Raw genomic sequence first — 62399 nt, 5'->3', positions numbered from 1 at the left:
CCCGGAGCAGCAGGCAACCCCGCACCGTTTCGAGGGTGCGGCGCTCACGGCTCCCGAAAGACGAAATTCCCCAGATCGCCACCGGAATGCGGTCGGATGCCTACCTGGTGCGGCAAAACTTCAGTGGACGTTGCAGGGGTACAGCGGTCTCCTGTGTGGCTGCTGCCCATGAAGACGTCCGGGACGGCGTGGCGTATGTGAAGTCCATGCCGGGGCGGGTGCCTCGGTCAGAAGGAATCCGGGACGTAAGGTCCCTGCTTGCCGACGGTTGGCCCGGGAGGGCACATCAGAACTCGCGTTTAGCAGGCAGGAGCTTCCCGGGTCCAAACGTAGGGCAATCGCACGCCGATCCGCGGCGCTTTGTGGTCACCACGACGGGCGAAAAGAATCTGCCATGGAGAAGGCACTGCAACCCGAAGAGCCGGAATGGCGTCGCACCAGGAGGAGAGGAGCCAAGATGGCCGCGGACCGGAAATTCTTCCCTGAGACGGGCACGGGATTGGACGGGGTGTCTTGTGTGCCCGCCAATGATTGTATAGAGGCGGACCAGGGAACGTCCATCTCGTGCCAAGGAGAGACCCGATTGGGCTGGAGAAGCCTCACAGGAAGCAGGCGGCGAAGACTGACAAGCAGGTAGGTCAATCGTCAACTGACTTTCTGTGCTTGTCAATGTTGCAGGTGCTAGGTGCCATCCAGGCTGAACTGCTAAGTCTGAAGGAGACGGGCGGGCCAGTGACGCCAGAAAGGCGCGACGCTGAAATCTTTGGACGGACTGGTACCGCTGGAGACGGTAAGTGGAATCGACTCCGTACAGCATAAAGGAAAGCCCACCAACTCGGCCGTGATCCAATGAACGGTATCAAGTAGGTGGCTGTCCTACACTGCAGGCGTCGGTGAATTCTGTATGCAAGGGGAGGGGAGTGAAAGCGAAAGGGTTAGCAGGACACGGGCTGATGAGTGCCCTGGGTCCTAGCGCCCGATACCCCAACCCTGCAACAGTCTCCCGTCGCTCTATAGGGACGCAAACCGGACAGGGTCTGTACCTTTCCCATAGGCAGACTCAAGCGTTATAGCGCCCCAAAATAAAAGGGGAATCGAGGGGTGAGTGCCGATTTCCCGATAGGCAAGGTCGCCTCTGTGCGGGCAGAGGAGATCCCTGGGCGGCTGGGCGGGCTGCCTGCGAGCGTGCCGCGCGCAAGCGGACGGGCATGGAACCTGCGACGGAGGACTTCAGCAGGCAAGTCAGGGGCTGTCGGAAGGGGGCGGGAGCACTGCCGGTACGGAGACCGGCAGGGCACTCGGGTGAGTGTCCTGGCAGTGCTTCTGGCCCTCTTTTTCCTTTTTCCACAGGCACGAAGCCCCGACGAGCGCTGGGGACGACGTCGTCAGGGACCTGCCCTCCTGAAACGGGCCGCTCCGCGGGAGAGCTCCACGCCGGGAGGCCAATAGTGTCCCGGCTGCGGGGAACAGCGGGGCGGCGGCGCAGACCATGGGGGCACGCTTTGCGCGGAGGGGTGCGACGGATGTCCCAGGGTGCCGTGTTGGGCCCTGGGGACATAGTAGGACCCTCACCGGGACGTGCTGCCCTTTCGGTTGTGCCGCTCGACCCACGTGTCCTCGCTAGCGGTGGGGCACTGTGGTCCCCGGCCGGGCTGGAGCCCGTCCGGGACGCCAGGAGGATGTGAGGAGGGCTTGTGCCTCCTCCAGACCGTGAGGGGGCGTCCGTCCTGGTTCTGTTGGGGGCCACGGGTCGAGGGCATGGAAGCCCTACCCTGTAGGGGCCCGTGGTCACCGCCAGGCGGAGCCCCAATGCCGGTTTATCCCGTACGGTCCTCGGCTGGGGCTGGAGCCTGGCCGGGCGCTTTGGAGGACCGGAGGAGGGCGAGTGCCTCCTCCAGACCGAGTGGGGGCGGCCGTCCTGGTTATGCAGGGGGCCTCGGGTACAGGGCTTGGAAGCCCAGCCCTGTAGGGACCCGTGGCCACCGCCAGGCGGCGCCCAGTGCCTGTTTATTCCGGGAAGACGACAGGGGACGCCCGGACGGCTTCCGGGTGCGCAGCCGGCATTTCCGCCACACGGGGGTGTGTCCGCGGGAGATTGCCGGGGAGCAGCTGGAGCCCATCCGGGTTCCTATAAAAGGGGCCGCCTCCCTCCAGTCGTTGACAAGAGTCGGGTGGAAGAGTGGCAACGTCTGGAGGAGGAAGGAGGCGGTGGGAAGAAAAAAAGAAAAGAAAAGAAAGAGAGAGAGAGAAAAGGAAAAGAAGAAAAGAGAAGGCATTGGAGTGGCCTGGACTAAGGAGTATTGGGGTTGGTGAGCAGAGTTATATAAAAGAATAATGAAAAATAAACCAGTGTTTGTGGGTGACATTGACGTGTCTGCCTGTCTGTGTCCGGGGCGAGGTTCACAATAGATATGACAACAATACTCATATCAATGAAAAAACAATTACATTAACGATCATGTTACGTTATTTTTAAAAATTTTTCCTTTTCTTTTTCATAACTTCTTTAACACACTACTTCTCCACTGCGAAGCGCGGGTATTCTGCTAGTTGCACATAAATGATAGCACTGATGTGCACAAAACTGAGTCCAATACAGAAAAGGGGGAATAGGGAAAAAGGTGCAGGCTTTTAAAGGGGAAGACATAAAGTGAGGTCAAAGGGGTTGGGCTCATAAGGGTCTTCAGCCATAGGCTTCAGCCCGGATGTGACATCACAGGAGCCGGAGCCAGCAGGGTCTTCTTCCATAGGCTTGGACCCGAGAGTGACGTCAAGAGGGTCAGGTGGAATCTCCCATGAATGGTCTGCAGGAAAGGGAGAAAAAGAGTCAGTGCACTTTGCCACATCCCGGTTTGATTCAGAATTGCCCTTACTCAAGCCCTTTAGCTGCCTCCCATGCACATGTGTGTGACAATATATACTTTGCAATAAACCAAAAAGAGAATTTCCACAATGACAAAGAGTTGGGGACCTTCTCTGTATAATGTTCAATGTTCAAAATGAAAAAAGTCAAAATGGTGATCAAAATATGTTTACAGTACATGATATCAAGTTTTACAAATGGTGGCTTTTTATATGCAATAAAAATGATGGACAGAAATAAGATGGATGAAATTGAGCAGGATGGAATTGAGCTGACAGGAAATGACGTTGAAACAGGCAGACGGATACATCAAAAGGGACCGGAAGTGATGTAGTGGGGAAGTGACATTATCTTCAGGAGACCATAAGTGTTGTCATGGGTCAGAGCCGGAAATTACATCATCAGATGTTGCCAGTGTTGACTTTTGGTGGCCATCTTGGAACTCGGAATTAAGGTATGTGTTTAAATTTTCTTCTTTTTGTCTGAAGAAAGAGAGAGAGAGAGAGAAAGGCGTTAGTACCACAGATTAACCCTTTGTTTCACAATATTTCACTCACCTCCGGATTTGATGACTGCTTCCTAATCCCATATTATGGGGTGCCAAACAGGCAAGTACAATGATTTTCGGAATATATAAAGTCAGCGTCAGAATATATAAAGTCATTCCCAAATATATGAAGTCAAAGCCTGATTATATAAAGTCAGCATCAGAATATATAAAGTAATTCCTGAATATATAAAGTAATTCCTGAATGTATAAAGTCAGCACTGGATTATATAAAGTCAGCGTCAGAATATATAAAGTCATTCCTGAATATATAAAGTCAGCATCGGAATATATAAAGTGATTCCTGAATACATAAAGTCATTGTCGGAATATATAAAGTCATTCCTGAATACAGTGATCCCTCGCTATATCGCGCTTCGACTTTCGCGGCTTTACTCCACCGCGGATTTTAAATGTAAGCATATCTAAATATATATCACAGATTTTTTGCTGGTTCGCGGATTTCTGCGGACAATGGGTCTTTTAATTTAAAGTACAAGCTTCCTCAGTTTGTTTGCCCAGTTGATTTCATATAAGGGACGCTATTGGCAGATGACTTAGAAGCTACCCAATCAGAGCATGTATTACATATTAACTAAAACTCCTCAATGATATACGATGTGCTTCCCCAAGCGGATTGTTTGCTTTTCTCGGTCTTTCTCTGACTTTCTCTGTGCCTGACGGAGGGGGTGTGAGAAGAGGGGCTGTTTGCCTAGAAGATATGGACGCTCCTCTAAGAAATGCTGCTTTATCGCGGTGGCCCAAAAAGCACGTATTGATTTTTTGATTGTTTGCTTTAATCTCGTGCGCTCTCTCTCTGACGTTCTCTGCTCCTGACGGAGGGGGTGTGAGCAGAGGGGCTGTTTGCACAGAGGCTGTTTGTTTAGAAGATACGGAGGCTATTCTAAAAAATGCTGAAAGACTACCTTCACATTGCTCCCTTCTTTGCGGCTGCTTTATCGCGGTGCTCATACTTAAAAGCCCAACAGCACGTATTGATTTTTTGATTGTTTGTTTTTCTGTCACGGTCTCTCTATCTCTCTGACATTCTCTGCTCCTGATGGCGCTCGTTTGAAGAGAAGATACGTTTGCATTCTTTTAATTGTGAGAAAGAACTGTCATCTCTGTCTTGTCATGGAACACAGTTTAAACTTTTGACTAAAGGGTGTTATTTCATGTCTAGAGGGCTCTAATAATGTTAACAGTGTGGGAGAGTTTATAAGGGCTTAAAATATATAAAAATAACCATACAAACATATGGTTTCTACTTTGTCACAATTGATTGAAACGACTTTTTTTAGTAAACTCAATGAGTTCCTACTACAACGTAATGAAATAAGTTAACAAAAACATCTTCAGAAAAATATTTAAAAAAAAAAACACCGTTCAGTTAAATCATTCAAAATGATGTATGTGTCTGGCATTTTGAACACTATAGTTATTTATTCTTTTTGTATGGGTGCATTTTTGGACGAACCTCACAAGCCCGATCGACTCTGAGTGGCTTCTGTTGAAGTTTACCTTTCACTAGTATGAAAGGTACTAGTGAAAAGCACAGAAATTTTAGATATTCGGGAATGATTTTATATATTCCAATGCTGACTTTATATAATCAAGCTTTGACTTTATATATTCGGGAGTGACTTTATATATTCCGACGCTGACTTTATATATTCAAGAATGACTTTACTTATTCAGGAATGACTTTATATATTCTGCTGCTGACTTTATATAATCAGGTTTTGGTGTTGTATATTCAGTGACTTTATATATTCCGAAAATCATTATATTTACCTGTTTGGCACCCAATAATATGAAATATTTGTATATACAGTATTTCTGCTGCTGTCTCCATTTAAATTTCCCTTTGGGACTAATAAAGTTTATTTTATCTAATCTAATCTAACGAGAAGTGAGGACATGTGCATGTAAACTAAAAACTAACGTAATCTGATTGTGTAAATAGGTCTTCTCTGATTTAATAAAGTTCAATGCAGACCACCATTCAAATTGCTTTTTACAAGCTGCAATAAACCCTAATGAAATAAATAAACCCGCAAAAGCTGCTCACTGTACAAGCCATAATGGAAGCTGGAAACATACAACCTGATGAGTTGATTGCTTAACCATATTATACAACTCCATGACCTTTGACAATCCTTCAACATTTGCCAATAAGGTGTTCTTGAATCTTTCAGCAGTCTCAGTAGTAGCATTATTAGCCGTTGCTGTTTTCACTTGCCGTTGGGGCAAAATGTGACCAAAATGTTCAATGCAGACATCAGACTCAGGAAAGTTTTGAAATACAACATTTTACATTTAGGGTGTTCTGACGTGGCCACATTTCTGTCTGGGGAACAGCCTGTGTGACGAGAATCCCTGGGTAGATGACATGAGGTAGTCACAGGTCAGTAGGTGTATGACAGAGTACACCCTGTCATCAACACAAGTATGGGTGGAGACAGAACAAGGGGAGGTGAGACACAACATACCTGTAACAGTAGGGGCGTTTGCTTACACATGGTCCTTTTCTGTGAAACAAAATACCAAATAGTCGGTGTTGTCTAAGGCCGGTTATACTTCATGCGACGCGACGCATGCTGCAGCGGACGCTCCTGCTACGCAAGCATTGTAGTGTTCATACTTGCACTTGTACTTTACGTAAATCTGGAGGAATCCACCAGGTGGCACTGCAAGATATTATCACGGTTAGAACATATTCGGCTTCTCTGTGTTGTGAATTGCCTAGAACGCCTATTAAATTCTGATAACACCATACCGCAATATCTCTGAAAAGGATATTTATTGATTAAATCCATCAATCCAGGGATGTGCCCATTCCAGCAAGCATTGAGCACGAGTGAGAAACAGTCCCTAGACGAGGCCTCAGCTCATCGCAAGGTGAATACAAGCACAAACATACACTAGCGTCATTTTAGCGGCACCAAATTCCCAAATCTGCATATCTTTGAAAGGAAACCGGAGCACAGTGTGGAATACAAGCAGGAAATACCAGCAACATAACTCCCTGCGAGACAGCAGTGCTATCGCTCCGCCACCGTGTCACCCCCCATGTGTGTAATTATTCACAGTATTCACTATTTAAACAAAATTATATGTAAAATGTAACATACACACTTTAATGCATTTCATCATGAAAGTGATATCAAGTATAAATCTAAAGATTCTAAATGTGCAGAGAGTTGGAATATCATACATTTAATTTGTTCTGTGGGGCGATCTATTGCTGCTTTCCGCTGCTGTCAGGTCCAAGAAGCTCGTAGCGATTAAAAACTGGGATGACGTTCACGATGGTCTGCTTTAATGATAAAGTAAACTACGAGGTTAAAGTGGACATTTCAAGATTAAAGCCGAAATTTCCACTTTAATCACAAAATACACGTTTTCACCGTGTCAAATATAATGCTATACATTATGTTGCTGTTGTTAAGTTGCAAAAATAAAAAAAAATAAAAAAGACGGCACAAAAGATTGTATGTGAGACTTTTAAAATGTATTGTGTCATTACGTTCGGGAACTATCTACATGTGACAGAAAGCCTCTATGCAAATCCTATGGGATAAATGCTTTGATGTGGTGAAGCAAAATGCCGACATACAGATGCATTCGTGGTGCTTTTATATTCAAGTGTCGCATATCCCCAATCGTAATGACACGATACATTTTAAAAGTCTCACATACTATCTTTTATGCCGTCTGTTTTTTTTTTTTTTGCAACTTCACATCGGCAACATAATGTTTAGCGCTGTATTTGAGCCACTGAGAAAAAAATAAAAGACACGGTGAAAACGTGTATTTTATGATTAAAGTGGAAATTTCGGCTTTAATGTCGAAATGTCCACTTTAACCTTGTAGTTTACTTTATCATTAATGCAGACCATCGCAAACGTCATCCCAGTTTTTAATCGCTACAAGCTTCTTGGACCTGACAGCAGGTAAAGTAAAAAAAAAAAAAAATAGACAACACAAAAGATGGTATGTGAGACTTTTAAAATTTATCGTGTCATTACGATCGGGAATATGCAACGCTTGAATATAAAAGAACCACGAATGCATCTGTATCTCGGCATTTTGCTTCACCACTTTGAACCATTCATCAAACAGCAAAGCGTGCACATCGACCCCCGAAGGATTTCCATAGAGGCTTGCTGTCACATGTAGATAGTAAACAGAGACTCTGACGCCACGTTCCGACTTTTAGCACACTGCACCCCCGACTTTTTGCTGGTACTGCAACTCGTGCACACGTCGCGTTAATTTCTGAAGACCTGCTCATAGGACGTGTGAAATGAACGCTGGGAACGCGTGGCAGCCATGATGCAGGTGCATACGCGTTCTGAGCGTAAAGTATAAATCGGCCTTAAGGGCTTGAATCTACATGGTACACCTCTGTCTGTGTCTCATCATGTTCTCTAACTGAACTTTAAATATAAATATTCTCATGTGCAAAAGTTGCATAAAAGTAGTCTGGGCTAAAAAAAAGACATAGCAGTGCTACAAAGTATCAGACTAGGAGATGAGTTATGAGGAACAGGTAAAAGAGCCCAACTTTTACAGTTTAAGGAAAAGAAGACCAAGAGGTGACATGATTGAATTGTTTTATGACAGGAATTAGTACAGTAGATCAAGACTGGTAGGTTAACAATAAGACCGGGGCACAACTAGAAACTTGTTAAGGGTAAATTTTGCACTAAAATTAGAACATTTTTCTTCACAGAGAGAACTATAGACAGTGGAATAAGTTACTAAACATTGTGGTAGACAGTGGGACTTTAGGAATCTTCAGGACTTGAATTAAGTGGATAGGATTGGCCAACTTTGTTGGACTGAATGGCCTGCTCTAATCAAACTTTTTCTAATGTTCTGATGAATTCAAGGTTTTCTCGTAGGGATAATGTCTTTGAGTTCTAATTATATTTACTTTCTTACACAAGAATGGCAGGCAGCCCTGTATTGACGGATTCCTGCCTAGGTCAAAAAACTGACGCCACATTTCCTAGAGATTAACATCTTCTACTTTTAAACTGTTGTTCTTCAAACAATAGGGTCCCATTCTCTGAAAAAAAGAATGATGCTAATAAAGGAGCCCACCATCTAAATTAAAAGATCAGACATCATGAAACAAACATAGAAAACAAATTACCAAATATAAAAATAAAGTGAGCTAGTGTTTGTTGTGAATAAAAAAATTAAGTCTGTTTTTTTTTTGTTTGTTTGTTTTTTTTTAGAATGCATTTGCTCATTTAAAACTAATTGTGATGTCATCACTGCAACGTTCCCTGAAGAAAACAAGGGATATTATGAGTGAAGTGTCCATACCTCAGGAAAGTCTGGACTCAGTATGTTAGAAAACATTAATATCTTGTGGATATCAAGCATCCCTCACATTATTGTGTTCATCTCCAATAAATACCTTAAGCTCCAGGATAAGATAACTTTGTATGGCCACTGCTTACAGATAGCACTTTATTTCATAAAATCACTTGTGTAATGTAATTGTGGTGGTCTAGGCAAGAAGCTTTCAGGTAGCTCATGGAAGGACGCCTTTAAATGATTCTGACTGGTCCCACAAGAATGGCTGGAATTTGCAGCTGCATGTTAGTGAGGACCGTCTGATAAAGAATCCTGTCTAAGCCTTTAATGTGAAGTTAATCCACAGTAAATAAAAATGAGTACCTTTGGTTTGTGGTATTTATATGCTGCATATAGATGTGTGTGGTGAACTAATAAAGAGATACAGTTTTATCAATACTCATCAAAAACAGTACAAATCAAATTGATTAATGGCATTTACAAAATCAATTATAAGTAAGTCAGTTGTAATACTTTAAATATTCACCAGATGACACCATTATTACAAAACTACATTATTTTCAAGCCCATTAGGAATTTGTATGTGAACAGAAGAATTTTGAAAGATATATGATATTTGAGATCTCTTTCAGGGCAGGCCAACAGTCTTCTACCCAATATTGTCAACATGTTCCCTTAAATCAGCCACTCTGGCCTAAATAATGGAGGGATGGGTACATTATTTCACAGGTAGACAATGAAAATAAGGTTGCAATGTTCAATCTTGTAGTGAAAGTCATGACACTGTATGTCAAGTTCTGAAAATAATGTATTTGGCTTACTACTTTGATGAATGCGTGGTAATGCACAACAAAAGTCAAAGCAAAAAGTGAGAAAAAACATCTTCCAATTGTGTTGACAGTGAGAAGTCAAGCAAAATGACACCTTTAATTGGCTAACTAAAAAGATTACAATATGCAAGCTTTCGAGGCAACTGAGGCCCCTTCTTCAGGCAAGATGTAATTAATGATTACTCAACTTCTCACTACATTCATAATGGCTAACATGTTACAACACCCTAGTGCTACAATTGTAGAAAAGAAAGAATTGATTACAGAAAAAATATCTAAATTTAAATTATATTTTTAAGTATAGAATTTATATAATACCAAATAGTCGGTGTTGTCTAAGGCCGGTTATACTTCATGCGACGCGACGCATGCTGCAGTGGACGCTCCTGCTACGCAAGCATTGTAGTGTTCAAATTACTAACATGAGAATAGGGATAACAATTTAGTAATTAATGCCCATGCTCAACCACCTCACTATTGTAGTTCCTATAGTACGGGCAGAACTCCAGTCTTTTCATTATTAATTTCAGATGGTTAATGCTCACCTACTTATTAATATCAAGGAGACAATCAGCTAATCATGCAGAATGATAGTCAGAAGTGGATTTTGTTTGGATAAAAATATGTCTTTTAATTAGTATAGAAATGGAATCTCAGGCCATGCAAGTGGATAAACTCATCTGGCATGAGAAAGCTGAATAAAATAGCTAAGTCTATGTCCTGAGAAACAACTAAGGTTATGGGGGCTGCCATGAATTTATGATTTATTGAAATCAGCAATTGATTCCAAATCACTCCTGCACACTAGCTTGAACACATTGGCTTCAAAATGTATTTTCAGACTGTAATCAATGTACTGAGGTGAATTTACTCAAGATGTGCTCATGCATAAGCTCATCATTATAAAATAACTTGAGTATTAAGTAGAAACGTTTGTATTACTGAAGAGCATTCAGTTTAGTTTGCTTACAGACATTTTGAAAGTTTTCAAAGGTTAATTACAAATCGGAGATAACAAATAATCTTGCTCTTTTTTTACTGAAAACACACATGCTTGGTGTAAGGACACTGTTATGACTGACAGTCACTAGTCTGCTAATCTGGATTAGCTAATTTATCTCTCAGGAGAGTTTATTTCTATTGTTGTAACTAATGAATGATCTGTATGCTAATATTAGTAAGCAACAGACTTCTCCTCCAGACAGAGCTTTTATGGTTTCAGATTGAAGTTTTTAAAATACCCTGCAAACTGTATTGCTCAAATTCCACCCAAATGTTTCCTGCCCCAATAGAGTAGTCAGAATCCTGGAGAACCTCTAAAGAAACACTGTTAAGCCTTACATAACCAAAATTTCATCAATTCACTGCCACGGCACTAGAAGGGATCTCTCTTAGTTCCCATGAGCAGGCTAAGTATGTTAGAAGAACATCCATTAGGTACTTGAAAGCTTAAAGGCAACACAGCTTCTTCCAACATTGGAATTTGGGCCCAAGTCAACAGGTTATAAGTGCAAGTCCTAACTGCCACACCATTGTTACCAATATTTTACAGACCAAAATAAATGTGGCCTAAGACACACCAGTCTGGCTTATATACCAACCATGTGATACCAGCAACAATGACTGAAGGAATAAGCAGTGTAAATCAGTCACATACAATGCAGTATGAGCAACAAGATCACTTCTATACTGCACCACCATTTTCAACACACATACTGGAGCACATTTTCTGATCAGGATACCTTGGATGCCTACACATACCTTGATGCGTACTGTATGTCTGCTCAGTGCTGGATTGTAGCATTAATAATAGTGTTGATATTGTTAGGGTACTCAACCATATAAAGAACTTTTTCTAGTCAAAAACGGTTGATGAACATGGAGGTCTGCCTGCTCCTAAAGCATTGTGATACTGCTTTTAGATCTGAGATATACTATAAGGCCTACAGTGCATCCAGAGCTAACTTGAACAGGGCACCATCAAGGTCAAATATGACTAAAAATTGTGACTCAAGGAACACTTTTAAAATAATTTTGATCCCTGACATGTGTAACCAGGTATTCAGGCTCTTACAGATGATAATTTGTGAATTTAATAAAATGTGAATTTCCCCTTGGGGAATTAATAAAGTATCTATCTATCTATCTATCTATCTATCTATCTATCTATCTATCTATCTATCTATCTATCTATCTATCTATCTATCTATCTATCTATCTATGCGGCTGCAAGAATCATTACAAGAACAAGAAAATACGAACACATAACTCCAGTTCTTAAATCTTTACACTGGCTCCCGGTTAAGTTTAGGGCAAATTTACAAATCCTCCTTTTAACATATAAAGCATTAAATGGTCAATGTCCGACTTACTTGAACTTATTATGACTTACAATCCAGAGCGCACATTAAGATCTTAAGATGTTGGTCTGCTTATGATTCCAAGAATTTATAAAATAACAGTGGGAGGTCGAGCTTTTAGTTACAGGGCTCCTAAACTAGAGGAATGGTCTGCCTGCTTCTATAAGAGATGGCCCTTCAGTCTCAGCCTTTAAATCCCAGCTGAAGACTCACTACTTCAGTTTAGCATATCCTGACTAGAGCTGCTGATTAACTGTACAGACTGCATCTCTGTTGTTAGTCATTAGCACTAAAACATAAGTAACATGACAGTTATAATTGAATACTAACCCTCACCTATTCTGTTTCTGTTCTCGGTACTCAAATGAGGCACTTGGTGCCACGGTCCACCTGCCAAGTTGTTTTGCCTGCCTATGGTAAAGTCATCTCTGATGGAGGATTGCAGGAATAATGGGAAAGAGGGGTCCTTTCATCGGATTGGCTGGCCCAGCACTGTTTTTAGCCGTGGAATGGCCAAATGGGGGAGGCAGCTTGATGGATGAGGTCTCCAGGACTCTAAAAATATCCAAATCTTATTATATGATATCATCTACTGTTAAATTCTGCTCTGTACTTCTAAAATTTTTATTTTTATACTGTATTGAGGATTTGTTCTGTTCTGTGTATTGTATTGTATTGTATTGACCCCTTTCTTTTGACACCCACTGCATGCTCAACCTACCTGGAAAGGGGTCTCTCTTTGAACTGCCTTTCCCAAGGTTTCTTCCATTTTCCCTGCAAAGTTTTTTTTTGGGAGTTTTTCCTTGTCTTCTTAGAGAGTCAAGGCTGGGGGGCTGTCAAGAGGTAGGGCCTGTTAAAGCCCATTGTGGCACTTCCTGTGTGATTTTGGGCTATACAAAAATAAACTGTATTGTATTGTATTGTATTGTATCTATCTATCTATCTAAAGCTAATAGTGCACTTTCTCTACTAGCCCACATATTTATTCTATGCTCTCATTGATAAGCATAAGAATGTGATACTAATGAAAGTCGAGCCACCCCTTGATGACCTGTTTCTTATGCTCCCTATCAGTGGTGTTTATTCTGCCTAGGGTGAACACTTACAAGGCTGCTGGCCCTGATGTCATCCTAGGGTATGTTCTCAGAACTTGCACTGGGCAGCTGGCTGAGGTTTTCACTAACATTTTCAATTTATCTTTAGCCCAGACATTAGTTCCCACATACTTCAAAGCAGCAGTCATCATGCCTTTGCCAAAATAATCTGTTGCAATTATTTTTCATACCGTTGCACTCGCCCCCAATATTTTGAAGCACTTTGAGAAGCTGTTTCTGGCGCACCTCAAAGCATATCTGTATCCTACATTGGATCCCTATCAGTTTGCACATCATTCAAACAGGTCAACTGATGATGCTGTCTTAAGAGCATTTCACTCAGGCCTGACTCTGGATAACAGCAATAGTTAGTTGAGGATCCTGTTTATTGACCTTAGTTTGATGTCAGTTTGCTGTGCAATACAATTATCACGTCAAGTTGGTCACTAAGTTCAGTGATCTCTCATGTCCCTTTGTAAATAAATTATATTCCCCATCAACTTTGCCTATCCGGTCAGACTTTGTTGTTGCATCCTATTTTGCTAGCCATCATATTTTTCTGCCATCCATGTTAAAGTCAACAGAGGAAAAAAATGTGATAGAATGTGATGATTGATAGATCATACTTTGCATCGTATTTTGCTACACTTTATTAAAAACACCATCATAGATACGTCGATTAGATGAACTTGTGGTCTGTATTATACACTCATCCACTAGCTACAAGAATATCAACTGTGGGTGTCTCTGCCTGTTCAAGTCACTCTCGAGAAGTGAAAAACTGACATAATGCTACCTATATTTGTATGTTTTACTCTTCACCAAGTAACGTGGGCTCTATGTGTACTGTAATAGTGTATCCCAGTCCATTGTGAAAATCTAGTACTCCTGTGCTTAACTTCTTCTCACTCTGAACATGTGGGAAAGCCCAATAAAACACCATCTGGTGGGTGCAGCTGCACTGACTGGTGGCTTGTCTGATTGTTGCTGCAGTTTCCTTCTGCTGATTTGGGTTCAGTCCTTGGTGTCGGCACATAGCGCCTTTTTTTTAAACTGCTTGGCTTCCTAATCAATGCGTTTCTGGCAAGTTGAACCCAAAGTCCTAACATAAGGCAGTGTTCTTCTTCAATAACCTGGTAGCTCGTCAAATCCTTCTCAAAGGGCAATTTCACAAGGACAAAGGTGGCAGACGGGGATGTCCTCTGTGTATGTATACTGAGATGACACAGAAACCAATTCAAACAATAGCAGTGCATCAATAAAAGAGTCGCAAAACTAAATATCCTCAATACAAAAGAACAAGACGCGTCACATGACAAAAATAAACCCTTCAATCGATACCACAGCCATGTCAACTTCAAAATTTTACGTACCACCAAATCAGAGGCCCTGTGAGTGATCTTCCATTGCACCAATAGGAATGCATAGACCAGGCCTATTCCAGTATAAATTTAGTTGGACCAGATTATTGAATAAAGAAAGTTAGCTGAGCCAGACATTTGCAGCTGCTGGTAAGCAGCAGGTAATAATTTTTAAACCAATGCAAATAAATGTATTGAAAAACAAGTAGTATTTTTAATTGCGTCCCTTTAAAATTTGGTCACATCAAAAAGTGCATAAAAATAAAAAAGCTATAATTGAACAGAATCTGAGGTACGTAGTCGCAATACTTGTTTTCAACTTTTGAAATAAAAAAATAAACATTTTGGTCATATCTGACCTAAGCACATTTCAAAGTGCATAAAAAATAGTGCACAGTATTAGCAGTAACATTTATTTCCTTTTTTGAAATAAAAAAAAATGTTCACATCTGACCCAGGCACATCACAAAGTGTGTTTAACAGAATTAAAAAGAACTATTAATGCTATCAAAGCTAACAGTGCACAAACCTGCAACAAGTGAAAACAGTAACTAACACACATGAATACAATGTCTACTGCACACTGAGGGAACAGAGGCTTGTCTTAACTCACCACATGTGTGAATAGTGTGTGAATAGGTATGGCTTTGTTACACATCCCACATTATGTTGATATTGTGACGAGTCTCGCTATTGCATGGGCTGTAGAGGTTGGAGTCTTGGGGGGGAAAGCACTTTGTGAAGGCTCAGGCCACCTCCTTAGAGATAGCTGAGTGACAGGGGCAGGGTGACAGGGATGTGAATGGTAAATGAGCAGGAAGGGGCAGAAAAGCGGGAGGCTATTTTTTTTATTTTAGAGGTGTCCCCAGAACCCAAACCAGGTGTGGTAGGGCACCATTTATAGCATGGCACAAAAAATAAAAAGCCAGTCGACATTTTGAATTCCCCTGGAGAAACAGCTCCTGGGTGTCTTACTCGACAAGTCATCACAATATAATCGACTACTCCCACCACTTCTAGACACACAACAACATACTGCATTGTGGGTTTAATGTTGCTCAGCTATGTGGAGTGCTGCGTTCCTGGCCTGTACTACTGTAGGAATTTCTGAACGCTCACAAAATGTGTTTTTCTAAGTTTTTCTCTGCATTTCTGCCAGGACCAAGGCTGTCATTTAGATGGAGGATGACTTAGGCAGGGCCGGCCCATATGTGTACAGGGTCCAAGGAGATGACTAAGGATTTAACTCAGCTATTCCTCTCATGCTCTCCCAGTTAGTGCTGCTCTTTTATGTCTTCGGTGCCTGAGCTGCTAGTAAATGATCCTGCATGGGCAAAAACATTGAGGTGTTAATTCAAGGGAGTGACGGATGAAGACCCAGTTGTAACTGTTTCATGGAATATGTGACAATGAGTGTTCTGTAAGCAGATTCAAAACAAATGAAGAAAAGGAAGAGAAGTAATTAAAGCATGTTGTTGAATGGTAACACAGCAAAACAAGTTGAAACCTCAAGTGTCAGGGGTTGTGGTGGTGGGGAGGCATGTGGAGTTATGAAGGGTGTTAGGTTATATATATATGGGATCTGGTCATCCTGGTGGAAAGGGGACAAAGAAAAAGTGGGCCAGGTCATTGGCCGAATTAAATTAATCCCCTGTTGTCTAGTGGGTGTGCCACCCGTATATTGGAAATGGTGTTTCTTTGGTTTGGTCTTAACAGGCCACTGGGTCTCACAATATTTATATTTATAAATATTATATACAGTATATATATTTGTATACTTGTATATATATATATATATATATATATATATATATATATATATATATATATATATATATATATATATATAGTATATAACACTGTTTTAACAGTCTAGTTATTAAATATCAATACTTTCATAATTTACTTCAGTTTAATATTTTGTAACCAAGTTTTTGATCTAAGTACTTTTCAATTTAGTACTTAAAAGTGACTTGACGGAAACATTCCAATTATATATTTTTTGCTGTGTTTTTGAACACAACTAACTACAGGTGCTGGTCATAAAATTAGAATATCATGACAAAGTTGATTTATTTCAGTAATTCCATTCAAAAAGTGAAACTTGTATATTAGATTCATTCATTACACACATACTGATGTATTTCAAATGTTTATTTCTTTAAATTTTGAAGATTAAAACTGACAACTAATGAAAGTCCCAAATTAAGTATCTCGGAAAATTAGAATATCAATTAAGACCAATGCAAAAAAAGGATTTTTAGAAATGTTGGCCAACTGAAAGGTATGAACATGAAAAGTATGAGCATGTACAGCACTCAATATTTAGTTGGGGCTCCTTTGGCCTGGATTACTACAGCAATGCGGTGTGGCATGGAGTCGATCAGTCTATGGCACTGCTCAGGTGTTATGAAAGCCCATGTTGCTCCAATAGTGGCCTTCAGCTCTTCTGAATTGTTGGGTCTGGCATATTGCATCTTCCTCTTCACAATGCAATAAAAGGTCAGGCGAGTTTGCTGGCCAATCAAGTACAGGGATACCATGGTCCTTAAACGAGGTACTGGTAGCTTTGGCACTGTGTGCAGGTGCCAGGTCCTGTTGGAAAATGAAATCTGCATCTTAATAAAGTTCGTCAGCAGCAGGAAGCATGAAGTGCTCTAAAACTTCCTGGTAGATGGCTGCGTTGACCTTGGACCTCAGAAAACACAATGGACCAACACCAGCAGATGACATGGCACCCCAAACCATTACTGACTGTGGAAACTTTGCACTTCACCTCAAGCAACATGAATTCTGTGCCTCTCCTCTCTTCCTCCAGACTCTAGGACCTTGATTTCCAAAGGAAATGCAAAATTTACTTTCATCAGAGAACATAACTCAGCAGTAGTCCAGTCCTTTTTGTCTTTAGCCCAGGTGAGACGCTTCTGACGCTGTCTCTTGTTCAAGAATGGATTGACACAAGGAATGCGACAGCTGAAACCCATGTCTTGCATACGTCTGTGCGTGGTGGTTCTTGAAGCACTGACTCCAGCTGCAGTCCACTCTTTGTGAATCTGCCCCACAGTTTTGAATGGGTTTTGTTTCACAATCCTCTCCAGGGTGCGGTTATCCCTATTGTTTGTACACTTTTTTCTACCACATCTTGTCCTTCCCTTCACCTCTCTATTAATGTGCTTGGACACAGAGCTGTCTGTAAACAGTTAGCCTCTTTAGCAATGACCTTTTGTGTCTTGCCTTCCTTGTGCAAGGTGTCAATGGTCGTCTTTTGGACAACTGTCAAGTCAGCAGTCTTCCCCATGATAGTGTAGCCTACAGAACAAGACTGAGAGACCATTTAAAGGCTTTTGCAGGTGTTTTGAGTTAATTAGTTGATTAGAGTGTGGCACCAGGTGTGTTCAATATTGAACCTTTTCACAATATTCTTAATTTTCCGAGATACTGAATTTGAGACTTTCATTAGTTGTCAGTTATAATCATCAAAATTAAAAGAAATAAACATTTGAAATACATCAGTCTGTGTGTAATGAATGAATCTAATATACAAGTTTCACTTTTTGAATGGAATTACTGAAATAAATATTATGACCAGCACCTGTATAACTATTTACAATTAAAACAGTTTTTATTAGCTTGATTTTGCAGAACTCTGCTTTCTGTTCGATGTTAAAAATTCATGTTTGCCTGAATGCCTACAAAAGCTTTTTCCAAGTGGTGCACTTTGAGGTTTGTTTTTTTCACCCAGGACAACAGCTGTGTGGAATAGTACTGTACATGTAATGTGCACTCATACTAACACAATCAGGTTCATTTGCACATCAACACATTATTAACTTTAAGCTGTATGCATTGTGATGATGTACCCACTGCATCTAAACCAGGAAATGTTTGCATTCATCACTGCCTGCCACAGTAAATATTGATTTGTGTGTTCTGCTTAAAACTTTTTGCTAGGCTTTGATGTTAATACAACATTACACATTTGCACACAGGGGTATGCAGAGAATGTTTTGTGTAGGGATTTAAGGATGTCTGTACGCAGAGGCACCATCCTTCTATGGCAAATCGAAGTGGCATCTACACCCTCTAACACCCCAACAAACCCCATCCTGGATCTATGAGTAATGCAATAGAAAAGCTGCAACGATAAAAATGGGATGAAAGGTCCACACCTGCTGCCCTGGAGTCTACGTGTTACTACAGCCGACTAAGGCTACCATAAGACTGCAGAGAAAGGTGACCATATCTAATGTTTGTTTGTTTTTTTTTGTGTTTGTTTCAATGTTCAAGTTAATGTTACAAGCAATTTCAATCTGACATTCATTTCTTTTGATATCTCTCTTGAATCTGCAAAATTATTTAAAAATGAATGCAGACTGTTTATATTAGCAAATGTGTGTGAATACGTTAGCTCACAAGTGTTTAAAGATGCTTTGAGCGGGATCTGTAGATAGAAACCCGATGACACAATAATTGTATCAGGAGAGGTGGGAACAGGATGTGGAGTGGTTTAGGACAAAGTAGCGATTTGACAATTTCAGAATGTGGAGCGAGACATTTGATTACATTAGCATCTGTCTGCAGGACTCGTCATAATAATACATGCTTGAGTTGTGATGTCACAGAAACACATATCAATTGGGCTATATTGGCAGGCTTCCTCTTTTTACATCTTTTTCACACTTCTCTGAAAACATTAAATTTGTGTCACTTTTTTCTGTTTGTTCTAACTATATTTTATTTCACATTTAATTTAAAATATACAAATCTAAAATCCATTCTGAATTGTTCTTTCTTTTTTTTTCATTTGTATATATTAACACAAGGGAGATTGGGACTAACAAAATTTAGTTGAGTTACAAAATCCCATAAAACCATTTTCTAAAAATGGACATGTTAATACATATCTGTCCGTTGTCCCTGCATGTCATACTTGTGTTCTTTAATGTATTTCTCTGCAATCTGTAAAACACTTAGAAGTGGTAACTTTTCATGACTTGTTCACTGTCTCTTCGACTCCCATATTACACTTTTAATTCTGTTTACTCCTACCCAGTACTGTTTTCTTTCCTGTTTCATTAGTATGGTTTGAAACTTTCCTTTCAGAACTTTTTGTTTGATGATCTGTGTCCTACTTAACCAGGTTTCTGCGGCCTAAATCCATACCTTCTGGTCGTAGTTAAATCCTCACATCACATGCTTGGCATCTTCCATGCCTCTGTAGGTGGATGTTGAGTATTTTTCAGTATAATTGACTTTCTTTTTTACTCAGTGTTTCTATAAGTTAAGTGTTGTTTCCCATGCCAAGTCAATAAATCTGTTGAGTAGTGTTTGACTGTTAGTCATTGCCCAAAGGTTTTTGGCTTGGCTTTTGAATATTTCTTGAATCTGTCTTACTTGTTGTTTGACTTCTAGGATTTTCCTTGGGAGTTTCCAGTTCTTCCAGGACTTTTTCTTTTGTTCTAAAATTGCATAATTTTATCCATCTTTCCTTACTCTTTTGGTGTTTTGGTGCTTGGAAAGAGGTTGGATTATTATGGGGAACATTTAGAAGACTGTGTTTCCTCAGAAAGCTCCAGTTTAAGTGTGTTATTGTGTCTGCTATTTATCATGGTTGCTGTATAGTTGTGTCATATTAAAACAAGGAAAAAGCAAAACAAAAGTTTCACAAATATATCCAAATGAATGTCAGGGTACATTGTAGTGTAATATTTATACCACCAGCTACAATGGCATTTTCAAATTACAGTGACCACAATTTTGTTTAATCAAGTAACTCCATGAGACATACATTTTAAAACCCATTAATGCCTATGTGAAAAAGTGACAATCTGAGCAATGTCACAAAATTCAATCCAACACTCATATTCTTAATAACTTAGGAGTCCTGTTAAATGACTTTGCTCGAAGCATGCAAATTATGAAAATTCGCCATCTAATGCGCAGCATCAGGGAGGTTCTTCTTCTTTTTTTGCCCCCCATCATGGACTGGCTAAGGGGAACTTTTTTAAGTGTGCCAGGAGTGAGGTGTGCATCACTCAAGTCATATATAGTGATGAACATCTGAGGACAATTTTTTGTACAGTATATATGCTAGTATCTTTGTAAGATGTTTCAATTCCGCCAGCATTAGGGAATGGTGTCAGGGAGCTGCAGTCCTGAACTTTCATTTGCTGCATTTGTGACTCTTTTGCTAAGACACTTTTACCGTTATTGCTGTTGTTTCTTTCTTGCTGTTTTTGAATCATTGTCTATGATGTAGCCTTAATTGTTTTTGCCCAAACCCCCATGCTGATGACAAGCTGTTCAGGTTTTGACTGCTACAAATATCCATCCATCCATCCATTATCCAACCCGCTATATCCCAACTACAGGGTCATGGGGGTCTGCTGGAGCCAATCCCAGCCAACACAGGGCGCAAGGCAGGAACAAATCCCGAGCAGGGCGCCAGCCCACCGCAGTGCTACAAATATTTTGTTATAAAGTGCATGCAGAAAAAGCGCCTCAAGAACACATGTGGCATTGCCCTTTCAAAACAGCTAGTATTGCCACTGATTGCATGGACAGTGTAACATTTCATTGACCAGTTGGAATAATTCTTAAGCTATTAATATATTTTAAACTTTATTGAAACAACAGGCGCTACATTCCTTGAATCCTGAATTGACTGGATTTCTTTTTGTACATCTCACCACTAGGACCCCTGCTGCCTAGTTTGTCTCCATAGCTGCCTGATTAATAATCCAACACCTCCCCCGTTTAACTGACTTTACCCTCCCAGTAATACAGTAATGCTGAATAGTAGAAAAAAAAACTTCCAAGACAACCAAAAATGTAAAAAATAATAACATTTTGTAACGGCCACCCCTTACCCGGCCGACAGCTACACCTCCAAGACCTGTGGCCTGGATTAATTGCTGAGGTTAAATCTTAATCAAGCCGTACCTTTAACAAATTAAACCTTTCCCCACAATCGACGGTGGAAATAAGCACAAAAGCAAAACAGATATGTAAACTTAAACTGATAAAATGTATTAAATGAAACAGAAAAGCTAAATAAATTATAAATATCCCTCCACCAAAGCAACACCATGACAAATCCCTAGATGAATATAACTACCCCTCCCTTGCCCTTGTAACATATAACAAACAATACAAATACCAAAAAAGAATGAATGAAATACGGTAATGAGCGGTCGTGAACTTGAGTCCGAGTAACAATTGTCCTGAATGCAGATGACTGGTTAACCAATATATGAAGTGTTTGTAATTCCCAGAAAAAATGGAATAGCCTCACCAGGTATCCTCGGCGGTGGTGGAAAATGATCCGACCCCGGGGTCTCTCGATGATGAGGGTGTTGGAGTGAGTCCGGCGGAATGAAAAACAAACTGGATGGAAATGCGCGATGTGAAATACAGCAGGTACAGGTACGGGTGGTTCGTGGTCATATATCTTAAATCTCCTTCTCTCCTTTTCCTCTTCCTCTTCTCTTGATTGTTTTTATAGTCCTGTGACGAATGTAATTGATTAATTGAAAACCAGTGTTTTCCAGGTTTGGGGCTGCGATCTCCTTCCATCGGCATTCACTGACATACACAAACAGTAAACGGGACGATGGAAACAAAACGCACGTGGTACGAACACAAACACTATTACTACTATGTAGCCCCGCTACAATTTTATTAACTTCCTGTGCTCTAATGAGTGCACTGACTTTGCTAACCTCCTATAAAAATAAAACAATCCTATCCATAATCAGAAGTAGTCTTTTAAATAACCTGGTGTTTTCCTCTGTCAAATGGAATGTCTTTGTCTTTTGTAAACAGTGTAAATTCCTTTTCATCCTGACTTTCATTATTTTCATCTTCCATAAAATTGCTGTTTTTCTTTTCTGCCATCCTGTTTGCCTGTGTGTAGTTCTCTGGTTAAACATTTTCTTGATAAGGTCTCCCTCTTGTGACACAAATGACATACTGCAGTTATGAAAAGGCAGGAAACACTGTTGTGCTTACCCCCACAATGAAATCAGGAAACTGTATCCTTTTCCTTGGCCTGGGATGCATGAAGTTTATGGATATTAAAGTCTCCAGCACTTACAAGCTGCTGTTGCTGTTGTAACTTTCCTACATTTCTGTCTGTTGTATCTATAGCCAGTGCAATCTCCACTGTCTTTTAATAGAAGTTCCACTTCTGCAAGCAACCAACATTGCATGCTGCATATAAATCTGTCTCTTACCATGTCCTCTAGGCTTCCACCAAAATTCCAAAACTCAGACGTCCATCGCAGAAATCTGACAAAGATTGGCCTGATTTCCTCTTTTTAGAGTGAATTTTGTATCAAATCAATATAACAATCATTCTGCATTTGGAGGCAAAATGATCTGTACGTAACTTGATGATTTGAGAAAAAGTGAGCTGAGATGGCTTGGAGGGCTGAGATAAGTCTCTTAAATGTGCATACGCTTTACTCACAAACGTACTTAGGAATATTGTTCTTTTTTCTGCTATCGGAATTTCATCAACCTCAAAGTAAAATTTCACTGTAAATGGTTAAAAGCCATTAGGCCATCTGAATTTTCAGTTTTGACAAAACACATATGCCTTTGTTAAATTGCAGTTGGAGTTTTCCCAGTCCAAGGCAGTATATTAGTCAAATGGACTGGCGAAGTTGCTATACTTTCAACTCTAATGAATAATATTTAGTATAAAGTTTAATGGACACTGTAAAGGGTTAAATGTTTGTAGGCCAACTTAATTTTCACAGTTTTGACAAAACACGGATATCTTTATTTAATTGTAGTTTTACACAATCCAATGTGGGTCCATCCATCCATCCATTATCCAACCCGCTATATCCTAACTACAGGGTCACGGGGGTCTGCTGGAGCCAATCCCAGCCAACACAGGGCTCAAGGCAGGAAACAAACCCTGGGCAGGGTGCCAGCCCTCCAATGTGGGTGTAAGGGTTAAATGGACTGGCAAAGTTGTTATACTATCTGATCTAATGAATGGGATTATCTCTGGAATTTGATGAGCACTGTAAAGGTTTAAAGCCATTGGGACACTCTAATGTTCACAGTTTTGACAAAAGATGGATTCCTTTGTTAAATTCCACTTGAATTTTGCCCAGCTTATTGCAAGGTAAATTATTCAATTGGTTTTGAAACTTTGTCAAAAAAATGCATTGATGTAAGTCACAATATAATCTATGCTTCATTTTCCATAAACATTTATTTGTAAACTACATTTTTAAAGATTCATAAATCAATTATATACTCAAATGTAGTATATACAATTCTGGAAATAACACATTATTTTGTTTCATGTGATTAATAATGTAAAAACACAAAATCTAAGTATTATATTTGCTAGAAATCTCTTCAAATCTATAGAATTATGGAAAGTAAATATAAAAGGCCTCTGAACTCTCTTCCCTTTGTTCCTCAGCCCCACAGTTTTTGGAATTGTCTAACTTAAAGGCTCACACATTATTCCAGTAAAAAGTCTTTATTTTAGTTGACCCTCTGACTTGCACTTGTCATGTCCTTTAGCATTGATGATTCCTGTCAAAGTAATATAAGAAATAGTTATTCAAAAATGGAAGAGTGCAGAATATCATAAAATGTAAAGCATACAAGAATTATTAATGTTTTAAACAATAATGAAAATGCATGAAGGTTTCAAAATGTAAAAGGTGTGAAACATTTATGATGTCGACTGAAATTTCATTTTTAAGTATCCAAAGTTTGTTCCCCATTCTGACTCTTTATTTAGCTCCATCCTTCAGTAGTTAATGTGCAGCCGTCACATATCTGCTACCAGGGTTGTTTACTCCTTTTTTCTTTTCAGGACTTCTTGGATATGTGGTGAGAACACACAAAATTGATTCCAGTGTTATATGTTATGGCTACTTGTTTATACCTTTAAGCAAAACATAGCACAAAAAATCATACAATTAACAATTATCCAATTTAACATTGCAACAGAAAAATTGCACACTGTAAATCTAAGAAAAGGGATTTTAATTTGTCCTTGCCAATACAAGTTTACAGTCAATTTACAAAACTCTTTAAACATACTAACCAATAAATAAAGGAACTTAATTTCATTGTACTTCCATTAGAAAAGATAACTCAGACCTCAAAGTTTCAAATTATTTACCAGCATATGAACAAGAGAAGACTGCCCAGGCAATGTAAAATCCTAATGAGTATGCTGAAATAAATAAACACTTTGATCATGTTTTTACTGTTGTTATTCTTTGATAATCTTTTCATTCATATATAAAAAGTACACCTGGGGCCTCATGCATAATGCTGTGTGTAGAATTCACACTCTAACATGGTGTACAGACTAAAGAGGAAATGTGCGTATGCTCAAAAAAATCCAGATCCATAAATCTGTGTGTTCGCCATCTTCCATGTTCTTCCACTCCATAAATCCCAGACAGCATGAAAAGTAACGCATGTGCACGTGCCTGCTGCCCCACCCCAACTCCTCCCAGAATTACGCCTCTTTGAATATGCAAATCAATATAAATAGCCCTTAAGCTCAGCGTTCTGTGAAAAGGCAATGGCATGGGAGGAAACAGAAGAAATTCAGCGAATACCAAGTGGAGGCAAGGAAAAACGTGCTATTTGTTGGTTAAAACAGTGATATAAACAACAAAATGAAATTGATCGAGTGACATAAAGTGTCGGAGAAACTCAAAAACTCAAGTTCACAAAGTCACACAGTGCTCGAAATAAAAAGAATTTGTCAGATATCAAAGTCGCTGTGAAAAGGCGAGTCATAGCCTAGAGTCTGAGTGTCATATGAAAGCTTATTAGGGTACAAAGAAAATAAAAAAAAATAGGGACACAGTGAGAAAAAAGCTTGAAATGTCAACTTTAAACTTGAAATTTCCACTTTAATCATGTAGTTTATTTTGCCATTAAAGTAGAACATCATAAACTTCATCTTTAAATCATTTAATTTACTAGTTTCTCAAATACCATCGTAATTAAAGTAGCGCATTAAATGCTTTGTTTTGTATGTGTTCTTCAATGTGCTCTGTGTGTGAATCACTACATGCTTCTTAAACGGGCTTTCTCTTCCTCCGACAGGACACAGAATCCATTCCATTCGTAATATTACAGCTCTCTGAATAATTAAAATACTGAGATGTATACTTTATATCATTTTCAAGATGATAAGAGTTATGTTATTAAACATGGGAACACGGTGGCACAGTGATAGTGACGAGCTAGCTCCATGTCTAGAGATTGTTCTTGCCTCCCAGCAGATGCTTGCTGTGCCGTGCGCAACCTTCGATGAAATAATTTATTGCAGTAGTACTGTCTCTTTCAAACGTACTAACTTCCAATTCCTGTCCTTCCTTTTCTTTCTCCAAGTAACCAATCGCCACACAATCAGCTCTGTAATAGATGTTAAGCCATCTGAAAGCTTAGAATGCCGATTCTTCAGAACTTTTAAGGAATATTGAAATATCTTCGTAGTACATGTTTAATTATTCTGTCCATCTATCCATCCAGTGTCGCGCCAGCCCCAGCAAGAATGCAGCACGAGGCAGGAACAATCCATGAGCTAGCTAGCACTGCGACACCATGTCCTCACATGTTTAATTATTAACAATATACAGTACATTACTTAAATGATGTTAACATTTTATCTGTATAATGTAATAAACATATTTTGCTGCATTTCATCTAAAAATGATATTGTCATCATATGTAAATACGCACTTTATAAAGTGGCTCAGGTTGTGCAATATTATAACTGTATCACAAGTTTACAGTGAGGTAATTGTAATAATAAGTACAAACAGTTCTACAAGGAGTACTTGATGGACTGATTGAGTGCGTTTATAGTTCTTGGGATGAAGTTGTTTCTGAACTTCAATGTCCCTACAGGAAAGGCTTTGAAGCATTTGCTGTATGAGAGCAGTTCAATAGGCAGCATGGCTGAGGCAGCGTGTGCTTGATGCTGTATCCTGATAATTCTCTTTCCAATCAGTTGCTGAACAGCTGTGATTCCACACTCAAATACATTGAGATAAACATTTGAGAGTAACAATGCTAAAGCAACTATGATATTTGGAATAGTTTGGCCATTCGGTGGATCATTATATTGTTACTGGTTAATTACAATCAGATGGCTTAAACTAATAAACAATATGTGGTTAATTTCAGTTAATTTATAAAGCCACGTAAGGGATGTGTATGTAAAAAAGAAAGGGAAACCACACTTGAACAAAAGCACTGCTTTGATGCTGGGTGCCACCAGTTTGTAAAACCAAGCGGAGAACTTGGGTACGCCAAGCATTTAACTGCCGTGAAAATGTACGTGGCTTTACGGCAAGGTTTAGGTTTTAAACATCGCATGTGAGTGTGGAAACAGGAGCACGCAACATTTTTGTGCTTACGCACCGGCAGCTCAGGCTGACGTGGTATCCGATCAATGTCTGTGTGGATTTTATACGTTCTCCTGATATCAGCAAAACTTGCCTATGGGCATGGGCACCACCCACTCACCCTCCTCGACTTGGGTCAAGTAATGCAAACAGTTTTACCATTTAATAGGAAGGATGGTCTACATTTCAACTGTAAGCTTATTCATCTGAAGAAGTATCAGCTAAGTGTATTGGATCATTAAGCTGAAAACTAAAGCAGTAGTTTAAAGTGAGTCTGCTCACATATAAGAACCACTCGGTGTTCCAAATAAACAATGCTGTTAATAGGACTAATGGGTTGGTGAAATGAGCCAAACAGCAAGCAGTAAGAACTGAAAGGTGAATTTCAAAGAAAAAAGCAGTCTTATACATCTTGAGGATATGCAAGCGAATAAAACCAAAAAAACCACAAAAGTAGTGACCTGTGGGAAGGCTCACAGACATGAAAAGAACGTGAAAAGTCCATCAAAACAATATGAAAGGTTGAGGAGACACGCAGGAAATAGTGTAGATTGTATCCTAAGGTGGTCTCAGAATAAAAAGAATATAGTAAAATGAACATTAAAAATTGAAGAATAAAAACTAAGTACAGGAAAACAACAAAAAAGTGATCTCCTTAAAAGATAGCTACAGCATGAAACCAAAATCAAAACAATATCAGCTTCTAATTAACAGACCTATTACAAAAGCCTTCTACAAAAAAATGCATACTTCATATTGCATACTTCACATTGAACATTGGTACAAGAATGGCTCAGATACTAAACTGGCTAAAAAATACCCCAAAACACATTTATTTACAAAATAATTGCCACTATGCAACACTGCATAACAGGGACCAGCCTGGGGTTTCACTCACACGCATGGGTCCTTGCCAGGTTGGAGGAACCCTTAGGAAGAAAGCAGCTAGCAGGCTAGAAAGATGGCAGAGGTGCTTGAAATTAGGAAAAATAACATCAAAAATGAGAGACACGAGAAAGAAATGGGTAATAAGCATTCACTAAAACCAACACATGATTTGCATATATCAACGAAGGTGATCAATGACTGGCCAGTGCCAACAGCTAGCAACCCAGCCCCACCTGCTTTTGCAGGATGCACTGCAGCCAAAGCAGTAAAGACACATGGATAGCCAGGAAGGCTTGTATGGAGTAAGATCACTGTCAAAAATAAAAAATAATTTAAGACAAATTTACATTTCACATGTGTCAATTATGCTTGTGCTCCTGAAACTTACACTTGCTTCTAAAAAATATGTTTGCACTTCTGAAAGTTACACTTGCTTCTAAAAATTACAAGTGCACTTCTCAAGCGTGAACAAACTGTCACAAATACGTCACTGGATGTATGAGGCATTCTCTGATTTAACAATCAATTTTTGTTACTACGCATGTGCCTCAAAGGTGGAAAGATAGTGTCAATACCCAATCTGTGCAAGCATGAGCACAAAGACAACCGAGGAGCGCGCAATATGCAGACCTTTAATATTATGACCATGTCTGATACTCATTTTTTTATTTTGTGACGAGTCCCATTCTGATTTGTCTCGTGCACATGCTCTCTGCTTAATAAAAATTGATTTCTCAACGCTGCCTAGTTTGTACTGTGCATGTCTAATGTTTTACGACACATGTTACTTCAGGTTTGAATTTATCTCCATTTTTAAGTGGACTTTTTACTGGAAAAGAGGGCAAATTTTGAATTTTATAACGTCTTGAAAGAATATTTGTCACCTGAAAAATGTAACTCCAGTCGAATAAAGAGGGAGTGAAATGAAATGTGACATGTGTCTGTGAACTTTAAAATGGATACGTACAGCTTTTTGTAAGTACATCATATTGATGAAAAAGGCAACAAAGAGTGAACGACATGCTACTAATTAAGCAAAACATTGTAATCTAGGTTTCGAATTAGGAATAGAATTAGGAGTGCACATCTGACACTCTATGCGTGTTTTTTATTATGTTGATATCAGATTACATCAATACAAGAGTATATCCATAATAAAGTTAACAAATAAAAAACGATAATGAAAGCTAAATTACATACAAAAGTAGCAACAGATATTTTACAAGAAAGTGGGATGCAGATAATAGCATTACAAATTGTTAATGAAGCATCTCAGAATCTTACATGTTTTAATTACTTCAGCGTTTTTCTATTTTTTAAAGCTAGTTCTAGCATATTAATGTCTATACACAAAGATGTAATATAAGGTCTAACATTCTGAACTTTACACTTATGTATTGTGATGGACGGCCGGCGTTTCAGTCTGGCCGGGACGTCCCTCAACAGAAGAAACCCACCTTTTCAGGGCACTACATCCCCGGGACGCTAGATGGCAGCTCCCCTGGATGGAAATGGTTCCTCAGATACCTGCAGGGCAGTATGGGACATGGAGTCCATCTCTTCAGCCCTGTTGGGTGCCGTGAGTGCCGCCAGGGAGAGCTCACCAAGAACCCGGGGAATATTACTGTGACTCTAACCCGGAAATACTTCGAAGTCACGAGAACAGAAACACGCAGTACTTCCGGGACACCTGAAGAAGGAGTTTGACCCGGAGAAGGAATACTTCCGGGTCATGGACTTTAAAAGGACTGTGGGAAACCCCAGCAGGGGGAGCCAGAGTTGGGTGGTAGTGTGACGGAGCTGCTGGGAGTTGGAGGATTGTTTATTGTATTAATTATTGAAGAACTGTGGAGGTATGGTGCTTTGGGCAATATAATTGAAGAAATTATTAATAAATCTTCATTGTGCTTTTATAAGTGTGTCTGAGACGTCTGGCTGAAGGGTTCAACATGGCAACAGCGCCTCTAACGTCCACAGTATATGAAATTTACCAAGTAAGGAAACCACAGTTTTCTATCATTTAGTCTTTAAAATTTAATCTTAGTCTTTAGTCTTCAAAAAGAACAATAATTAAACAGTGAGATATTGTTTTGTCATTCAAGACAGTAACAGAAATTAATCTTTCTAAAACATTTTAAAATAGGTGCAGAAGTAAAAGAAATGTGAGAGGGGATTGGTCTTCATTTGTACAAAAACTACATTTTGGGAATATATTAATGTCATACTTATTAGTTAATTTGTTAATTGGCAACTATTTATTCATAATTTTGAAACTGATTTCTTTAACCTTGCTTCGTAGAAAAAACTTCTATGGCACAGAGCAGGCAATTTAAAAATTTATATCCAAAGCCATCACAAAAGTATGGTGTGCGTTTGATATGGCACAGTGAAAGGCTGGGCACCTGCTGCTGTCACATGTCATTAGCTTATCGTTTAAGCTGTTGGTTTAGGAGATGTACACACACATACATTTAACTGAATATAATGGAGAAGGCTTGCTCCTTAGATATAACTTATTTTTTATTGCTGCAGTTAGAAAAACAATGCCCCTTTGTTGTGCTTTTTTTTTCTTGACCCTACAGGATACTCGGTGGTATTCTTTCATGTTGCTGAAAAGATGCCAGTGTACCCGAATTCTGAGACACAACATGGATGTCCTTTTCTTCTGCTTTTAAGATTCCCTGTACGATATGATGTGCAATTCCTGCAAAGACTCTTCATATTTATTTCTTAAATACAGTTATCTATGTTTGCTCACTCTGTCCAGTAACTAACACAAGCTTTTTAGTTTTAGACAGGAAAGCCTCAGAGTGTGAATCCTCACAAACACAGAGACTGAGGCACATCAGTGTCAAATCACTAAACAGGGATGTTATTCCATGTTGCAAAATAATTAATTTTCTTATGTTACTGTGCTTTGTTGTTGGATTTTGAAAGAACCAAGACTTAATTTTAACCTAAAACAAAACTAAGGCAGGAGAGAAAAATGAAGATGTTTTCATGTAAGTAATGACATCTGAACACTTCAAAATAGAAATTCAGATATACAGAGATTGTAACACAATATCTATTGTATGTGTAAAGGAAAAAAAATGATGCTACATATAATGACAATTAAGTTGGGGTTCTTTCAAAATCCAACAAAAAACAAATAACAAAAAAGAACCAGAAATTAAAAAAAAATAATATTATTAGTCAGACTTTACTCTAAGCAGACTTTTATCAATTGTGATGGCTTACTTTGGTAATGATTGTTGTACAGCTGTACTAAGAAAGGAGGCAGAACAAGAAGTAAGGGTTCAATTTATTAATGTGTGAACTCAGTGAATGAACATCATTTATGTTTTTAACAGTTATAGTGAGGTGGAAGAGTCAACTTGTGTTATGTAGCAGCAATTGAAGAAGAAGGAAGCAGTGTGTGCCATGTTGAAGTAGTGGGTGGCCATCCTACCCGGCACTTCTAGAATCCTTCACCTAAATCTCTGGTCTGATCTGCTATCTCTTTGCGAAGTGATCAGGGGGTATTGGCCTGTTTTGATTTGTTTTTCCAACTTCAGAAAACTGTATCAGTCTCATTACAGTGGCTTCCTGTCTCACGTAGGATTGATTTCAAGGTTCTATTAAATATATAGAAGACTTTGAGTATTTTAGACCTTGCCTATAGTTTAGAGTGTCTGCTCCCAATGTTTCTTTTCATTCTCAAACATTGCTTTTCTTTTTATTCCAAGATCAACCATAAAAACTGGCAGCTTTCTGTACTCATGCAAAAAATCTGGAATATTTTGCCAATAAAGAAGTGAAAGGCTACAAATGTCAAGCATTTCAAAAAGCTTTCAACAAGCCCACTTTTCTAATTTTGCTTTTTTTTAATTGCTTGCATTGGATTGGTTGTAATCGATTAGAAATGGTACTGTATACATTTTATAAGATCTACACTGGGAAGTAACTTCTGCTGTTTTTGTCTGTTTTCTTTTTCCAGTTTATTGCAGTGGTGTCCCCCTGCAACTTAGCTGTCTGTTACAGCAACTCCAATTGCCTGTGATGCCAGAAAGAAACAAAGTTCACAAGATGTCCTGAAATGGAACTGTGATTTGACTGAGTTGGCCACAACTATGTCTATGCTGGGATGTGCAGAGTGGACTGTGCAGGCCTTACCTTGGGACCCCTACAGGTTTATTATCTCCAGCATCCTTGAAGGCTCCAAGTTTGTCTTTGTCCCTGGCCATTTGACCATGCAGTGTATTTATTTCAAAGGATAAGGACCCATTCATTTACTTTTATACCTTCAGTTTTCTTTGGAAATGTATATTTTTGTAGATCAATTTGAGCTACACTTCTAAGCAAAGGTAATATAGAAATATTTTTTCTGAATGACTTTTAAGGGACAGATCAGGAAAGATGTCAGTTTAAATAGAACAAATTCTTTATGGAATATTGCTGGATAATAACTATTTGACTCTAGTATTTTGTTCACTAAAGAATATTTTATTTTACAGCTGTTAAATTCAGTTCAGTTTTATTGTCTTAATAGGTAAGTTTGGTTTCTCAGGGGGTTTTACAGAGACATCTTGAAACAACATTAAAAACACATCACTAAGAACAAACTATTACAAATATGAACTATAGCAGCGAGCACTTACTGTAAAAATAGGATCAAACATATCATACATAAAAATTTAATTAGCATTTACATTTGACTAACAGCTCACACACTTAATTTAAGTCTGTGGATGTAAAGTTGAACTTCTTTGTAAGATTAATGGCCGGAGGCTTTATACTCCTGATTCCTTCAGCATCTAACCTGATTTCAACAACTGAAAACGGATTAAAGAATCTAAACAAGTGGAGAGTCACAGTTAACACTAATGGAGAAAGTCAGCACAATGCCATGCAACGCACATTGTTAACATTCTTTTCTTTTGTTGAAAAATGACCATTTACTTGTATAAAATTGGTTGGCTACATTAGGTTTTGTAAACCTGATGCCTTAAGACAAATGGCAATTTTATTAATAATAATTGATATTATAAGATAATTTTAAACAAACACAATTTGTCCATAGAGGGAAATTGCAACAATAGATCAAAATGGAAAGTGGACTTTATATAATTCATTACGTGACTGGAAAAATAAAAACGCTATATATATATATATAGCAATATACCCGCGCTTCGCAGGGGAGAAGTCGTGTGTTAAAGAAGTTAAGAAAAAGAAAAGGAAACATTTTAAAAATAAAGTAGCATGATTGTCAAAGTTGTTTTTGTCAAGCTGCATCAGAAAATGTACTACGACGTCTGACACACCTCCTTTTTACTGTTTTCTCACAGCTTGGATTGCTGCTGTCATAATCGATTTGAGTCTACATATATATATATATATTGTGAACTCAAGCGGCCCGGACACAGACAGACGGACATCTTTACTTCACCCAACACACTTTTATTTTCCACAACTATGTACAATGTTCTACGTGCACTCCCCAGTGCCTCTTGCACCGTTCCCCCAATGTCCAGGGCACACAGTCCAACTGCCTTTCTCCTGGCCGCCTCCAGTCCTCTCTCCAGCGCCATCTCTGTTCCACCCGACTTCCGCTTTCGACTGAAGGGGGGCGGCCCCTTAAATAGGAACCCGGATGGGCTCCAGCTGCTCCCCGGCACTCCTCCGCAGACACGCCCCAGTGTGGCGGAAGTGCCGGCTGCACACCTGGAAGCCTTCCGAGTGTCCCCTGTCGTCTTCCCCGCAGCACTTCCTGGTGTGGCGGAAGTGCTGGGCTCCAGGGTTGTTCAGGCACCGGGGCGCACATATACACACATATATAAATATACACATATACACACATATATATACGCATATATATACTCAGCAAAAAATTTTTCAGGACTGTGTATTTCAACAATAATGTTTTAAAAATCCAAATAACTTTACAGATCTTCATTGTAAAGGGTTTAAATAATGTTTTCCATGCATGTTCAATTAACCATAATCAATTAATTAACATGCACCTGTGGAATGGTCGTTAAGACCTTAACAGCTTACAGAAAGTAGGCATTTAAGGTCACAGTTCTAAAAACGCAGGACACTAAAGAGACTTGTCTACCGACTGTGAAAAACACCCAAAGAAAGATGCCCAGGGTCCCTGCTCATCTGCGTGAACGTGCATTAGGCATGCTGCAGGGAGGCATGAGGACTGCTGATGTGGCTAGGGCAATAAATTGCCATGTCCGCACTGTGAGACGCCTAAGACAGCGCTACAGGGAGACAGGAAGGACAGCTGATCATCCTCGCAGTGGAAGACCACGTGTAACAACACCTGCACAGGATCGGTACATCCGAATATCACACCTGCGTGACAGGTCCAGGATGGCCACAACAACTGCCCGAGTCACACCAGGAACACACAATCCCTCCATCAGTGCTCAGACTGTCCGCAATAGGCTGAGAGGCTGGACTGAGGGCTCGTAGGCCTGTTGTAAGGCAGGTCCTTACCAGACATCACCAGCAACAATGCCGCCTATGGGCACAAACCCAACTTCGTTGGACCAGACAGGAGTGGCAAAAAGTGCTCTTCACTGATGAGTCACGGTTTTGTCTCACCAGGGGTGATGGACGAATTCGTGTTTATCGTCGAAGGAATGAGTGTTACACCGAGGCCTGTACCCTGGAGCGGGATCGATTTGGATCGATGGCTAGGGCCATTCCCCCCAGAAATGTCCAGAAACTTGCAGGTGCCTTGGTGGAAGAGTGGGGTAACATCTCACAGCAAGAACTGACAAATCTGGTCCAGTCCATGAGGAGGAGATGCACTGCAGTACTTCAAGCAGCTGGTGGCCACACCAGATACTGACTGGTACTTTTGATTTTGAGCCTCCCTTCATTCAGGGACACATTGTGAAACATTTTTAGTTTATGTCTTATGGTGTTGACTCTTTTAGTGTTCATACAAATATTTACACATTAAGTTTACTGAAAGTAAAAACAGTTGAAAGTCAGAGGATGTTTCTTTTTTTGCTGAATATATATATACATATATACATATACATATATATATACATATATATATATACATACATACTGTGATGGATGGCTGGCTTCATATTCCGGCCCTCACCCCCAGGCTGCCAGGAGGAGCTCTCCCGACAGCGTGGACGGGCCCCGAATTCCAGCAGGGCCTCATGGACTATGTAGTTTTTATGCACAGCCCTGCTGGATAACTTGGAGACCACTGGGAGTTGCTGTCGGGAGGCCAGTGGACTCATTTATGCCCTATGTCCCGGAAGTTCATCACAGGAGGAGCGACGGGCTTCCGGGGTGAAGTAAAATACTATTTACCCTGACCCGGAAGGAATAAGGACTTGTGGACTGTTGGGCAGGAACACTTCCGGGTCAGGGAGTATAAAAGGACTGTGGAAGCTCCCAGAAGACGAGCTGAGCTGGGTGGTAGGAGGGCAACACGTCTGGGAGTGGAGCATTGTTGATTTATTATTGTGTGTAATTGGTTTATGAGTAGTGTGGAGTGGAGGGTGCTTGGTGCACATTATTATAATAAGAGAAAGAATTATTTTACTTTTACCTGGTGTCTGGCGTGGTACCTGAGGGTTCAAGGGAGCGATAGCGCCCCCTACTGTCACAATACATATATATGCATACATACATATATATACATACATATCTTCATATATATACATATATACATATATACACATATAAATACATATACACATATACATATATATATATATACACACACCTATCTACATTATATATACACATACATACATACATACATACACACACACACACACACACACACAAATTATATATATGTGTGTGTGTGTGTATATATATATATATACAGTACATATATACTGTATATATACTGTATACACACACAGGTATATATATGTGTATACATATGTATGTGTCTATATGTGTGTGTATAGCTTTGTTCACTGAGTGCAAGGGAAAAAAAATAAAATGTAGTCTATAAGTTATTAAACAGTAAAACATTAACGTTTACGTAATGTTACGATACATTGAGCACTACTGGAGTGGTTTCGGGTAAACTACATTTTAAAGACGGTATAACACAACAGGTAAGTAGTACTAACAGCAGCTAAAATGTATATGGATATTCTCTTGGTAGTAGATCCCTTTTGAAAGGCGCAACACGACGGCTGTGGTATAGAAATTACATTTTCTTTGTGAACATCCAAATTTCTGCCTGTGGTAATGTGCCTTACCGGCATTACCAGCAATTAAAGAAAATTAGTTTTGTGTCCTCTGCAGTGTTAAGAGAGAAAGGCTTTGATTTGGGATAAAAGGAAAAAAGGTGTAAAGAAAGGAAACTTGCCTTTTTCTTTTATATAGTGTAGAGAGACATCTTCGCTGACGATATGAGCGTTGCGGTGGGTTTTGTGTAGACTGGAGAGACGGCCCTGCCATTAACTGGCCGGGATGGCACTGTTGGTCCTCCACTCCTGTGCGTGTCTTCATAATCCGACCTGACGACCTCATAATCGATATGTGCAAAAGAAAGTGCGAAGCGCCTTAATATTAGTTTTCCGCGGTCTAGAAATGGGATCCCGTGTTTGCAGTTGTCTGGGCTATAGCTGATGGGAAGGAGGAAAAAAATTAAAAGTGTTTACTTTCACTTAAGGTAGAAGTCCAGTCAGCGTCTCAAAGGCCAGCCCAGCTACGCACACGCGCACGTGCCGGCTGCCCGACTTTTATAGTATTTTTGCAGTGCAGGAAACGCCACTTTTTGCAGACACGTTCACGTGATCAAAATGTCTCCGTGCTCTTTAGAGGTCTTGCTTGTTCTCTGCTTACTGCGTTCATAGTCAGTTCACGTGAGCAGCTCGGAGTACATGCATCGAAGCTTCTGAGCTGTGCCTGTGCTATCTCGTGTGATCTTGCGATGTCCACAGCTTTATTTAATGTTAGCTAAGACCCGGCACTTTCTCTCGCAGTTTCACTGAGTTTGTGTCAAACACCACCCTGACCATCTCATCTTCGTCTGAATATTTAGTGGCAGAGTGTTTCTATTGGATTGCCGCTGAGGAACAGCCTTACATGGGCAGGCACTCAATTACGTGGGAGGCGTGATGATGCGAGACGCAAGAAGGCCATTGAGTTGCAGTTTATTACAGTATATGGACAGAAAAATAGGTTCCAGTTATGAACCTACGTACCAACTAGGCACTGCTTCATTTATTATTGGACTAATAAGAGATTTTTTTAAACTTGTCATTGTGTAGGCCGCTGCAGGTGCAGTACCGAAGTGCTGGCTTTCAATCCCAGCCCATGAATCGCCTGTTTACAGTGGGTGCTGAAATAAAGAGACACATTTACCAAAAGTTGTTGTTGTTTTCTGTCTTTTCGTCTTTATTCCTTTATGAGCCATCAATTCATGTATATTAAGCACAATGACACATCATATGTTTTGGACACCTGAGAGCTGATGCTGGTGGTGCGAACCGTTCAATTAATTCAATGGGTGTCACTCTCTTGTGGTAAGAATGGCCTTCATTGCACCTTTAAAGGTATTGATTTAATGAACTGTCTTCTAAGTGCATTGCACTGGATCTTCCTGCTGAATAGCAAAGCAGTAGTTGACTGGAAGGCTGCATGCTCCCATGTGTCAGGACTACTCAGTTTTCTAATAACATGATACTTTGGGGACATAAAAGATACGATGAAGAGGAAGGTGAATGGCACTGCGTTCATGTGAGATCGATGATAAGGTAGATGGAAGATATACACGTTTCCCACTGTGGTCTCGGAATGAAGTAAAGAGTAGGAAAGGAAGAGAACAAATCGAATGGGCGAACTGAACAATGAAAAATATACAGTAAGTGCTGGGAAAGAGAAAGAAACTGAAAAGCTGAAATAAAACTTTGTATGTATAATGATTCATTGACTTATTTTTTAACTTATTAGTTGGTCTTTGTTGTATGCCTTGAAATGTTGAAACCTTAAGCTATTAAAATGTGCACGTTAATAAATAGTGCAATGATCTAAAACTTTTAATAAGTACATTTTCAACGTGAGAGAGGAACTTGGCTGAAAACACTGAATTGTGTGTTTTACCAATGTAACCAACCAGGCAATGCTGTCTCGCCTTGTGGCTCAGCTCTCTCTTCACCACGATGGAGCATTGCAGAGCCCGCATTACTGCGGATGCCGCACTGATCTGTCTGTCAACCTCCCGCTCCATTCTTCCCTCACTCATGAACAATACCCATAGATACTTGAACTCCTCCACTCGAGGCAGTAATGTGTTCCCAACCTGGAGAGATCATTCCACCCTTTTCCGGCAGAAAACCATGGCCTCGGAGGTGCTGACTCTCATCCGCTTCACACTCGGCTGTGAACTGCTCCAGTGAGAGCTGGAGGTCACTGTCTGATGAAGCCAACAGAACCACGTCATCTGCAAAAAGCAGAGACGAGATTCTGAGGTCACTGAACCAGACCCCCTTCCGTTCCTTGACTGTGTCTAGGAATTCTGTCCATTAAACGTATGAACAGAATCAGTGACAAAGGGCAGCCCTGGTGGAATCCAGCCTCAACAAGAAACGAGTTTGACTTATTACTGGCAATGCGGATCAAGCTCCTCCTCCTCCTGTACAGGGACTGAATGGCTCGTAACAACGAGCCTTGTAACCCATACTCTTGGAGCACACCCCACAGGATGCTTTGAGGGACGTAGTCGAATGCCTTCTCCAAATCCACAAAACACATGTGGACTGGTTGGGCAAACTCCCAAGCCCCCTCCAGGATCCTGACCAGGTTGTAGAGCTGGTCCAGTGTTCCACAGCCAGGACAGAATCCGCAATGTTCCTCTTGAATCCGAGATTCGACCATCGACCGAACTCTCTTCTCCAGCACCCCTGAATAGACCTTACCGGGGAGGATAACGAGTGTGATCACCCTATAGTTGGAGTACATCCTCTGGTCACCCTTCTTAAAAAACGGGACCACCACCCTGGTTTGCCAATCCAAAGGCACTACCCTCGATGTCCATGCAATGTTGCAGAGATGTGGCAACCAGGACAGCCCCACAACATCCAGAGCCTTGAGGAACCCAGGGTGAACCTTGTCCACCCCAGGGGCCCCGCCACCTCGGAGCTTTTTAACTACCTTCTGTGTCCTCAGCCCTGATATGGACGTGCCCCCCCTGGATTCCTCCAGCTCTGCTTCCTCTAAGGAAGACATGCTGTAAGAACTGAGAAGATCCTCAAAGTATTCCTTCCATCGGTCAATAACGTCTGCAGTTGAAGTCAGCAGGGCCCCATTTCCACTGTACACAGTGTTGGTGGAGCACAACTTTCCCCTCCTGAGGCGCTTGGCGGTTTGCCAGAACCTTCTTGGTGCCGACCGAAAGTCGTTTTCCATGGCTTCCCAAAACTCCTCCCATGCCCAAGTTTTTGCTTCTGCAACAGCCAATGCCACCACACGCTTGGCCTGCCGGTACCCCTCAGCTGCCTCTGGAGTCCCACTGGTCAACCAGACTCGATAGGACTCTTTCTTCAACTTGACGGCCTCTCAAACCTTAGGTGTCCACCACCAGGTTTGTGGATTGCTGCCACGAGAGACAGCAACAACCTTGCGGCCACAGCTCCGTTCTGCTACTTCGACAATGGAGGCTCAGAACATGGCCCGTGTCCTTTGCCTCCCTCGGAATGAGGTTGAAGTTCTGCCGGAGGTGGCAGTTAAATATATTTTTGAATGGTTTCTCTGCCAGACATTCCCAGCAGACACTCATTATACGTTTGGGTCTGCCTGATCAGTCCGGCAGCCTCTCCCGCCATCTGATCCAACTTACCACCAGGTGGTGATCAGTTGACAGCTTAGACCCTCTCTTCACCCGAGTGTCCAAGACATAAGGTCACAGATCCAATGACACGATTACAAAGTCGATCATTGAGCTGCGACCTCGAGCATCCTGGCGCCATGTGCACTTATGGACACCCTTATGCTCGAACAGGGTGTTTGTTATGGACAATCCATGGCCAGCACAGAAGTCCAACAACTGAACACCACTCGAGTTTACATCGGGGAGGCCGTTCCTCCCAATCACACCTCTCCAGGTTTCACTGTCGTTGCCGACATGAGCGTTTCAGTCTCCCAGCAGGACGATTGAGTCCCCAGGAACTGCGCCTCACAACGCTTCTTCCAGGGACTCCAAGAAGGCTGAATACTCTGAACTGCCGTTCGGCGCATAAGCGCAAACAACAGTCAGAGTCCTTCCCCCAACTCGAAGGCACAGGGAAGCAACCCTCTTATCCAACTGGGATAACACCAACGTGCAGGCCTCAAGCCATGGGGCCATAAGCAAGCCCACCTCTCCCTGACGACTTTCACCCAAAGCAACTCCAGAGTGGATATAAGTCCAGTCTCTCTCAAGAGGAATGGTTCCAGAGCCCAGACCGTGTGTACAAGTGAGTCCGATTATATCTAGCCGTTACCTCTTGCACCAGTTCAGCCTCCTTCCCCGCCAGAGAGGTAACATTCCATGTCCTAAGAGCCAGTTTCGGAAATCGAGGGTCAGAACGCCAGAGTTCCCACCTTTGGCTACCAGCCATATCACATTACACCCAACCCCTATGGCCTCTCTTGCAGGTGGTGGGCACACAAGAGAGCGGAACCACATTGCTCCTACGGGCTGAGCCTGGCTGGGCCCCGTGGTCAAAGATCCAGCCACCAGGCGTTTGCCAGCGAGCCCCTTCCACGGACCTGGCTCCAGGGTGGTGCCCTGGGTACCCTTTCCCGGGCAAGGGAAACGGCGATCCTTGATTTAAATTCATGTGGGGTCTCAGGATTGAGTTAGTCTGGATCTTCACTTCAGACCTGTTTGCCTTGGGAAGCTCTGCCAGGAGCATGTAGCTCCCGACAACATAGCTCAGAGGATCACTAGACTGCGCAAGCACTTCTGCCATGGCAAGGCCTAGATCCAAGAAGGGCCATTCCCAAACATTTGTATAATATTCAGCAGACAACCCAACCCAGGAAAACCTATTACATATTAAACTAACAAGAAAATGATCATATGCATGATTATGACCAAAAAAATTTAAAAAGCAATGCTGCATAGCTGTGGCCTGCCTGGGGTGTAGTTAGTAAAAACTCGCTTCTTGCTCTGCAAAAAGTTGGTTACTTTGATTAGTGAAAAGCTCAAATAAAATTTTGTACATATAATGATTCGTTGACTTATTTTTTCACTTACCAGTTGGACTTTGTTGTATACCTTGAAATGATGAAACCTTAAGATATTCAAATGCATGCATGTTAATAGATAGTGCAGTGATTTGAAACTTTTGATTAGTACATTTTCGACATGACAGAGGCACTGAAAACACTGAATTGTGTGTTTTACTAATGTAACCAACCAGGCAATCCTGTCTTAATTATGGGATTATTACAGCAAACCAGGATTATGTTTCTGGGAAAAGGAAAACTAAAGTGAACCACACCTCTCTCAGCCTCCATTCTCAAACATCTGTCTAATATTCAGCAGAAAACCCAACACAGGGAAGTTTATCAGATATTAAACTGACAGGAACACAACCATAGATGGAGGAAAGTAGCAAGCAGGGTAGACAGCTATCAGAGATGCTTGAAATGAGAAAAAAAAATGATCAAAATTAAAAAACAAGTGAGAGAAATGGGTGTTAAGAATTCACTGAAAGCAACACCTCTTTTGCATCGGTCAATGAGAGTGATCTGTTATTCTTCAGCTCCTTTTCATTTGAGACCGTTGAATCCTTCTGTTGTCTCTGCATTGCGTGTCAGGCGCACTTGAGGGACAGCATTGGACCTCTACAGGGTTACAGTCCCATACTCCAATTCCCATGCAGTCCTGTGGGTGTCCTAATTTCCCTGTATGCAGTATGCAGTTCATTCATTGTACCATGATCCTAGCTGGGACAAAGTGTAAGGGGCTTTCTGGCTGGGTTGTGTCTCCATTCCTGCAGTCCATACCAGTTGGGCAAGAGGTCAGTCTTCTTCACAGCCTGGATGCCCGTCCATCTTCCATGGCACTATCTATATATTTTTTGGAAGTATACATGGTGTGGTGGGCGACTGGGTCCCCTTCTACTTATGGCACTCGACGAATAGATTCAGAAACTCCTGTCCCGACGGAGATACCTTAGAGATCTGAAGGCCCGGCTGCTGGATAAACCATCCTCGTTGTGCCGACCTCACCCCCGCATCTCGTAGGAGCGATGCCGCTGATGACCTCGGTGGATTTCACCTATGCAGGCAGGGGTTCAAGGCCAGAGCACCTCTATCGGCACAGGCGAGCATCCTATCTCAGAACTGGTTTGACCCTCTCTGCGTCCCCAGTTCGCCTTCAGCCCCTGGTGATGTAATAGTGGTAAGTGATTCTATCATTAGAAACCTTAATGTCACATGCCCTAATGCAAAATCGTTTGTTTCTTGTTTTCCCGGTGCTCGTGTCCGAGATGAGATGAGACGTGCGCCAGCAGTCTACGAGAAACACAAGGAAAGGGCAGTTGGAGCAATCATTTTGCATGCCGGCGTAAACGATATAAGGCACCGACAATCAGAAATCCTGAAGGCTGACTTTGCAGCTTTGACTAAAGACACGGAGAGGACCCCATCGGCAAAGATCTTCATTTCGGGTCCACTACCTCTCATCAGACAATCCAACGAGTACTACAGTCGTCTGCTAGGATTGAACAACTGGCTACAGGGTTTCTGCAAGAAGAAGGATGTTGGTTTCATCAACAATTGGAATCTATTTTTGGAAAGGCCGCGTTTCTTCAAGCATGATGGCCTGCATCCGAACAGTTTCGGCGCCCGGGTCCTCTCCGAAAACATATCGAAGGCAATTTGTTTATCTTGACTATCTATCTCTGCTCTTAACCCCTTCTGAAATGATACTGTTGTGCTAGGACATGATAAGTGTTTAATACATAGGTGTCAAACCCCAGGCCTGGAGGGCCACAGTGGGTGCAGGTTTTCTTTCTAACCCTTTTCCTAATCAGTGCCCAGTTTTCACTGCTAATTAACTCCTTTCCCCTGTATTTTAATAGTCCTGTTTTTAAGGATTAAGTCTTCTGAGTTGATTCTTTTCTTCATTAAAAAACAGCCAAACAGAAATGAGACATGAAACGAGCCAAAAGTTGAGCAGCTAAATTGGGGCTTCAAACCAACTAGTTCCTTAATGAGAAGCTGATTCTTGCTGTTAATTAAACCCGTTATTCAATTCCATGGCTTGTTGCTGCTCTCTTTTTGCTACAGCAGACATTTCCAAAACTGTTGATATTCTGTTTTTTTCTAAGAACTCCTAAAATGTTTTGGTAACCTGAGGGATCAACCTTACTGAGAGCTTCATCTTTATTTTCAGATTTTTGTTTGATGGGTACAGGTTAGCTGGTCATGTCCTGCTTGTTTTATGTCTCATTACTGTCCGGCTGCTAATTAAGGAAAAAACAACTAAGGGGCCTGAGTTAAGCTAATTAAAACTAAGGCTAAAGTTAATTAGCATCAAAAACTGGTCACTAATTAAGAAGATGGTTAGAATGAAATCCTGCAGACACTGCGGCCCTCCAGGATTGGAGTTCGACACCCCTGGTTTAATAGAATCTTCCGTTAAAGTGCACAACATTAATACTGTAATAAGCAATCTCAATGCACATAGAAAATCTAGGAAATACGGCATAAACTCCAATAATCTAATGAAAATTACTATTTTAGAGGAACAATGTATTAAAACTATAAAAACAGATCACAGATTAAACAAAAATACACACAGAGCGGCTAATAAAATAATTTAGTTCCTATTCCAAATATCAATAGCACATAGTATTCATCTCTGCACCTCTGAAACATTAAATATGGCACTATTAAATGTTAGAGCTTTAACTAACAAAACGTTTTTATCAACGATCTTATTAGTGATAAAAAAATAGATTTTATTGCACTAAGTGAAACGTGGCTTAATTCAGACGGCGCAGCTCTTTTAATCGAATCTGCCTCCGGATTACAGTTTTACTCGTGCAGACCGCCAGGGAAAAGGGGCGGATTGGCAAACATTTACTCGAGCGATTAAAATGTAAAGATGTCAGTTTTGGTAAGTTCAAGTCCTTTGAGTATCTCGCCGTTGTTATCCATGGAGATTCTCAAGTTCTAGTATTATCCGTGTATAGACCTCCAAATATAACGCGTCTTTTTGAGGAATTCTCTGACTTAATGTCAATTTTAATTACTAACTATGACACACTCCTAATAGTTGGCGACTTTAATTTTCATATAGATAATCAGTGTGATCTAAAAGTAAAAGAATTTATGAACCTCCTGGATTCTTTTGATTTGAGACAACTCATAAATCAGCCTACACATAAAGCAGGTCATACGTTAGACTTAGTGATTACTAAAGGACTGAAAGTTGATATAAAACAGATCATTGATATTGGTCTATCAGACCATTTTCTTCTACTTTTAATATAGAAATAATGATAAAAACACTCATGAGAAGCATATTGTTAAAAACGCTTCTTTGACTCAGCAGCAGCTTTAAAACTTACAAACATTTAAGCAATCAGTCCGTTTATAGTGCCAGCTATAATAGCGAGGATAATGTAAATAGTAAGGTGGAAAGATTTAATACTAAAGTGAGAGCTGCTGTTGACATAGTTGCACCTGAAAAGACAGTGAAAAAATCTTCTAGCATTGTTATACCATGGAAGACCCAAAGAGTGTCTGATTTAAAGAGAACATGCCGTAGAGCTGAGCGTAAATGGAGGAAGACTAAACTTACTATCCACCATGAAATATTAAAAGTCAAAATAACAGAATACAATAACACTGTCCGTCTTGAGAGGCTGCTATTTCTCAAGATTATAAATAACAATGCTAGTAATCCCAGAGTCTTATTTTCTACAATTGATCACCTACTAAACCCAGGTAACTCAAAGGAATGCCTCCTAAGTGCTTCCAGTGAAACCTGTGAGGCTATCGCTGTATTTTCAATCAAAAATTAATGATATTAGAAATAACATAGTATATCCCTCCAACACTAAGGATCCTCCTAAACCCCAGCATCCTGTTATAAACAAATTAAACTCTTTCACTAGGATAGATTTACCTGATTTACAAAAATAATATCTCAATTAAAACCTCCACCTGCGTCCTTGACCCAATACCAACAAGGTTTTTCAAAGAAGTATCAGGCGTGCTAATTGATAATGTTCTGACATAGTAAATTCGTCATTAGATACGGGGTCTTCCCAGACTGTCTTAAGACTGCTGTAGTTAAACCCCTACTTAAGAAACATAATCTTGACCCTCAGCTCTTGAAAATTTTAGACCCATCTCTAACCTGCCTTTTTAAGTAAAGTTCTGGAGAAGGCAGTCATTATGCAGTTAAATGACCACCTAAATAAACATGCTATTCTTGATAAATTTCAGTCGGTTTTAGAACAAATCACAGCACAGAAACTGCACTCGTTAAAGTAGTAAATGACTTTGCGTGAATGCAGACAGAGGCCATTTATCTGTTCTCATCCTCTTAGATCTGAGTGCTGCATTTGACACCATTGATCACAACATTCTTAGAAATCGCCTTAGTCAATGGGTGGGCCTCTCTGGCAGTGTCTTAAATTGGTTTGAATCCTACCTGACAGGGAGAAAATATTTTGTTAGTTGTGGTAATTACAACTCGAAGACACATGATATCCATATGGTGTTCCACAAGGCTCTATCCTGGGTCCGCTGTTATTCTCAATCTACATGCTTCCGTTAGGTCAGATTATCTCAGGGCACAACGTGAGCTACCACAGCTATGCTGATGACACACAGCTGTACTTATCAATAGCACCTGATGACCCGATTCTATTGATTCACTAACACAATGTCTGACTTGTATCTCAGAATGGATGAATAGTAACTTTCTCAAGTTAAATAAAGAAAACTGAAATTTAATGGGATACAATGAGGCTATTAGAAATAAACTGGATACATTAGGATTAAAAGTCAAGACGGAGGTAAAAAGCTTAGGGGTAATTGTTGACTGTAATCTGAATTTTAAATCACATATTAATCAGATCATTAGGACAGCATTTTTCACTTAAGAAACATAAGTAAAGTTAGACCTCTTATATCACTGAAAGATGCTGAGAAATTAGTTCACGCTTTGTTTTCAGTCGACTAGATTACTGTAACGCACTCCTCTCAGGACTACCCAAAAAGACATAAATCGTTTGCAACTAGTGCAGAATGCAGCTGCTAGAATCCTAACTAGGAAAAGAAAATCGAACACATTACTCCAGTTTTGATGTCACTACACTGGTTACCTGTGTCATTCAGGATTGACTTTAAAATTCTGCTTATGGTTTATAAAGCCTTAAATAATCTCGCCCCATCTTATATATCGGAATGTCTGACACCTTATATTCCAAATCGTAACCTCAGATCCTCAAATGAGTGTCTCCTTAGAATTCCAAGAACAAAACTTAAAAGAAGTGGTGAGGCGGCCTTCTGCTGTTATGCACCTAAAATCTGGAATAGCCTGCCAATAGGAATTGCCAGGCTGATACAGTAGAGCACTTTAAAACACTGCTGAAAACACATTACTTTAACATGGCCTTTTATAACTTCACTTTAACTTAATCCTGATACTCTGTATGTTCAATTCATCATAATAACTATTCATGGTGGCTCTAAAATCCGTACTGACCCCTACTCTCTTTTCTGTTTCTTTTTCCGGTTTCTTTGTGGTGGTGGCCTGCGCCACCTCCACCTACTCAAAGCTTCATGATGCTCCAACAATGATGGATGGATTAAAAGGCAGAAGTCTACGTGACCATCATCATCAAGCCCTTCCGTGAGAACCCTAAATCCAAAGAGGACTGTTTCATTTATGTTAGGTAGAATGCCCAGAGGGGACTGGGCGGTCTCATGGTCTGGAATCCCTACAGATTTTATTTTTTTCTCCAGCCGTCTGGAGTTTTTTTTTTGTTTTTTCTGTCCCCTGTAAGTAGTGGTCTGATGAATATGCAATTTAAAATTCAGATTACAGTCAACAGTTACCCCTAAGTTTTTTACTTCCGTCTTAACTTCTAATCCTAATGCATCAAGTTTATTTCTGATAACCTCATTGAATCCATTATTGCCAATTACTAAAATTTCAGTTTTCTCTTTATTTAGTTTGAGAAAATTACTATTCATCCATTCAGAAATACCAGTAAGACATTGTGTTAGTGTATCGAAAGAGTCAGAGTCATCAGGTGCTATTGATAAGTACAGCTGTGTGTCATCAGCATAGCTGTGGTAGCTCACGTTGTAACCTGAGATAATCTGACCTAACAGAAGCATATAGATTGAGAAGAACAGCGGACCCAGGATAGAGCCTTGTGGAACACCATATCGGATATCATGTGTCTTTGAGATTTGATTACCACAACTCACAAAGAATTTTCTCCCTGTCAGGTAGGATTCAAACCAATTTAAGACACTGCCAGAGAGGCCACCCATTGACTAAGGTGATTTCTAAGAATATTGTGATCAATGGTGTCAAATGCAGCACTCAGATCTAAGAGGATGAGAACAGATAAATGGCCTCTGTCTGCATTTACCCGCAAGTCATTTACTACTTTAACGAGTGCAGTTTCTGTGCTGTGATTTGTTCTAAAGCCTGACTGAAATTTATCAAGAATAGCATGTTTATTGAGATGGTCATTAATGACTGCCTTCTCTAGAATTTTACTTAAGAAGGGCAGGTTAAAGATGGGTCTAAAATTTTCAAAAGTAGAGGGGTCAAGATTATTTTTCTTGAGCAGGGGTTTAACTACAGCAGTCTTAAGACAGTCTGGAAAGACCCCCGTATCTAATGTCGAATTAACTATGTCCAGAATATTGTCAATTAGCACGCCTGATACTTCTTTGAAAAACCTTGTTGGTAATTGGGTCAAGGACGCAGGTGGAGGGTTTCAGTTGAGAGATTATACTATGTAATTCAGGTAAATCTATCCTGGTGAAAGCATTTAATTTGTTTATAATGGAGTACCGGGGCTTTGGAGGTTCTGCAGTGTTGGGGAGATATACTATGTTATCTCTAATATCATTAATTTTTTGATTGAAAAATACAGCAATGTTCTCACAGGTTTCACTGGAAGTATTCTGGGGGCATTCCTTTGTGTTACCTGGGTTTAACAGACGATCAATTGTAGAAAATAAGACTCTGGGATTACTAGCATTGTTATTTATAATCTTAGAGAAATAGCAGCGCCTCTCAAGACGGACTGTGTTATTGTATTCTGTTATTTTAACCTTCAATATCTCATAATGGATAGTTTTAGTTTTCCTCCATTTACGCTCAGCTCTACGGCATGTTCTTTTTAAATCAGACACTCTTTGGGTCTTCCAACTGTCTTTTCAGGTGCAACTATGTCAACAGCAGCTCTTACTTTAGAATTAAAGTTTTCCACTTTACTATTTACATTATCCTCGCTATTATAGTTGGCACTATAAACGGACTGATTGCTTAGAATGTTTGTAAGTTTTAAAGCTGCTGATGAGTCAAAGAAGCGTTTTTTAACAATATGCTTCTCATGAATGTATCATTATTTCTATATTAAGTAGTAGAAGGAAATGGTCTGATAGACCCGTATCAATGACCTGCTTTATATCAACTTTTAGTCCTTTAGTAATTACTAAGTCTAACGTATGACCTGCTTTATGTGTAGGCTGATTAACGAGCTGTCTCAAATCAAAAGAGTCCAGGAGGTTCATGAATTCTTTTACTTTTAGGTCACACTGATTGTCGATATGAAAGTTAAAGTCGCTGACTATTAAGAGTGTGTCATAGTTCGTAATTAAAATTGACATTAAGTCAGAGAATTCCTCAAAGAAAGACGTGTTATATTTAGGAGGTCTATACACGGATAATACTAGAACGTGAGAATCTCCATGAATAACAACGGCGAGATACTCAAAGGACTTAAATTTACCAAAACTAACATCTTTACATTTTAACCGGCTCGAGTAAATGTTTGCCAACCGCCCCTTTTTCCCTGGCGGTCTGCACGAGTAAAACTGTAATCCGGAGGTGCAGATTCGATTAAAACTGCCGCGCCATTTGAGTTAAGCCACGTTTCACTTAGTGCAATAAAATCAGTGTTTCTATCACTAATAAGATCGTTTATAAAAAATGTATTGTTAGTTAAAGCTCTAACATTTAATAGTGATATATTTAATGTTTCGGTGGGGCAGAGCTGAATTCTATTTGCGTTATTGGTATTTGGAACAAAAACTAAGTTATTTTTGTTAACGCCACTCTGTGTGTATTTTTTATGTAATCTACAATCTGTTTTTACAGTTTTAATGCATTGTTGATCTAAAGTAGTAATTGCAATTAAATTATTGGTGTTTATGCCGCACTGCCTATATTTTTTACGTGCATTAAGATTGGTTATTAGATTATTAATGTTGTGCGCTTTACAGAAGACTGTGTTAAGCCATTATGTCCTATCAAAGCAGTAGCATTACGGAAGGGGTTTAAAGTAGAAATAGACAGTCAAGATAGACAAATTACCTTAGCGATGTTTTCAGAGAGGACCCGGCGCCAAATCTATTCGGATGCAGTCCATCCCGCTTGAAGAAGCGCGGCCTTTCCCAAAAAAGGTCCCAGTTGTCAATAAACCCGATGTCTTGAGTCTCGCAGAAGCCTCTCAGCCAGTTGTTTAAACCCAGCAGACGACTGTAGTATTCATTTGATTGTCTGATGAGAGGTAGTGGACCTGAGATGAAAATTTTTGTCGATGGGGTCCTCTCCTTCGTGTCTTTAACTAGTGCTGCGAAGTCAGCCTTGAGAATCTGTCGGTGCCTTATGTCGTTTATGCCGGCGTGTAAAATAATGGATCCAACTGCCCTCTTGTGCTTCTCGTAGATGGTCGGTGCCCGTCTCATCACATCTCGAACTCGAGCACCGGGAAAACAAGAAACAAAAGATTTTCGATTAGGGCATGTGATATCGAGGTTTCGTACAATCGAATCACCTACCAGGATTACATTACCCGGGGTTGAAGGTAAACTGGGGACGCGGAGAGGGTCGAACCAGTTCTGGATTGGGATGCTCGCCTGTGCCGATGGAGGTGTTCTAGCCTTGAACCCCTGCCTGCATAGCTGAAACACGCCGAGGTCTTCATCGGTGTTGTCGTTGCTCCTACGAGGCGCGGGGGTGAAGCTTATTTGCCCTTGAAATTGAGCGGCACAAGGTGGGGTTGATGTTACATCAACTTCAGATGTCGAGGATGGTTTATCCAGCAGCCGGGCCTTCAAGTCTCTAAGGTACCTTCGTCTGGACAGGAGTTTCTGAATCTGTTTGTCAAGTGCCTGGAGTTCTTCGACGACGATGGCAACGCGATTCATCTCACTGTCGGCCATTGTCTGCTTCTACTTCCGCCTACCGCTTCATGACCTAGGAAAGAAAGAGAGAAAGAATGAGGTGAGAAGAAGGGTTGCTACTTATGTTGTTACTTTGCTTGGGGCTGTGTTGTGGCTGGAGGGTTCACGGGGAAGATGTGCTCTCCAGCTGAAGAAAAATTTAAGTCCTTTCTGTTTTGCACACGCACCTCTGTGTCAGTCTGTGCCGGATTGGGTGATATATAGCGCCTTTATTCACAATGGTTACAGCGCATTGCCACATATATGAAACCCCTCCCTCAACCACCACCACCAATGGAAAATCCAAATATCCCAAAATCTTAAAAATGCTTTGGCTGATTTGATTTAAATTTGGTGACATTATAAAAAAAGAATATTAACTGACCTGTGGTTTTTTTATTTGTCAATAATTTTCTTAATATTATGTTAATGCACTGCACTGAAAGTGTGGTATTTATCTGAACACTTGGATGTGTGGAGCTGTGCACAGTCATCTTAAAAAGACAGAAAATTATGGCGTATGGAGTAATATTGTTGTGTTACATCTAGGGTTTCCTCCCTGTATCATATTTATTTCTTGTTTCGTTGTTTCTTTTTTAATTATTATTGTTCATATGTGTGTATATTTTCTGTTATGTTTGTAATTATATGCTGTACTTTTATATATGCTTCCATTCTTTATTCTTTGTGGGTGGAGCCACAGAAAGCGGGGCCACTGGTTCTGTGTTCTCCCTCTTGCTTGATAAGTGACCCAGAGGAAAGCAGCCAGCAGCTCTGCATGAAGGTGTGAGGAACTTTATAGTAAGTAATTTTTTTTTATGGATTTACTAGATTTTCTTTATTTCTGTTTTGGCTTTGGTTTGTAGCTCACATTTTATACTGTATATTGAAGCTTCTTTGCATCAGATTGCCTTTTAGGCGCATCCATTTTGCTCTTTTGAGCATTTGTGCTTCATTTATAAATAAATATCTTCATTTATAAGGATTATAGGTTGGAATTGTCTGTCAAGACAGCATTTTCATGGCTGTATCTTTTGTATGTTCTTGGACTATTATAGTCTTTTTCAACTTTCAAAGTCAGCTTGCTATTTCGGGGCCTACTAGGTCAGAGTGCTGCTGGTGTCTAAAATGAGCCTTTTCTGGGCAGGCCAGTAAAGGTTTCTCTAATGCTCTTTGTGGAACTTTTTGGAGAAATCACATCCATCTGCAATGTCTGGAACTCCAAAATCACAATAAACCTGATCTCCATGTCGTGTGGCTGACAACAAGTGCAGTAACCATAAACAAGATGGATGCCTCCATTGCTGAAAACCAAAACATCAAAATGGCAGAGCCCCAACAAAACAAGCAAAACAAAAAAAGGCCAATCAAAATGACAGTATCTTGACATCACCATCATAATCATTAAAATAAAACAGAAACGAGTTCATGTGATAATAATAGATACATTCAAATAGCAGCAACTGGGAAAGTGACTCTTCACAATTCTAATTTGGATTTAAAATCCTAAAGATAACTGCAGACTTGCATGCGTACATTTCTACTATACAATCTGTATTCTGAAGAATACCAAGACTGAATTGCAGTCACAGAGTTCCTTGTGTCAGCAGCAATTTCTATTGATTCATTTCGTTTAGGACAGATGTCAGACATTTCATGGCCTCAAGCTCTACTGTGACAGGTGTCTGGTCACACTTACAGGTAATCTAACCTAGACACCGATAAAACATCCGACTGCGCCACCCAGTTTTATTAAGAGACTGGGAACTCTTGAAATTTACTGATAGCACACAGGTTTCTTTAAAGTGGACGGTGAGTAAACACACAATAAAAGACACAACAGTAATTTCAGGCAAAACAACAGTAACTTCTATTACACTAGACAATATTAAGTACATTAAAAAGATAAATGAACATAAAAAAATCTAACAATATAAGGAACGAAATTCCTTTTTTTAAAAAGGAAAGCACACAGTCCATACTCTAAAAGTCCGTTAAAAACATGAATTGGAGAATACAACCTTTAGTGGTGCAGAGTCTAGTTTGCACACTGTGTTACCCCAACAATTAATTGTCCAACTATCCACGGATGCAGTCTGTTCACCGGAGACTCGTTTCCCAACAGATGTTTTGTCTAAATCGTAGAATCCCTGTCAGGGTCTCATTTCTCATCTGCCAGCTTTGCTTGGTCCTTTCATGCGGCTTCCCTCTTTCGCTGGATCCACAACCGGTGTCTCCTTATGGAGCTGTCTCTTCCTTCCTGGAAGTAAGTGTTGCCGTCCTTGTACCTCACGTCATGCCAGCCACATACGCTCGTCTGACTATGAGCCCCTGTGCTCTGTCCAAGTGTCTTGGCAGCGTTCTCAGTGGACTGTCCCTCCCTTTGCCTTCTCCTGCTCAGAAGTTTAAATCTCCTTCAGTCCCTGCCATTATCAGTTCTGGACAATCGGTTTAAACAATGGCACATCTAAATTTTCTGGGTTTAACAAATAATGAAAGCACAAGTTAACAAAATGTATTGTTACCAACTATCAATGAGTACACAGCTGATTAGAAACCAATATTCTCAGACATGTTAATTTCCAAGTCAGGTAAATACAAACATTTTCCAAGGAAGGAGCAGTTCTTTTATTCCAATGTTATATTGTTTGTATGTTTACGCAGTTAAAATTTCAAAGCGGTGATTCTTTTACAAGACAGCAAATACCGATATCCTGTAGACAGCCATCACAATAATCAGTAACAGGATTACCCAGGAAATTTGCCTTTTAACTTCAAGTCCCAGTACAAACAATGGGTGCCTATTGTCTGTTCATCTTCTGGGTTTTAAATGTAATATTTACATGTTCCTTTTCCTAAGAGAGAAATGGAACGACCCAGTGTACAAAAATGTCCCCCCCGACACTACTCTAACAGCAAAGAGTAGCCAAAAGTCAACAAATCGCAGTCAGCCCCTCTGAGGTCCTTTGAAACAGAATCTTGATGCCCCTTTCATCACTTTCTTTCTCTGGTTATGCTTTTCTGAGGAAGAAATCTTTGCTTCTTTTTTAATGTTCAACGAATATATCCATTTATACCATTTTGTTTGCGTTTACTTCTGTGATATTCCATTACTGACCTGTCAGGTGAGGAATTGACCAGTAAAGTCCACTGTACCCTTTGAGTACCCCTACAATTATGAAGCATTTTCCACTGGTTAACTTTTAAAAGATGAGTCTTCTAAACACTTCCTGGGGTGTGTTCCCTTTAGTGAATTCAACAGGGATACCAAGTTTGATTTCTGCACCACTCAGCTTTCCTAAAAGCCTACCCCTATTTTTTGAGTCAAACATATTTGGAGTCAATTTTATTTAACATTATATATTCAAAATTGACTCCATATACTTTAGAACTGATACCATACACGCCAGAGTTCACACCGCATAAATAGTAAAGCATAGCATAACATAATATTCGCAACCTCACCTAAACCAATTCAGGGTTATGGAGGACTGGAGCCATTCCCTGACAAGGCAGGAAAACAAATGAGAATGGAGCACTGCAGGGTACACTGACACACACACAGTGCCGATTCACCTAACACACAAGACTGGGATGCATGTAAAAAACCAGAGCACCAGGAGAAATGTCCACTCAGACATGTAGAGAATGTGTAAGCTCAATATAGGCGTCTACAGGCAACTATATACGGAGCTGTGACCCAAGATACTCATTCCAGTGGTTAGCACTATGTACACTCCATATACCGAAACTCATTGTGTTATGTGCATAGTTGTTGGGGTTTCTATTTGACAGGCCTTTCAGGGCCAAAACAAAAGGGACATTGGAAAAAAATAGTATTGAATTTGCAGATCAGAATATAACTGTCTCTTTTCTTATGCGTTGCTGTCTGAGAAGAGAAGTTGTAACTCCAAACTGATTCAAACTACTTGTTCATAAAACTATGTTTATTGATTAAATCCAGGGATGTGTCCATTCCAGCAAACATTGGGTGCGAGTGAGAAACAATCCCTGGATGAGGCCTCAGCTCATCGCAAGGTGAATACAAGCACACACACACACACACACACACACACACTGGTGTCATTTTAGTGGCACCAAATCCCAAAATCTGCATATCTTTGGAAGGAAACTGTAGCACAGTGTGGAATCCATGCAGGAAGTACAAGCGACATGACTCTCTGTGAGATAGCAGTGCTACCGCTCCACTACCGTGTCACCCCCATGTGTGTTAATTATTAACAGTATTCATTATTTAAACAAAATTAACAATTTATCTGTAAAATATAACATACACACTTTAATGCATTTTATCATGAAAGTGACATCAAGTATAAATCTAAAGATTACAAATGTACAGAGAGTTGGAATATCAGAAATGTCATGTGTCCTGTGTGGTAATCTATTGCTGCTTGCCGTAGCGATTAAAAACTGGGATGACGTTCACGATGGTCTGCTTTAATAATAAAGTAAACTAAGAGGTTAAAGTGGACATTTCGAGATTAAAGCCGTGTCCTTAATTTTTTTTCTCAGTGGCTCAAATACAGCGCTGTACATTATGTTGCTGTTGTGAAGTTGAAAAAAAAAAAAGACGGCACAAAAGATAGTATGTGAGAGTTTTAAAATGTATTGTGTCATTACGATCGGGAATATGCAACGCTTGAATATAAAAGCACTACGACTGCATCTGTATGTTGGCATTTTGCTTCACCACATCGAACCATTCATCAAACATCGAAGTGCGCACATCGATCTCGTAGGATCCTCAAAACGGCTTTCTGTCACATGTAGATAGTAAACAGAGACTCTGACGTCACGTTCCAACTTTTAGCACACTGTGCCCCCTGACTTTTTGCTGGTACTGCAACTTGCGCACGCGTCGCATTAATTTCTGAGGACTTGCTCAGAGGACGCGTGAAATGAACGCCAGGAACACGTGGCAGCCATGATGCGGGCATGTTATGCATTCTGAGCGTGAAGTATAAACCGGCCCTTAAAAAGCTCAGCATAGACATTGCGTGTTTCAGAGCAATGCTTGTCCCCAAATCAATCCATTATGCATGTACAGTAGCTTGATCGATGAACTGGTGGCCAAGGTGTCAATGAGAGTACTTACTAGCCTTTCCTGCAATGATTTTGGGCTTTTGAACAATTTAGTTTCTAATTTTATACCTTTCTACATTTTTTTTTCTAATTTTTATTTATTAACTAGGGGGCTTAACCCCCTGCTCGCTTCACTCACCAACCCCCTGACCTGCGCTTTTATGCCAGCCACTTCACGTCTCTGCCACTCGCGTATGTGGATGTCACTTTCACCAAACAAGAAATCTTTTAATTCTTGCAGAAACGCCTTTTCATTGGGAAGAAACACTACTTTTCCCTGAAGGCAACATGAATTAGACAATCTACAAGTCTCCAACTTAAAGTTTAAATCTGAACAATATATTTGATCTCTTTTCACTGTTCTGTTATTTCACCAAGAAATAATTTCCGTTTGTTTGCGCTAATGCGATCTTTACTAGCTTTTTTTGGAGACTTTCGAATTTTAGTACTTTCATTATCTCTAACCTGCTCTGCATGTGTTTCACGGCAACGTATTTGAATTCTTTATGCCGTTCTACTTTGTCATCTACTCTTTGTCTTTTATTTCCGGCCCCGGGTGTGGTTAAATCTCTTGGCACAAAGTCTTGTCTCGTGGGACATGAAAGTATCTCTCTGAAAAAGTCACGTCTCATCCCAGGCTTAAAAGTCTCATCACAGGATTTTTTATATAATAGAAAGACTTTCTTTTGAGAGAGTAACATTGCAACCAGTCAAGTATAACTTATACAACAAAATACCAGTCTACTTTTGATTTGATTATTTTTGTGTTGTTATTACTTTTGTTGTTAATTACACCAATAGGATAAATGTGTAGGGGTGGGGTAGTTGTGGTACTTGGATGTAAGAGTGTATTAGGGGATGGGGTTCAGAGTTTTTATATAATTCACTGTTTTATGTGCAATAAAATTGTTTTGGACCTGGATCCCCGTTAAGAGAGGTATTGGTTAGGGAAGGGGGATCCAAGGTGTCAAATGCTGTAACTATTTATTTCTTTGTATTACATACAGGAAACTTTATACAGGTAGAGTTGACATGTCTGGGAACACCTCAGAGGTGAAAAAATTGCTTTATTTGTACATGAGATATATATAAACAAAAATATGAAAATATTACTATATGTGCCTTGTTTTTCTAGTTTAGCAGAAATCTAAAATGTTTAAATTTGACACAAACACAGATTCTATAACATTTGAGAAGTTATCTGTCAGGTTTTAGTGAAAAATTGACTGTCCTGCCTTTATTTTTTAAATAATAAGGCTTTATTTTAGTGAACCCATCCCAGGTGGATATTGCTGAAAAATGTGTCCAGGGAGTAAGGGGTTTAATGAAGTGAAATCCAGGACCTGGAGACCTGCCCCTTCATTCTTGTATTGTCTTTTATCCTGTCTTTCAGCCTTCTCAAGGTCTTTCCTCAATTTCTTTCACAGTTTGTACAGTGTACAGTAGTGACAGTGACGTCTAGTTATGACTATCATCACTTTAAAATGGATGTGAATAACACTAACTCATTCAAGGATTTCATTTGAATATTACTAGCATTCATGGAAATGTCAACACAGGACATCACTCTTTAGTCATTAGGGCCAGCGATGACATTAATTTTCTTAATTTTCAGCATTTGCATTTATTGTAGATTGGGTGAGACATGTAAATCTTATATAATGTTCTACCTTCTCAGTGCACCAGTGACAGCCTTCCATTGGTTTTGTGAAAGACAGCAAAGGAAATGCATGAGGGATAGGGGTCCCAGAAGGGAAACAAACCCTGTTTATTCAGTGTATTGCTTTGTGGGTGTGTTAACAAATGCCCAAAAATGGAGAGCTGGCTTTAAAATCTCAAAATATACAAGGATACCTTCCTAGGGAGAGGAAGTGAAATACCTTTGTCTAGATGAGATAAGTTCAAAGTAATAATGTTTAAAGGAAATAACGACAAAAACAGTATCAAAGGGCAAAAAGGAATTGCCTAAAATGACAATCTAGTGCAAAACAAGTCCCAACAGCAAAGGCAAATGCAAAAATTCACTACATGCTTCTTAAACGGGCTTTCTCTTATCCTAACAGGAGCATGCAGGCAGTGATCACCACATAGAATACATTACATTCATGATATTACATTTTAGAATACTAAGATGTATATTTGATATTCTCATAATGAAATACGTTAAAGCATGCATTAAAAATGTAGGGGCACGGTGGCACAGCAGTACCAATGAGGAATGAAGGTTAATGGAATAATTTATTGCAGCAGTACTGTCTCAGGCAAACATACCAACACCCAATTCTTGTCCTTCTATTTTCTCTCTCCATGTAACCAATCGCCAAACAATAAGCGTCTGTAATAAATGTAAAACGTAAACTTGGAACACTGGTTCTTGAAAACCTTTAAGGAAAAATCTTTATTATACATGTTTAATTATTCCAGCCTTCCATCCTAGGTCACGCCAGTCCCAGCAAGCATAGAGTACGAGACAGAAACAAGCCATGGACGGGGTGCTAGTTCACCACTACCGCTGTGCCACCATGCAATATACAATATACATTGTGCATATAGTTTGAGTAGTGCAAATGTTTCATAAAGTGGCTAAGGTTGTGCAATAGTACACGTGTAGTGTTTACAGTGAGGTAGTGTAATTACAAGTACAAACATTTCTACCAGGAGCACTTAGTGGAGTAACTGAGGGCATTTACAGCTCTTGGGATGAAACTGTTTCCTAGCCCCGAAGTCCGTGCCAGAAAGGCTTTGAAGTGTTTGTCGGATGGGGGAAGTTCAAATAGACTGTGTGTATGGCTGAGTGGAATCCATGCAGATGCTGGTGGTCTTCCTTAAGGCTGCAGTGTGTGCTATAAATGTCTTCCAGAACTGGAAACTGTATCCCAATAATCCTCCAAGGCTCATGTTGTTTCATGGCAATCTGGAGCACTGTTCTGGTAACGGGAATCATAACATGGCTGTGCCCAATTGCAAAACAAAATAATGTGGCACCTTCAGTTAATTAATCATTGTATTCAGAAAACATTATAATGCAAGAAAACCACAGAAAAAAATTCTAGAGAAATAGAAACCTATATTTCCACGTATACTTTTGTTGTAAAAAATTATTTTAAGAAAAAAAAATTCTCAAAGTGAACATATAACAAAGAGCAGAAAAGAAGAACTCAGAAACCAGGAAAATTTTAAGTACAAAAAAACAGTCACAAAAATCATGTAAAAGACTCTGTAGACATAATATAAAGGCAGAGACAAAACACCACCCTAGTGATGTTACAAGGAATTGTGGAACTTATACAGTAAAAATCAGACTTAACAGAAATTTCACAAAGACATGAAAAACAATCATTCTAAAACAATGAAAAAAAAAACCAATAAAACAGAAAATACACTTAAGCCAGGAAATAAACTCTGGAAATGACCATATATTAACATATATTGTCATTAATGGGCATTTGAAGATCACCTGCCAGACTCTGCTGATGCATGTGGGACCACCTTGGGGGCGATAGGTGGAGCTGGCGCTAACAGTATCATCTCTTTTTCTCTCCACAATACTGAGAAGACACTCCGTGAGGGCAACTCAGCCATGGCTACAACATCCTGATCAGACCTTTTAAATACAGAAGAAGCTGTATCAGTTTGGAACAGGACACTCTCTATGTTGGACATTCCCGATCTTGACCCTCTTGATAGAGATCATCCTACTGAGAAGCCCCATTGGCCTATCAGGCAACTGACTCACCTTATTTCTTTCATTGCACCCTTCAAGCACCTGTTCTGCTTTTTGGACTTCGTCATTAATCTGATTGGCATCCCAATGATTCTCAAGGACTCCTCTGCTCCTTTACCCATTCACAATATTCAACACTGAACACCCCAGTCCTACCCAGTTCAAAAAACCATATCCACCTAATTGAAAACAAGACAGGCAAAAGAACCAGCAGGCTAGTTTAGAACAGTGATAGTGAATTCTTCCCAAATTTCGAAAAAAGCATTGTGCTTATCCAACCCGCTATATCCTAACTACAGGGTCACGGGGGTCTGCTGGAGCCAATCCCAGCCAACACAGGGCTCAAAGCAGGAAACAAACCCCGGGCAGGGCACCAGTCCACAGCAGGGCACACACACGCAGCACACATTAGGGACAATTTAGGATCACCAATGCACCTAACTTGCCTGTCTTTAGACTGTGGGAGGAAACCAGAGCTCCCGGAGGAAAACCGCACAGACACAGGAAGAACATGCAAACTCCACGCAATAAAGTGGTAATAAAAGTTAGACTATTATAAAAACTTTTACACAAGATTAATTCTGATATACTTTAGTAATCCCAAGAATAAATTCAGATGCATACTGCATTAAAACCATAAAAAAGGATAAGGCCTCACATGACAAATAATACAGCCAATCAATATTGTTCATAAATAGCAAATGAAAGCATATAAGAATTTAGTCTGGGACATCGGAAGGAAGCATTGAATTGCATGAGAGCAGAAAAGACCCACAGAGGTGCTTTTTAGCACACTGTGGTGGAATAAGCCTGTGGCTAAAATTGCTCGAAGAGAGCACCTCCTGAAGGGGATGGAGAGGATTTTTCATGATGGCATGCAGTTTTGCCATTATCCTCTTTCCCAGCTTCCGGTGTGTCCAGGGTTTGCCCAATGATGGAGCAGGCTACTCTTATAAGTTTGTTCAGGCAATATGCTTCTTTTGAGCTCAGGTTGCTTCCAGAGGCAACTGCATCATAGAGCCTGGATACAATGGACTGGTAGAACATTTCCAGCAGCTTGCTGCACACATCAAAAGACCTGAGTCTCTTTAGCAAGTACAGTCTACTCTGGCCCTTCTTGTACATTTGCACTGTGTTGTTACACCATTCCAGGTTGTTATTCATATGAAACCCCAGGTACTTGTAGGTCTGGCAAATGTTGAAACTAAATTAGGAAGGACTGAAATTCAGATAAGCTGAGAGAAATCAGTAAAAACAGATGAAGAAACAATTGAGAAATGAGATGAGTGGGGGTGAAGCTGGCAGCTGCAGGAGTCTAAAGAGGAGGCACTTGATCAAATGAGCTCAGAAGGAGAAACAGGGCAGGAGGAGAAATCTGATGATGATCTACTAAAAAATTACAAAGTCAACAGTGTTAGAATCAAAGTAAGAGAGAGCACATAGGTGATCAATACAGCAGTCATTGTTACAACATTCTTCATTACATCTGTGATCAGCACTTAAACAGGTTGCCTATGATTAAAACAAACAAATGGCCTACTTGATTAAAAATTGTAAACTTGAGGATTCTTCAAAGTAACCTTCACAAATGGAAGGATAATAAAAAAAATCCTTTAGATGCGATTAAAAAGACAGATAGCCCGATAAAGAGCAGCACTCTTTCTGTTTCCACAGGTGAGACTCTGTTTCTGAAACGAGAAGCTCTGACTTCACTGCAGGTGGCCATATTTGTTCTCCCTGGCTAATGTACACTCAGTAGGAGTTCTCTTTCCATCTTTCACGTGTACACACAGGATTGTGGTGTTGCTGTTTTCTAACACAGGCTCATTCTACCATGTTTTTGGCAGAATATGAAGTAGCACACCCTTTCACCTCAGTCTTTTGGATCAATGCCTTTGGCTTTTACTATTTAAGAAAGAAACTGTTGTTATCAAAAATAAATAGCGTATGTTAAACTGGATGTTATGGAAGGAATCATTCTCCACAGTATTGGAAATTTTATAATTTTCTACATAGAGCCATGTAGGTATTACTCATTTCTCCAGATTTTTAAAAGTTGCTTATTAATGGAATATTTGTTTATTTGGCTTACTGTGTGTGGTGATTTCTAAATTTAATATCCAACCACTCTAAGCAACCTAATTGCTATTTGCATGGAGTTGTCACATTGTCATTTTGTCTTTGTTAGGTTATTCAGGGCATTCCAACTTCTTCACTCTGTATGCTATTCAGAATGCTGTCATTGTTAGATGATTTGCTAAACAGGATGTCATCTGTTACATTGACTGCAATGCAGTTGTTGTCCATATGTTGTTAATATAACTGGAGATGATTGCATCTGTCAGTATTGCAGTTCAGGGGTCACTAGATAAAAAAATATTTTACCGACCTACTACAAATATTACCCTGGTGCATCTGCTCCTTCAAGCAGGATAAAGGTAAGCACACTGTCATTGGCATGCCAGAATTTCCAAGACATACTCCACTGGAGAAAGGTCTGGGCACATTTCTGGTCAAAGAAAGGCTCAGAGGCACATAGTCATTCCCAGTATGTGATGGCCATTTGTGGTGAGGAAATGTCCTTGCAAACAGCAGCCTGTCAGTAAAGGCTGCACAATGTCTAGCTCATTTGATACAGACTGATCTAAGGGTGATATGCAAGGCTTTCAAACAAAGTTCAGAAGTTAATATGTCCAGCCACCAAGAAGCATAGGTGCACAGTAAAGAGACAATTAATGACTTTTTAGATTGCCATTTCTCACCATCCACACTGCCAGTAGTATCATGGTATTTGTAGTCTCAGATTTACCACTTGTAAGAAATGGTGGGCAGTTTGTCCCACACTTTTGATTCAAGTCTTTGATGTCCTGCTGCTGAATGAGCACAAGATCAGAAACCCTAATGACTTCCCATTTTTCAACACTTTATCTGCTTCAATTGCTCAGGTTACCAATATATTTAAGAAGTCAGTAGACATTCAAATGAGAGCTATTTCTTAGTCAAGGCTTACCTTGTTGATATGAGTATGAGCTACTGTAATGCCGACTATAGTTATCGATGAGTGTTGTGGGGGCAATAATTTAAATAAGACCATTGTGTTTGCACTGATCTGTCTCCTTCTGTGGTGGCTCCTCTTTTGAGGAGAGAGCAGAAAGGGCTTTGAAGCAAGCAAGATTTCACAAACTTTATTCTTAGCAATCTCGAAGAGCGGCCACTTTCAAGACTGTAATAATTTTCCAGTTTTGGAAAATATAGGTTTTCTTAGAGAGTGAAATGTTTTACTTTCCCATTTCACTCTATAGCAATACATGAGCCTGTTCTCAGTAAGGCTAGGTGTGATTCTTGGATATTTCTTTATTTCTGTCTCCATGATAATGAACATAAATGGAAGCTGATATGAGTGGCAAGCCTATGTCATCACTGATAAAACATTAAAGACAAATTAAAGAATCACAACTTCAGTGCCAGGTGACAT

The 62399-nt window shown here is 40.2% G+C and overlaps 1 long non-coding RNA gene across 1 annotated transcript; it reads right to left on the bottom strand.

Annotated features, from left to right (window-relative positions):
• Window positions 1-2963: 2963 nt before the first annotated feature.
• On the bottom strand, window positions 2964-22269 carry LOC120536234. The gene is made up of 2 exons (XR_005635076.1): window positions 22166-22269; window positions 2964-3345 (listed from the first exon to the last, which is right to left on the bottom strand). It is a non-coding gene; the product is annotated as an uncharacterized LOC120536234 (long non-coding RNA).
• Window positions 22270-62399: the final 40130 nt, after the last annotated feature.

Source organism: Polypterus senegalus, chromosome 10 (genome assembly GCF_016835505.1).
Source record: "Polypterus senegalus isolate Bchr_013 chromosome 10, ASM1683550v1, whole genome shotgun sequence".
NCBI classification, from domain to species: Eukaryota; Metazoa; Chordata; class Cladistia; order Polypteriformes; family Polypteridae; genus Polypterus; species Polypterus senegalus.
This window is presented reverse-complemented; position numbering and strand designations above follow the sequence as displayed.